The sequence below is a fragment of the Micrasema longulum genome, unplaced genomic scaffold (assembly GCF_059751315.1).
Source record: "Micrasema longulum isolate JH-2025_06_02 unplaced genomic scaffold, ASM5975131v1 h1tg000069l, whole genome shotgun sequence".
NCBI classification, from domain to species: domain Eukaryota; kingdom Metazoa; phylum Arthropoda; class Insecta; order Trichoptera; family Brachycentridae; genus Micrasema; species Micrasema longulum.
Genome location: NW_028277276.1, coordinates 1 through 55,257, shown reverse-complemented (window position 1 = coordinate 55,257; position 55,257 = coordinate 1). Strand labels below are relative to the sequence as shown.

At 30.0% G+C, this 55,257-nt stretch overlaps 1 protein-coding gene across 1 annotated transcript; it reads right to left on the bottom strand.

The window, feature by feature from the left end:
• Positions 1-45,165: 45,165 nt before the first annotated feature.
• On the bottom strand, positions 45,166-55,150 carry LOC148285005 (4-vinylanisole receptor-like). Its single transcript, XM_088231352.1, has 2 exons — positions 55,028-55,150; positions 45,166-45,330 (listed from the first exon to the last, which is right to left on the bottom strand). The coding sequence occupies exons 1-2, from the start codon at positions 55,100-55,102 to the stop codon at positions 45,166-45,168; spliced, it is 240 nt and encodes a 79-aa protein (XP_088087478.1). The 5' UTR covers positions 55,103-55,150.
• Positions 55,151-55,257: the final 107 nt, after the last annotated feature.

The window sequence follows — 55,257 nt, the reverse complement described above, 5'->3', positions numbered from 1 at the left end:
TAATAGGTACTCGAAGGAAATCGGTTGTTTTTTTCTATGAAATGACATTATTTTGCATTTTTAAATATTTCGTTCTAATTTATTGACTTTACACCATTGGTTAAAAGAGTTAATATTTGATTGATGAAGAAAACAGTCTTGTAAAGTTCGAATTATTCTGAGAACTTTCTTGTCGTCCGCGAAGAATCAAAAGCGAGAGTAAGAGAATGATTTAGCAACATCATTAATAACCAAATATCCACTGCTTAACGAAATATTTTACTTCCTCATGTGGCAAGAAAGCAGAAATTTTGTATCGAAAAATTGCTAGTTAGTGGTAATTTCTTATACGAAGAATGTTTGTAAATAAACCTGAGTTAGGTTGTTTAACAAGAAGCTAAAATTGTTCACATTCCAAATTACAAATCTTTCAAAACTTCATCAGATATTCAAAAAACGGTGAATTATTTGCAAAACCGCAAAAGAAATTATTTAATGAAATGCAAATATTCCATTTTGAATTCCAAGGTAAATTTGAAGTAAGCGATGTGTGTTTAATGAGATAATATTAAATTCAGTAAAACAGGGTAACTTAATATATTTTAATTCTATAAAATTTAATAAAATATTTTAATTATTAAAAAAATTACTAATATGCCCAGTTTTTGAAAACAATAGTTAAATTAAATTATATCGTAACTGAAATTATATTTTCCATGTAGATTGACGACTGTCATTTTGGAAATTGGCAACAGCTTGACTCGTTTTCAGCGTTTTTTTTTTTCCTTTTTGATCTTCTTTAGTACTCGTAGTTATAAAATAATGATTTTTATTAAGTCTATTGCGGGTGAAGTAAATTAACTGTAATTTTAAAAGAAGAGTCAACTCATAGCTTAATATGACGTACCTATTAAGTTATATTATGTATACAACTGCACGTTATTTTTAAAATAATCTCAAAATAAACGTTTATTTCCTGACTGGTGGAAGATCACAAATGTAATTCCAATACATAAATCTAAAGGCAAATTATTGGTTAAAACAAAAGGTCCATTTGGATTCTATCCTTTTTTGTTAATGTATTTTAGTCGTTGGTCTATGCAGTAATTTAAGCATTTAATTTATTAATTTGCCCTAAGCAACAGATTTGTTCCAACGAGGTCTACTGCGTCCGATCTACTTCAATTTTATGGTTATATTTGCTCGTCAATGAATGAAAGTTGTCAGGTGAATTTCATGTATACTGACTTCCAAAAAGTGTTTTATACAGTCAACCGTCATATTATAGTTTTTAAAATGGAAGCAATCAGCGTACACTCTTGCGTTGGATGAAATCATAGCGTGTTGTCTAGATGTTGATTGAAAAATAATTTTATGTAGTAATTTTGAATTTTTATTGCTACTATTATTTAATCATGTACATGCTTCCACTTTCCATTATGCTGTATCCCATCTCAACACAGGGTTTTTGGCCTCATTGAGTTTGGGATACGTTATTATTTTTTTTTATAATAAATACTCGTATGTATTTGTATAAATAAATAAAAAAAATATTTTTTAAATATTTAGAAAACAGAAGCCAGACTGTTTGCATTGATGGATTATATTGTTCCAAAAATATTTAATATGTTGCCACTTGACATGAAAACATATCAAATTAAAAATAAAATTATGTTTTTATTACGAAAGTGGTTAGTAGACAGAACGTTCCTATGTTGATTTATCATTTATGTAAAAGATTTTTTATCTCTCATTGAATACATTTCTGTTATTTTCATAGGTTTACCTTTTCTTTTGCATATTTCATATTTTATTTATATTTTTTAGATCTTAATTTTAATCGGTACTTTTAATATTCTTATTATTTTTATTTTTTCTGTAGATATGAATTGAAGTTATCCATTTAAATTGTGTAATTTTTTTATCTTCTTTTGATTACATTTATGAACACACACTATTTAAATAAGTGTTTATATTTTTTTTCCTTTATTTAAAATATATCCAAGTAAATGGCTATTCTTTTATTTTAATTGCATTATTTTACTCTATTCTCTTATTATTCAAAAAAGTATTTCTTAAAATCATTTTTATGTGGTTTTGTTGATTTTTTTTCTTCTTTATAATATTTTTCAAAGCATCAAAAACAAAATAATATATGTTCATTATTTTAAACGTATACAGTATTATGTCTACTCTTTTATTTGATTATAAATTAAAACTAATGTCTGAGCACCCGATGACAAACTCATATTGAATAGTTTTTTTTATTAATAAATTTCATAAAAGGTACATGTTTTAAAAAAATTCTATACATATCTACTTTTACACATGTAAATGTTATCACTGTTACTCTCCAAAAAAGACTAAATTATACTTTTGTAGTTGTTTATTGTTTATTATAAGAGTTTATATAATTTTAAAAACGAGAACATGAGAAAAAAATAAATACATAGGATACATAAAGAAAAAACATAAAACAATAATACATTATACAATTTATCGGAACAAAATATATTTTAATACTTTGTTTTCTTTATAATAATGTGTACATTTATTGAATAAAGACTGAAAAAAAATTCATCACGTGACATCTGATGTGTCTAGTTTTTTTAAACGATCTTGACTCTCTTTTAAAGTCTTTTTAAAATGCTGTTTTTTGTACGCATGCTGACAATTAAAATATATTTTGTAGAATAGAAACATAATCTGATCAATTGACACTTTAAGTACTCGGTATGATCTGAATAATACGCACATGCAATGTCTAAAAATGTTTCAAGAATACGTTTATTAAAAATAAGAATAACAAAATAAAAATCAAACCGTATTAATAATATAAACATTGTTTAGGTAAACTCAATTTGAGATCTAGACTCAAACTTTGTATTTTCCACTTATTTTAATAATGTCAACAAATTAACTTACTTTGTATTTTCCACTTATTTATACAATGTCAAAGAGGACGTTGGAATTTATTTACAGAATCTGTAAACCTTTCAAATTTGTAACATCTTTAATTTGTTTACACAATTCATTAGTTTGTACTAATTTTGAACTTAGATGTACTGATTGGTCGCCACATTACATAACACACATTATTTTTTTTGTATCTGATTCTTTATTTCCAACGTTACCCCTTTTGTTTTAAACTTTCCACGCATTTAGCTTCTTACGACGTATTGGGGTTTTAATTTCTTTAAAGATACAATCATATTCACAAATCCTTATACTTTACCTTGAAATATAAGGTTTCTGGATAATATTAAAGTATACGCTGAATTTTAGGTCACATTTATACGCACGTAAGAATTTTCTTCATTCGCATTTGTGTGTCTGTTTCATTTTTATTGAAGCAGAATATAGAACACAGAAAAAAGTACGATGCTCGTTGGTTTTCTGTTTTTACATGACGTGTTATGGTAAGTATAAATGTAATTGCATATAATTAAGTTTAGTCCAGAAACCGCATACGCGTATCAAGCAGAAGGCGACTTAACTACTCTTCTTACTCTAAATTTTCCAAATTATGTTATACCTTAATTTTAAGATGTATTTTTGTAATTAAAATTCTATGGAAAAATAAACAAAAAACAACAAAAAAAGGAGTAGTTTTACGTCTTGACCCATTGGTTTCTTTGTAGACGTCACTCAATACGCAACTCCAGATTTGAATGCAACTATGCCGTGTTGTGTCGTTTTAAAGTGTAGAAATACTGCTGGGATCTTAAAGAAACAGAATGAGATCACATAACAGGTGTAAGTTGCAAATGAATGTGTAAGTAGCAAATTCATAACTTAAAAAATAATTATTTTTTTTATCTGTCAGATTGTCACAGAAAAAAAAAACATTTTGTTAGTGTTGCCAGGGTAGTAAATTTTTGACCATATTTTGTTCATCTAATGAACTAACGAAAATTGGAACTCTCGGATTAAAAAACGCCGTGGTGGATATTTGACCAACATTGTCTTTAAAATATAATGGCATCAAATATTATTTAACATTACATAAAAATATTCCCTTTATGTAAGATAAAATTTGTTACATTTTTGAAGTTCAAAGTTAATGAATAAAATTAGGGTTTTTCAGACATAGTCTGACGTATTCAAATATGATTCTATGCTCCTTCTGGACTATTCTTAATTCTATGTGCAATTGTATAAGAATTTGATGCACTAGCCATTCAATTAACGAAATATAGATTATAGTTGAGATATAATATATGCATTTTCAAAATATTTAATGCTATAAGTGATGTTCCATCTTTTTGGAAATCAATTTCTTTTCGTTTTTTCAACCATGTCACCAGAAATCAAAATTTGCTATTTATTCAATCTTCTAAGAGCAATTTTTGTTTTTATGCCCCAATGTCTATAATGTGTAGATCAGTCGATTCGTCACACAACTTGGGATTATTTGTGATAGATCTTTTGGCTTTTCGTAGATCTCTTTGCCACTAAAACAGCGTGGGATGATAATAGATTGGCATGATTTAGCTTTAAGTCTTATACGTCTTTTGTTTTAATAAATATATTGTATACCCTTGTTTGTCTTTGCTACATAGTTTAATGTTCTTTTTGTTCAGTTTTTTGTATTTATGTTTTTTCATGTAAATTTTGTAGTTGGCTTAGGCCTTATGTATAATAAATAAATTAATATGAACGACAAACGAAAATTTGATCAAAAATGAGTGATTTCTTCTTTTTGGACGTTATATAATTATTTAATCATCTAATAGCCTACCGCATTAAAAAAAATGATAAACATAAGGTCAACCATAATTATGAATGTCATAATATAAGAATGGAGATGTAGGTAGTACATACAGCCCCAAATATTAGTAGTAAAAACAAAGTTCAAAAAGTTGTAAACGTGTATTTTTTTTATATTTTTTTATATGGAGTGGTGCAGTCAATTCAAATTTTTATTACCTTTGGCGTATTTGTATTGTAAGTATTTGTAACAAAAAGTTTTGATATAAATCATTCTACTATGCCTACTAACACAAACAAAATTTGTGTCTTTACCTTCTTGGTTTACTGACAGGCACTAACACGTTGACGAAGAATTATTTAACATTCAAACGCACCTTAAAAAAATTAAGATATATGGATGTTCAAACATAGACAGAATGGGTAATGTTACACAGTGCGTAAAATGACCACTTAAACCAACCAATGACAGGTTATAAACCCTGTAAATGCCTATATTTCCTTCTCTAAAACAATCTCCATAATTGTTGTAATTTGTAAACCTCAATAATTTTCTAGATGGTGAAATCTTGTTTTTTGCCTACAAACATTTGAATACAGTCAAAATATTTTATTTAACAACGTTTTATTAAAAAATAAGGGTGACCTTTGAAAATTTTTGTACATTTATTTCTGAAAATAAATGACTTTCTATGTTTTCCTTTATTTTATTTTTCAAGGTTGACAAGTGTTTCACTCTGTATGGGAATACACGAGAATCGTAAAAAAACACACGAAAATATCCCTCTAATTTGGAGTTTCTAGACCACGCCACGGTCGTGTTCTCGTAAATACGATTTATTTTCTTGCCAAATTCGCACAATCAATTGCGAAAGAATTTGCTAACAAATAAACTTAGTTGTAAGAAAAAAGATTTTTTAAAAGTTGTTCGAGATTTTCCAAGTGTAAATATAAACTGCCGTGACTATCATAATAGATTTAACTTGGAACAAAATGTTATGTTTCTGCATTGGCATAATATGGCAATAATGTTTCTTCAGTCATAACAGGAACAAAAAATACTAAAATATTTTGAGATTGACCAAATTTTTATAGACCAGAACTGGATTCAACCCCCATTGGGAGTTATTAATATTAATATAATACAATCGAGATGAAGAACATGTCATAGAAGGGAATAAAAGTCTAGGCATTTACAGGGTTTTAAGCCTGTTATTATCACTGTTATATATAAGCTTTTTACCTGTTGCAATATTCATTTATTTAATTACATAAATAAGATTATTGTATATTTTTTGAGAATAGAAGTCTCAACTCCATAACACTAAAAGTCCAGTGTTGAGATGGGACGAGCAATTATACAACACAGACACATGAGTGTATCAACACAAATATAGGGTTAGAAACATAAAAAAATAATTATAAAAAATATTTATAAAAACATATATATTTTATTTTATTTTATTTTATTTGGGAAATCAACAGTTCTACATACATATTTTAAGTAAACAAACAGATATAGTGTATAAACTCAGAACAAATAACAGATTTCCACATAGTATACAAAATTAGTAAAGAAAATATATTACATATCAAATAAATACATACAATTTATACATATAAAAATGTTATTTTCATGTACTCAATAATCAAAGATTTTTTAAATATTTATTTTAAGAACATTGAGTTACTGTAAATTGGGCTGGATAAGGACAAAAATGCTTGAAGAGAGGATAAGGAGGGGAGGGGAGATGTACATATTTATTATTATAATGTCTACTAAGTTACATAATACATTTTTAGTGTAAATTTTAAATCTGACAGAGTGATGTTTGTGTAATCTATATTTTTAAATTTTGTATTGTACATTGAAAAAGTCCTACGAAAAAAAGCATTTTTAACATACGATGTTTTACTTATTGGGACATGAAATGGTAAGCAGTAAACTCAAGCATTTGGAAAATCATCAAAATGTTTCCCACTCAAATCCCTCCTACTAAGGAAAATCCAGCCCTTAACTCTTTCTTGAAAATAATTTTTGTCCTTGTGATAATAAATTGATATTCGGTAAGAACTCCCTAAGAGTTCTTGTCTTAAAAAATTTGAATGAATTCAAAATATTGTTGATCAAACCGACTAAAAATTGAAAAATATTTTTTGGCGTTGCCTAGTATGTAAATAAATAATTCTGGTAATAAAGGTTTCAGCTATTTAACTTCAAAACGATCAACAGATAGAATAATGAAAGAATTAAGCTAAAGCTGTTCAAACATAGGAGATGATGATATAATGGTGAATGTTACACAATATTTAAAGTGGTCACTTAAATCCGCCAATGACAAATCGTAAGCCCTGTAAATGCCTAGACTTTATAAAATTATTTATTTATTCATTTCAAATTACATTTGTATACACATTCACTAACATATTATGGCTTTTTTAGGCTGTGCCCGTGTTAAGCTATAATAATTAATAACAACTAAATGTAAAATATTTTAAAATATAATCTCATTTGATAGAATATAGTTATGAAAAAAACAATAATCAAACCTATAAAGTAACAAACATAAACTAGAATACAAAATATTTTTACCATTGAAATTAATAGAATATAATAGTACAAATAAAATTCTTGTTATAATTTATAAGGGGTAAATAAAGTATAAATTAAAATAATTTAAATTACGTTTTAATAATTTACGTTTAAACGATTTAAAAAAATAGAACGAGACATAAAAAAAAATAAAGACGAAATAAAGTATATGGAAGAAAAGAAAGCAAAAAAGGGATACAATAAATTATTTCATTCAATGAATTCATGAATTAATAAAACTTAATATTTGCATATTGCACATACACTTATAAAATGTTCTTTATCTCTGTTATCTAAATAAAAAAATATTAATATTTTTTACTTATACAGGATGACCGGAGAAGTGACGTCTAAATGTAAAGTGTAGGTGCCTCACATTTTATCCGAATCACTCACATGTATGATCCGCGATTTTACGTAGTTTTCGAGTTATGATTTTTTTAACGAGTTTTTGAAAATATTCAACCACATCGGTTTTTGTTTATTTTATTTTAATTTGTCGAAGATTTTTTTTGTAACCTTAACGGAGGTTACAAAAGTTTTGACCTTAAATGGAAAATTTAAGTTCGAGCGAGTCAGAACTCAATTTTCAACTTAAAATTTAAAATCTAAAAAGGCGATTCCTTAATATCTGAGTAACTTTAAAAACTGCGCTAACTTTTGTAATAATACAAAAAAATGTACCTAGTAGGTTTTTATTCCCTGAACTGAGGTGGAGAACTCCTCAGAATAATTATTGTTATAGAAAGTGTGTAAACTAACAAAAAATAACTGTTAGAGATAAAATGGCGACACGAGTAGCCGTAAACACAAGGTGAGAATGGCTGGGGAATTTTCCGCTTCAGTATCTTTGAAGGCTGATTGAAATGAGATATTGATTTTAAAGGTTGTCCAAACTAAGAAATTTTATTATTTCTTAACTGGCGCCTGAGTCGTAAGACTGATCACCTTACTTTCACGAAACAAATAATTAAAATACGCTGCATTTAGTGAACCCATGCATATGCAGATAGAGAAATTATGATGAAAACGGTAATAAAATCGAAACTCGCAATCATTTCCAACTGTTTTTTAATTTTCCCGTGATAAATTGACAATCTAAATTCCCACCGGAATAATAGCATTTGTAAAGGAAAACTGGAAAACACGATCACAATACAATTAAAATAGTTTTCAGTGAACTGTTTTATTTTAATTTTCAAGAATATGCATAATCTCTGGCGGTAACTTTCTACGTCGAGAATAACGACAACAACAATTGAATGGTACAGGATATAAAGGATAGATGTAATTTCTTAATGTTATTCACACTTGTAATGGCATCTGATGGCAGTTCACGTGATCCACATTTCTGTTTAGTAAAATTTTACATAAAGGTTTCTAAAATGTGATCACTCCTGACTTAAGAGGACGCACTTGCCATATCTGCCTATTCAATTCAATTTATTTATTCAAATACATATGTACATGACAAAAGAAAGTTTAGTAATTCATACATATAGAAATTCTAAAAATAAAAATTGATAAAATAAGGTATATATAACTATAACACGTAGGTTTACATAATGTCATGAGAAAAATATTATGTTAAAAAAGTAAGAGAATCGTGTAACAAAAAACTCCTCGGGAGACGTAAAAAATATCAATATTGTTAAATTTAGAGTTAACCCTTCCAACAAGTATAACCATTACCGGGTTGGTCCTGTATATTGAAATATGATGTTGACTCTATCTTTTGACGCTATCTATGGTAATAAATACGAACTATGCCCAGAACTCTCCACTTATACGTTTTGTTAGTGAATATAATTTGAACTTTCCCCTTATCGATCCATTTGATTGTAAAAAAATAACATTTAAAATGCGCGTCTTAAAACATACTTTTTTGTCTTATCCTTAGTTTCAATAATAAAGTGTTATTTTATCTTATTTTATTTTATTTTATTATATTTTATTTCTAATTCTTAATATTTTAAATATATTTATATTTTTGACACTTGACAATTGTGCAATATTTACACACACAACGTGAATTGACTACGCCCGGATCATACCATGACTATACCTATTGTGCATTTCTATAAAGTCTAAGATTGTTTACCTTAGAAGTCTGCTTAAGATCTTAAACCTTCGAAGACCGCATAAGATCTTTAACCTTCGAAGGCCGCATAAGATTTTAAACCTTCGAAGTCAGCACAAGATTATAGTCATTCATTCTGCAGCAAAAAAATTGTGTTTTTTGTGCCCTGGTGAAAAATATAACTGAGCATTTTGAAATATTGAACAATAATTTATTTCGTCTTTCCCATTCCGATATGTGTTTAAACTTGCCTAGAGAGTACAAAAATCATTCGAAGTTTTAACTGTCGAAAAAAGCTTCAAGTCATCCGCGAATAATTAAAAATGTGAATTGACTACTTCTAGATCATGCCATGCCTATACCTATTCTGCATTCATTTAAATTCTAAGATTGTTAAGGTTGAGTTATTTGATGTTTTGTGTATTATTAATGCCAATCTATCAAAGCTTTCATAAACATGTTGATTGGCTTAAAAAAAAAAACTTTCCAAAATAATTGAACAAGAAAAAAATGCATTCACGATTTATATCCTCGTTATCGAGTGGATGTCAGTTATTAACCATTTAATTTTAGGTTACATAAAATACTATTAACTATTTACATCAAGCAGGTTCCTTTGTTTTTATAAAATTATTTTTGTAAAAATAAATTTTTATACTTAAAAACTTGAAACTTATTTTTTGACATTCTTCCTTTACATTTTGTGTCGTTCATTTATTATTAGTATTTCTTGTCGTTGTCTTTCGGAATAGTTAAAGATAAACGAAAACTTTTGCTTGTTGAAAGTTGCAGTGAACGACGTTAGTTAAATAATGTTATCTTGCTACTACTACTATAACTACTACTACTACTACCATTACGCCATATCCCCGTAGGGGTAAGCAGAGAGAATGAACCCCCACATACGTCTATCCTGGCATACATTTCTAGCTTCTTGCACATACATACATCTTGTCATATTTGTCCTTCGGTTCTATCAGCTTTTGCCATAACCATACTAAAGATTTTTATTTATCTGATCATACCACGTCTTTCTTGATCAGCTTAGTTTCACGTTACCGTTCATTTTCTCCTTATACATATATTTGTTTTACCATCTCAGAAACCCCTTTTTAATCGTTTCAATTATACCTGAGTTACATATACACACTCGTCTGATTTCATCATTCGTAACCCTGTCATACCTTGCTGTTATATTATGTTAACTTTCTTTTAATTTTTATTACAATATTTTTTTAATTTCTTAGCAAAAAATACAAACAGCCGTCTGTTTTTGTGTTCACTCGGAAGATTCACCCACCAGTAACAAGGTGAAACGTTTCGGTATATTGCATGTGTTTTTAGCATAAACTAAAAAAATAGTTCAAAAATTTCGCATACCTACGTCGGATACATCCGCTTGCCACGAGCGCCAGCAGCCAACTGAAGTTGGTACATCATTATATAAAACCTTAGTGCATTGATAAAAGGTACAACCAGTTTTTTTAAAAAATCAATTGATCCATCTGTGAGTATTTTACAAAAAAATGGGTATGTAACATTTCACTTCACCGCTGCCGGGTGTGGTCGAAATCAATCAATAAAAAATACATATTACATACGTATTTTTATTTTTTTAATTATATATTCAATTAATTAATTTATTAAGTAACACACACACTCTCACATAATAAATGTATTTATATATATTACGTTTATACTCACCCCCACTAACATGTACAATAATAACACTGATTCACTAAAACAAGTACTAAGCATAATATATTATTATTTTTTAATGAAAGTTCTCCTCATAATGTAATTGAAACTCAATTTATAAATATATATGTCTACCGACATATTGAAACCATTGTATGAATTCTTGTCGTTTTCATGAGAAATATAAAATAAAATCAAATAAAATAAATACATATATAAATAATAGATTTTAAAAAAATAATACCATTAGTGTTAATAAAACAATAATAAATAAGTATGTGCAGATATTGAGCAGAGAAACAAGCCACTGTCGTGGGCTATTTGGCACTTTTTTGTTATATTGACGCTTTTGTATATAAACAAAATAATTTGTCAAAAGCTGTTTTAGCAAAAAGAATTGTCAAAACCATCTTTCGAATATTTCCAAAATTGGAAAATATATAAACCAAAAGAAACACTAAAAAAGGTTTCGTTTCATTATTTTCACCAACTAGACTATGTTCCCTTCTTTAAAATGTTTACCATTTCTGTTAAAATACTTGCTAATCTTGATAACTCTTCAAAGGTTGAAATCCAGTCATTGTTGACTAACATATTGATTTACTAAAATATGGTTGGTTAAACCAAATGGTCTAAGTAAAAGTGTAAAAACATTATGTAAGATCAAAAAAAAATGTTTTTTGTGCAATTTAAAAAAAAAATTAAACTCTTGCGTTCCTTTAATTCACGCAAGTAATAAGATTTATGGGCCATTTTAAGTTTGCTCTTGAATAACCGTGATAAAATACGTATTTTTCTCTTCAAAGTGCCAGACTGGAATGAGCAACCTCTTCAAATAAAAAAATGTACTTTCTTTAGCTATCTTTAAGAAACACCTGAAACAATATTTAATGTACTTAGAACCCTAACATCCTTTTATTTTGAATTCTCTTTCATTTCAGGATCCTCTTCCAGTCTTATTCCAAACTCCTTACCGGATCATTTTTCTCGTCATATATTGCGTAAAACAAAACGATTCTTATTCATATGTACAAGCTCTATCTGCCCTCTCAAACAACAACTGTAATTTGAAAATATTTGTTTCAGTATTTTTTTAAAATATTTTTTCAAAAAACAAATTTTATTTATTTATTTAAATCTTAAAATAGGGCACACATATCATACATATTGTTATGTGTGTTCTAATAATAACATTACAAATATTTTTAATTTATAAATTGTTTATCACATATGTCTTGACCATTATTTTAAATTTTGACATGTTTTTTTCTTCATAAATATTTTTTTTCATTTCGTAATACTTTTTAATTGCTTTAAATAAAATTGAATTTTGTGACTTTGCCTTTTTCCTAAATGGAAGTCTAATTTTGTTCTTTTCTCTAGTATTGTGATTGTGTTCATGCTGGTTCCGATCAATTTTTTTCCAAAATTCTGTTTTTTTATTAGAGTTTATAATTTTATGAACAAATATCATTGTATTGTAAAATATTCTTTGTTTATATGTTAATAATTTTATTTCATTTACCATCGACTTTACCCTCGTATATCTGTTTTTTTTCAAAATGATTCTAAAGGCTTTATTTTGTAATACAGTTAGTTTATCTATGTTTTCTTTGTTTGATAAAAATAAAATGCTACTACAGTAGTTAACGTGTGGTTCAATAATTGCTTTGTAAATAGTTTTGCAGGAGTCCTTATCAATAAATCTTCTGATCCTTCCCAAAATTGATATTTTTTTTGCAATCTTATTTATTACCATCTTAGCGTTTTGGTGAAATGTAAGTTTTGAATCCAACATTACACCTAAATAAATTTCGACTAATATTTCACCAGTCTGTTTTTGGTTTGCTGGGAGATATTGTATTAGGCAATAAGTCCACCAAAGGGCATACATTTTTGCGTTTGATGTATATTTAAATAAAAAAATAAAAATGGGAACCAAGTTTTGGCGATTTCCTCCCTAGATTATAGTAATAGAGCAGTAATTTTAATACACATTATAGACATCAACCATTGGCGTATCTTTATTGATTTGTTTTTTGTTTTAACATAAATGATTTATTATGGGAACTAGGACTCCCGAAAACCCTTTAAAATGCCTAGGTCGTGTTCAGACTTACCGTATACAAATATGATAACTATTTTTGAAAAACGAAAAACGCACCTACAAAGAAAAAAACTCGGAATCTATTTCTTAAAAAAAACAATCGATTTCAGTTTGGCATAATTAGTCCGACATTGAGTTGTCTTTATCGTACAGTATCGGGGAGGCATTTGGTTGAGAGTGAGAGGAAAACAATATTTAAATACATATCTGTTCATCAAAATTCTCAAACACCGCTTATTCTATAAAGATCAAACACAGTAAAATAACGTATACAGACACAAAAAGATACATTTTCTTAGAAAATGCCGATAGGTCTGAATAATAGTGATTCTAAAAAAAGTTTTTCATAAACAGACGAAGTATTTATTTAGGAACATTTTCTCTGTGGAGAGGAAATAATATTTTCTTTAGAAATGTGAAAATTACGTCTTTATTTTCTCTTCTCCTTTTAGTGTGTACATTATCCAACCATTTGATTAAACACGAAGAGACTTACAAAACATGGGATTGTTTTTAGTTGGACCGAACAGATGTCGCCTTTGTCAAAGCGTCTAATATATTTTATCTTCATTTGGATGAAAGTAAGTTATGTGAATGTTTTGGGCGATTTACACGTTTTTTGTCAATATAATCTTCTTAACATTCTATAATATAACCATCGTTATTATCATATTCCCACTAGTACCCAATGGTGCATAGAGCACTACATTGGTAAACAAAATGCAGCATGTCCTGTAGTGTGTATTTTTAGCTGAGAGTAACTTTCGAGTTAAAAACACTGGGAAAAAAGCTATTTGATCTCCCTCAATATAATTGTAGTCTTCATCCGTCTAGACACGAAATATAACCATAGTTAGGTAAAAAGTGTTTTTGGTTATATTTTAAAAGGAAAAAACGGAGATTATAATATAAATAATGATAATAATTCCAATATTTGAGTTTGCGCAAATGTTTGTAGAAAAAACACTCGATTTCACTCCCTCAGAAGTCATTAAGATTAACAAATTACAACAGGGATGGAGAACACCTTAAGAAGGAAATATAGAAGTCTAGGCATTCACAGGGCTTATGACCTATCATTGGCTGGTTTAAGTGGCCACTTTGCAATTGTAACATTAATTGTTTAAACATCCATATTTCTTCAATTCTTCCATCAGCTGATTTTAGTGAAATTTAAGAGCTGAAACCTTTTTTGCTGTGAAGAGTAATGGTGAATGTTACACAGTGTGTAAAGTGGCCACTTAAACCAGCCAATGCCAGGTCATAAGCCCTGCAAATACCTAAACTTCCGTATTCCCTTCTTTAAGGTATTCTCCATAGTTGTTGTATTTTTTTAATAATAATGATAATACTTTTCTGGACAATCGCTGCTGACTGACTGAAGTTGATAACAGAACGATTTCGAGAGGGTCTGGAAACTTTTTGTGGACACAATATACCATTTAGGAAGCAAAAAAAAGCAAATAGATGGATAAGAATGACACATAAAAACGAAGAATGTGATTTGGTTTTACGATATTATATAATGTTAAATAAAAAACACCAATCTGTTATATGTATGGCATATTCTTTGCCGATGTGTTGAATTATTTTGGTTGGTGTAAGCATATTGTATGTATGAATCCAAAAATGCAGGCAATAAATTAATATGCACCAATAAATAACGAATAGAAGGCCCAAGTGCCCGAATGGAGAGGTCTGTTTGTATAATTATTTCGTTATTTAAACCAATCGACAGGTTATTAAATAAGCCCTTATGGATTGGTAGTTAATTAATTAAAGGTGAACAAAATATGGATGTTCAAATATTTAACTACACAAATATTAAACATACGAATAATCCGCGCGTGGAGAGCGGAACAGACGCCGATGGCGAGCGTTCCGCCCAGGTCCGCTGACGGAACAACCGACTGTCCGCGTAGTGTGCTCGACAACAGAAAATCGATGCAACAAAATGTATTGGTGTTCCGCAGCGGAATTTCCGCTGCGTGTGGCGCTAGCCTACAGTTAATAGTTGTCTGGTCGGCCCGGCGCGGGGCACTATGGAAAATGGTAAAACAACGGCATATCATTAGTGATTTTTACCAATGTTGCTAATGACACATTTAAACATTCATTTTTTTAAATAGTGCAATAGACGAACTAAAAAATAATGTTAAAATTTTAAATTAAGTAAATATAATACATTTTTTTTCAATGCCACACAATATTTTTTTACGGATACCATTTTAAATCTCTCTTATGGTGAAGAAGGCTCAGAAGAAATTTCTTCGGTTTCTCTACATGAAGGAGTGCGGATATTATCCATGGCTTTATTCCACCTCTCACCTTCCTCAGAGTTCCTCCAGGGTATGCTTGGTTACAGCAGTTTAAAGACTAGAAGGAATCTGTATTTTACAACGCACTTCTTCCGATTGTTGCGCGGTATTATTGACACTCATGAAATTATGCGGAGCATTAGCTTTTATGTTTCGGATAGTTTACTTAGACTGCGTCAGCATAGACTGTTTCACATTCCAATATACAGGACCGACCTGCCAATGGTTATGCCTGTTGGAAGGGCTATCTCTATGTTGAACAATATCTCTTTGGACATTGACATTTTTTACGTCTCTTAGGGAGTTTTTCGTTTCAAGATTCTCTTACTTTTTTAACATATTATACTCTGGATATTATGTATACTTATGTGTTTTTTTTGTTATATTTACCCAATTTCGACTAATAATTTTAATTATTTCTATGTGTATAAATTCAGATATTCCATTTTGTAATGTACATATATATGAATAAATAAAATTGAAAGTGAAATTGAATTGAATTGAAAAAATCAGTTAACTTCATCACTTTAAAAGTTGAATTCTTATTAAACTTTGTAGGAACAGATATAAAGTATTACATACATCTGAAAATTTCATCTTTTAAACATCATAAAACAACATAAACACTTTAAAAAAATATTTATGTGTACATTGAAATAATTATACAATAAAATATTATTATTTATTTTTATTTTTTTTTTTAAAGAAAAAGAAATATTTGCGTTCTTATGATTTACCCAAATATTTAATTTTGAGGGCCATTTTCAACGAGTTGTAAATAACTCACTATTAGAAAATGGAATCGAGTTGGGGTAGAGTGGGATTCGAACCACGGACCTTCGGTCCGTGAGTCCGAGACACTAGCCACAGGACCACAACCCGATAAAAATAAAAAAACGTAAAATGGAAAAAAAAGTAATAAAAATGATTCAATGTTGTTTTGTAGTCTAGACATTCATTAAAAAACATTTATAAAAATTTGCCGCCAAAAGATGCCTATCACAAAGTTTTTATGAAAAATATGATAAAAGTCCGATAACCAAAAGCCTCTATCTACTCGTATGGCGGTTTCAAATGTAAACTATTTATGAAAAATATTTTAGAATTAGTTTGTTATTCGTTACTGAATCATTTATTGATATAATTGATAGGTATTTGTCATTTTATAATAACCCATCGATATTATAATAATTAGTTTGTATACATACGAGTATTATAATCAAATGAAAACCATTTTTTTTTGTTTTCAATGTTGTTTTTGATATTTTATTGTATGAATATAAACATATCACAGAAACAATTATTTCACTTAAAGCTTTTAAGAGTATTTTGTGTTAGTTTTTTTCAAATAAACCTCTTAGAAAAAAGAGTTGTTGACGTTTGATCCAAAACGCACCTTTATTTACGGACCATAGTGCGTACTGGGAGGACAAACTAGATACACTATAGGGTTTTTTTTTATTAATACATTTATGGACAAAGTCCATTGTAAACTTATATTTTAACGAAAACAATACAGTTACATAAAACTAGAAATGAAACAGTAAAAAAAAGTAAAAACAAATAATCATATTGGACTAACATTATGGGATGCAGGATAGTTAGAGATATAAGGGATTTATTGAGTGTTATTTATCTTTCTATATATAATTCATCTGCACGTGTGATGTCACTGAACTCCTAAACGGTTTAACCGATTTACGTGCGGTTTTCACAGAAATATAGATCTTTGCACTGTGCATGTTCGCAAATATTAAAATCTTCAATATAATATGTAAAAAAGAAATAAGGAGCATAAATGTTTAAAAGGCTGGATTTCACCCCCTAGGGGGTCATTAAGATTAACAAAATACAACGGAGATGGAGAACATTATACGGAAGAAGATGTAGAAGTCTAGGCATATACAAGGTTTATGACCTGTCGTTAACTAGTTAAAGTGGCCACTACGCACAGTGCAATATTCACCATTTAGCCGATGTTTGAACATTTATATTTCTTTACTAAAATCAACAGATGGAAGAATTGAAGAAATATGAATGTTTAAACATAGGCAAAATGGTGAATGTAACAGTGTGTAAAGTGATCACTTAAACCAGCCGACGACAGGTCATAAGCCCTCTAAATACCTAGACTTCCGTATTTTTTTCCCTTAAACGTTCTCCATCTCCGTTGTAATATGTTTTTAATACATTTTTAGTTTATTAGTAAAGTTATTTCATTTACAATCAAAATAATTCAGAATCTGATTTTTGTTAGCAAATCTGATCGTTCTGGGTAGAGGTGCCTGTAAACCATAGTTAGTCTCCGTGCGAATAGTAAGCTTTGTAAACGTTATTCTCTACCTTCCGTTACAAATACAATAGTAACTAGATACTCGTCCCTGATGCTGCAAAAAAAAAAATAGATACAACCTTCGGTCAAAAAGAATTAGCCTACTACTCGGTTAAAGTCCATTATTCATAAGGACAATTAGTAAGTTCTTACAATATAAAATTGCTATTAAGAAATGGATAGTGGAGGTGGGTTGCGCACGGATTGATGAATGGATCAAGCCAAATAGGTAAAATGTGTGTACTGTTTATGAAATTTGTTCTATTGGTCTATATTAATTGGTAAAGTTTTTTATGATTATTTTAGTTTTTTTATTGTTAATTATGTTAATAATAATTAGGGTAATTGGATTAATTATATATTTTTTTAATGTAATTATTGTGTTAACTTTGTTAAAAAGCTAATCTAAGGGATGTTTCACATTTTGTAAAATGTTTCCTTAGGCACGGGGCACCCCAGTGGCAACCCCCAATTATTCTGTATAAGAAATACAAACAATGTAAAAGTGTAAATAAATAAATAAATAGTGGTATTTGTTGGAAAATAGTTGGCTCGTCATATTTATACACCATTGAGTATTTTAAAGATGGAAATTAAATCAACATTTAATTGTAATTTTGAAAGACTCGATGGATAAAGAAAAAGTTCCATGTCAGAACAGTTATAGTTTCCTATTGTGAATCCTTGTTTGTAAGCAATTAATTTTAGTATGTAACAAACAATGTAAGTACTTTTATTTCAGTGTTTTATAAATAAAAAAACAAGTTTAATCGACGCAACAAAAGGATAATTAAATAAGCACGGTCCAAAAGTTTTCCTTACATTCAAAATCTAATTTTCCGTCGTTATCAGACGTGACGCTAGGCAGAAAAATACCGCCGAATGTGATGAGAAAATGATTTATTTACAATGTAACTATAAAAAACAGAACATATTTATCGTTGTATTTATAAAAACAATCCAATTATTTATTTAAAATTAATGACACAAATAATATAACCGACAGTGTCCTAGCTATTGCAAGGAAATACCAAGAAATATAAATAAAGTCGGTCGCGTGGTGTAATGGTCAGCGCGTTTGCCTACCATGGATGAGGTTTCGAGTTTGACTCCCAACATGGTTGATATCAAATATTTATTTAAAAGGTTGTATTCACAACAAAATATTGCATAATTCCTGGACTGGTACCTGAAGCGTAAGACTGCTCATCTTTTCTTCATGAAACAAAAAAATGATCAAGATGCGCTGCGATTTGTGTACTAATGCAGTGATCTATGCACTATTAGGGGCGAAAGGGAGCGATGATGATAATGACATAAAATATGAACTAAGGGAGTACGTATATCTCCTTCTCACACGAATGTTTGCGTGTGCATTGTGATAGTAAAAGAATAGCTTGTGTACTAATTGTACGTCAGTCAATGTGATCAATATTTAAACAAAATCTTTGAAAACACATTAATTTTTACAAAGGGACGTTTATTTTTTTTATACTGGAAAGAAAACAAGACGAGAAATGCAGAAAATAAAAAAAGGCATTTCTACGCTGTAGTCGAGATGACTTTTTCATATGAGAATCTCTCTTTTCCCACTGGACTGGATTTTACCAGCAAAATGTTTAAGTCTGGACACAAAGTTTTCCAACACAAATGGAATAAAAACAGATCTTTTAACTGAGGCAACTTTTTGCTTTCTTTCTGTCAAACGCTTTGGATATCTGAACATTTTAGTTATAGTGGGACGCTTTTATTAGGAAAAAGAAATGAACACAAATTTAGAATATCAACATGTCAAAATTTTAAAAACAAACGAATAAACTATCACGCCATTTCTCCGTAAGTAGAGAGAATAGATCGCCATTTAATATGGCATTGCATACTCAAAGTCTGAGGGGTTGTTAATAGCTGATAGATAGAACACATGTTATTGTTTTAATTGTAATTTTTTGTTTATTCATTTTTAAAGATCGTCTATTTTTTATTATGCAACCATTTTTTTCGAAAAAACGTTAATGTTTTTAATTGTTTTTTCTTAATTTGTTTTGAGTGTTGCTTAAAAAATACACAATTTAAAAAATATTTTATTGAGAAATCTTGACAAAATAAGAATAAAATTACAAAATGATTGGTACATACATAGCTAATAATGTTTTTATCTTTCCAATAGAGTGAAAACTCGTGTTTAGAAAGGGAGTTCGTTTTACATTGTCATACTCTTTTTTAATATTAAATCTTACCTTGCGGCTAATAGTCTCAGGTAGAACTTGTTCTTTTTGATCTCAAGGTTCCTTGAAGGATAACATGGGTCCTTAGTTACTTTCCATTAGGTATTATTGCAAAATTCTAATAAAATACTGAATTTCTTGCTTGGTTGTGAACAACGGTGGGAAAAGACAGAATAAAGTGGTTCATTTCAAGTTTATTTATTACAAATCAGTAAAATATAGTTTTACAGACAACGGACATATATGTTTCTCAAGATGTTCAACAATTATTTATGAGGAACTTAATTATAGTAAACAGGATTAATAATAATTGGAGCAGAGATCTCTCCTAGTAAGAATTAAAATTGAAAATAGCCCATTATTAAAAGGATTCGAAATTAACCTACAATGTGATTACTTCTAAGTGTCCTAGAACCGAAAATAATTTGGGCAGCGGTTCCCCGTAATGAGGATAAAGATTTGAATAATCCTGCGTGTCCATTAGTTCACTGTAGTATTACATTAGGAGTCACTAATTTTCGAAGTATATTTCCACCAACCTTTATGAAGAGATGCACGCGAGGTACTCACATAATCCTCTGAGAGATTCGAACCATTCTATATTATTTTACTTGAGAAGGAAGTACTAGGAACACCAGTAATTACGAAAGATCCTAGAAATGGCGTCCTGTGTCGATTTGCCATTGAGCAGAAAAACTGCTGAGTCACGCCTCTGCAGGATGAATCAAAGAAAATGTCGACAACTCAGGTTCAAGGGCGAGATTCCGGGGTAACCTGACTCTCCATACTACAAAAAAATGTATTTCTTTACAAACGGCTCGAGAAAGTAAGTTAAAACAAAACAACAGTTCCGTGCTGTATACTGTACTTACTAAATGGAGATTTGTTAGTTGTTACGTGGTGTATAAGGCTAAACAGCCGTCATAATGGATTCTAGCTTAAAATGATCATACGTATCCGATCTGTGGACAATAATGAAAAATTACAAATTTGTATAAGCGAAACAAGTTGATTTATATATTCGAAAGTTGTTGAAGACTTACCGGAAGCTGGTTTAATTAGAATACAAGTTTTTTTGGGCACAGCTCAACATGGTGCATAGGGAATTATACCAAAACTCCCATAGTTATTTGCGAGGGAAAACTGGCCTAGCGCGGCGTGGACACTGCTCGCGAACCAGATTGCAACTGGCTGGCTCGCCAGCGCGAGTGCTACGGCCCTACGTTCAAAAAACTAGTGTGGTGGGAGGTATCACGTGACCGCCGCGGGAATGGCGGTTGACCGCTGTCGGGTAAAGCGTTTATTTACGCGATTGATTTGTTTTCTATATTCAATTTTACTTTTAAACTATAACGGTTCTGATTATCTTATAGGTATAATTATTTTTGTCGCGGGACGCGACAACATTTATTTTTCTTTTTATATATATTTTATTGTATATATGTATTTTATTTTATTAAATTTTATTTTTTTCTTACAGTCCTTAAAATTAGTTATAATATTGTAAAAGATACACAATTTTCACTGTATGGAGTTCAGTATAAGGTGAGTTTCATTTTTTTTTATATTTTGAATTAAATGATTTAATATTTGTATGGCTAAATAACGTAAATATCTAAATATCATGGGTATACAAGGAAAACCGGCTAGCTGCAAAAAACCAGTTTTGCGTAAATTGAATTTTAAAGTTTGGTTGTTCATTAAAAATCAAGGTTTTTTTAAAAATACTTATTGTTTATTATTCATGAAACATATGTTTATACATTACAGAATGTACAGGAAATAAAAAGCAACAGAATTTTAAGAAAAAAAATTATGTTAGATAAGAAAAATAAATTATGTTAGATAAATTAGAAAATTTCTTCACTCCTTGTGAAGAAATTTGTGCTGGTTGAGTTAGCCGGTGACATTGTCTAACTGAATTTGAGTTGTATCAAATTCAACACTGTCTTCATCTTCAGATATGGCATCTATCACATAAGCGGAAGTAGAAAGACTCTTGTACCAATGATGGAATTCTTCGAGAATGACTCCTGTTTTGCATAACTTTAACAAGTCTTTTTTAACATTGTTTTTCGCTATAGTAAGGTTTCATTAAGGTAAATATGTTTATTTCAATGAAAATTAGCTAAACTCACAAAGAAAAATTATTTTTCCTTGTAATAAAAACATTGGATGTGATATTGTTTTAATAACGAAAACCAAAAATGAAACTTAACCGTTTTCCTTGTATATTCTTTGTCAAAAACATAAACTTTGATTGAAAAATAATCACTGAAAATCATTTAAGTGATTTTCTTTGTAAATATTTGAGAAAAAATGCTATATATTCGTTTTTACTCGCTCTACAATTGTCTGAAACTCGGTTAATGGTGGTAATATCATTTAACCGATTATACCAGAATGGTTGACTGAACAGAGCTGCTTGGTTTAATAACAATACATGTGCCAGCCAGGATTTGTAGACGGTACCACCTGTTTCATGTACCAATAAGTAAAACATCGTATGTTAAAAATGCTCTTTTTCGTAGGACTTTTTCAATGTGCAAATACAAAATTTAAAAATATAGATTACACAAACATCACTCTTTCAGATTTAAAATTTACACTAAAAATGTATTATGTAACTTAGTAGACATTTTAATAATAAAATGTACATCTCCCCTCCCCTCTTTATCCTCTCTTCAAGCATTTTTGTTCTTATCCCGCCCAATTTACAGTAACTTAATGTTCTTGAAATAAATATTTAAAAAATCTTTGATTATTGAGTACATGAAAATAACATTTTTATATGTATAAATTGTACGTATTTATTTGATATGTAATATGTTTTCTTTACTAACTTTGTATACTTTGTGGAAATCTGTTATTAGTTCTGAGTTTGTACACTATATCTATTTGTTTACTAAAAATATGTATGTAGAACTGTTGATTTCCCAAATAAAATAAAAAATAAAATAAAATACCTGTAGATAGAAGATAAAATTTATAACTCAATAGTATTCATAACTTAAATATGACATAACGTAGTTAACCGGTTTTCCTTGTATACCCACGATATGTATTACGTACTTTGTTTTTGTTGTAATTTATATATTGTTGACTGTCTCAGAATGGTGGGGGGGTTACTTATTAAAGTTAAACAATTTAAGAAACATTGTACGAATGTTTTAATTTTATTTGTGAATAGTCTACAAAAAACATACTACCACTTCGTCTCTCTATAAGGGTACGCAGAGAGGATAGAACGCCATATCATTCTGTCTTTGCATGCATAAATCGCTTCCTCTACATTCACATTCATAGATCTTCTATGCATTTATGCCGATTATTCCGACTTTTGAAATGTCCATCTTCAAGGATTCGTTTGATTTGGTAGTGCCACGTCTTTCTCGGTCTTTTTCGTTTTCTGCATTCATCAACATATGTATCGTTAATCCCTTAAGCAGCTCTTTCGCCATCCGTTTGCTCTACATGACCACAGCACTCTTTTGTTGATTTTGTGGATAATGCTCGTAGCACACAATGCACGAACAAAAAGAGAATATAATCCTCTCTCTGTATACCACCAACATATATTTTCAATAATAATTTCCCACTTTTTTTCATTGAAATATTACGTATTGTGTATCTTTCAACTTGTTTACAAATTTAGACACACTTAAGATAATGTTTAGTTTTATATCAATTATCTTTACACTATACGAGTAAAACATTTACCAGTCTCATTAGAGGGCAAAAGCGCTAATTAGTCAAATAAACAAGTGGAAGTGTAGCAAGCATTTTTAATTAGTAACTAAAATATAAATATATGTAATTACATCTTTACAATAGAATTACTTAAGAATTGTAAATAAATTTCTTAAATCAAATCAACATTGTGGTCGAACATTTATCAGTTATCGACTTTTCTAAGTCTACCAATCTGGTGCCCGTATCTTCATCGGGACACCAATTAAACTAACATGCGAAACCCACTATATACCTTCACCATAGTTGCTGCACAAAAATATAAAACTGACATGGCGATTTGAAACCACATCCTTTTAGTAGGCAATCCTTACATGCACTGATTAGCTTATGAAAATGTTTGAAGTCAAGTTAGTAATAGTTGAAGAAAGACGGAGTAAATGAAGAGAAAGGCGAAAGTTTTATTACAATGGAACATTGTATTATGGGCTATATAAAAAGGTTGTTTGATTATTGATTAAAGGGACATTATTTTGCAAAGCCTTTCCAATGTGAAATATTTTCATATTATTAATTTTTTATCCTTTGTAATTTGTATGCAAGATTTTAACTTCTGAATATTTATTGAAGTCATGATTAAAAAATATTTTCTTTATTTAATGCAAAAAATACACAATTTTATCATGGAGTACAATTATATTTCTTTATGTCCTGACTTGTTAGAAAATTCTATGTTAAGTCGGAATGAATGAAATGATTTACGAATTCAGATAAATTGTTATTGTAAAGACACCTCGTGTGTTTTGTTATATGGATATCACAATTTCTGTTTTGTTATTTGGATATCACAATTTCTTGATGGTCTTTAAAGAAAACTGAAGTAAAATCTGTTTACGTCTCAAAACCGGTAGACATAAAAAAGTCTGTAAGTGGTTATAAACAAAGGTTTAATAACATTGAGAAAAAGTTATGATTGTGAAATAGAACCAAAATCCTAGACGAGTAGAAAAATCTTAGAACGAAAACTGAAGTTGAAACTGTTTACGTCTCGAAACCGGTAGACATAGAAAAGTCGGTAAGGGGTTACATACAAAGGTTTAATAACATTTAGAATAAAGTTGTATTTGTGAAACAGAACCAAAGTACTAGTCGAGTAGAAAAAAAGGTCAATTACTGAATATTTTATTTTAAATAATCAACCCAAAGTGTAGATGCTCTTTTACCTATTGATGCCCATCATCCATCATCAGATATTACGATTTCAAATTTATGAATTTCTAAAATACATTAATTTTAAACTACATATTCCAGCTGCTTTATTTAATTATAATCAATTGTAATCTTCAGCAAACCTTTTAAAACTTTCCAATAGAAGAATCCTAGCTGACCTAATATTACTTGACTGTCCAGATTTGCTGGAGTTGGTGTGTTTCCGTGTACCTGGTCGACATACTCACCACAGTTCCCCTTTGGTTCTGCAAGTTCTAGGACCAACTATCACATGCACTCGCCTATTCCTAGGTTCTACAGATATGGTAATCAGTATTAGGACAAGGCTGATATATTTGGTTCTGGACTTGAAAGTTATAAAACGAGTCTGATATCTTTTTTTCTCTCGCAATATAATTCTTAAAATTTTCTTTATATATAATAAAGTTTTCATTTTTTGCTCTTTTATATTTATGTATTTATTTCTTTGATATTTTTCATTGCTTACTGCTACTTGTTACTATTGTTATAGTTATGCAATTTTATCATTTTTTGATTTGTATTTTTATACGTAATTTTTTTTCGTACTTATGTTTAATAAACGTTTAAGGCAATTTATGCCGTTTATGTAAAAATAAATAAATAAATAAATAAAAACAAGAAAATAAAAAATAAAAAAATTGTTAATAAATTTACCAAAAAATGTTGACCATAATCTGTATATTTTTTATATCGAGAAGTTTTCAAAGACATTCTTATTCAAATACTTAAAAGCTTAAAAAACAAATTCTTATTCATTTCAAAATTTTATCAACGAAATTTGATTCAATTTTCATTTTACTTTTATTTAGTTCAGAAATAGAAGAATATTTTATCTCTTCGAAATATTCTCGTCAAAGTCGTAAAACATATCAAAGTTTATTCAATTTGTAAAAATAACGTTAAAATCTTAAAATATTTTCGATAAAAGTATGCGACAATTTTCATTCAAAGAAATATACTGAAAAATATAGTCCACTGTGATTTGGACAGAAACTAATTAATGATTTTTATGCAGAATAATTTTGAGTGTAAGCAAAAGTAACTTATGCAATTTATATGTTTATTTTCACACGATAATGACTTATAAATTAACATATTACAACAGAGATGAAAAACATTTAAGAGAAGGTAATATAGAAGTCTAGGCATCTACAGGGCTTATGACCTGTCAATGGCTGGTTTAAGTGGCCACTTTACACACTGTGTAACATTTACAATTCTGCCCATATTTGAACATCTATATTCCTTCAATGCTTTCATCTGTTGATGTTTGTGAAGTTAAAGAGCTGAAACTTTCATTCATGCGGGTGAGATTCATCTAATTGAATTATTTCACCTACATACTAGGCAACGCCCGAAAATGTTACTTTTTCTATATCTATACTTCTATACTTTTTATCTTAAATGTTTTTCATCTCTGTTATAATATTTAAATCTAAACAGCAATTGAAAAAATATTATGTAAAAAGCATAATTCAGATACAGTGCAATCTATTTTTAAGGGTAAAAAATCCATTTTGTTTGGCAGATTGGGGTAAGTACTAAGCGTTATATTTTTTTATAATCTAGAATTTTATAAAAATTCTTTAAACATTTTCAATCCTTTCTACGTTTCTTGTGTATTGTGGGCTCCACACAACGGATGCAAACTCCAAATTACCGCGTACAAAAGTGTTGTATAAAGTTTTAAATGCATTTGGTTTTTTAAAAGGCTTGGAAATTCTTAAAATTATAAAATTTTGTGGTTAAAAATATGTTCGATAAAAAGAAAAACGATTGTTTTTCTATGTTTTCCATACTATACAAATACCAAAATACATACGAAATGTTGTTTTCAGAATAAAACTGTCATACTTTAAAAAAATTATAAAAATCTGCCAAAACTGTCAATAAATTCTCTCACTCGAACTCAAGTGGCTTAATTTTTATCAGCGCATAAACTTTCAATATCTCTCACCTCTTTATAATATTTTAACCAATCCTGCCGCTTCAAAATATCTTGCTGAGAATTTCATTTACCTTTCTGATCATATTATTTTGCTTCGTTCTTCTCAGGAGAGAACACTTTCCATTCCATCCATACATGTCACATTATTTTTTAGATATTCCTTTTCCATTTAAACTGCTAGATTTTTGAATGAGCACCTATTCATATAAAAATGCACCTTTTCTAGCCACCCTCAAAAAACACCTGAAACACTGTTATATATCATCAGAATCCTGAATACATATTTATATAAATATGTATTATATTGTCGCTATATTTTTGTATTATTAAGTGCACATATTATTGGATGGCAGGCCCTACTATTTTTACACTCGTAAATACATTTTTTTTATTGTATCTATTCATAATCATTTTACCAGTACATCTGTATTATTTAATTAGTTGAAAGTTAGAGCTCCTACCCCAGTTAGAAATCGACAGAGAAGACACACGGTTTTAATGCGTATTTATTACATGGCGAATAAGATACAGCACTTGGTTGTGTAGCGTAAGCGTAGCAGCAATAATGGGTTAAATATACTGCACTACATGCTGGTTCCTGCAGCTGAGTGAACTGGACTGAATGACTGAGCATGTTGGGCTGACTGACTGAACTGAACTTGTTAGGCTGGCTGACTTTGACTGAGTCCTGCGGTCTCTTTATAGACCACGTTCATTTGAAGTATATTTCTCATGGTAATGACAATGTTAATGTACTGGAGAACGATGCCCCCGATTTCATGTGCAAAACTGTTTGAGTTGCATCAAGTGTTGAAGTGGATTCTATAGAAAATGAAAACATTGTTTTCCTCGGCCATCGCACTATTTTAAGTGAAAAGTTTTAGCACGTGTGTGTCATCGATAATGGACTATGAACCGTACATATCTGTTTGTATTCGAAATAAAATAAAATAAAATAACTCTATGTACTTTTAAAAAAAGTGAATATGTGCAAATCTTATCTCCAAATTAAAAAAAAGTTGTTATTTTTAAATATTTTTTTTTCTATGTATGTATCTTTTGATATATACGTATGGTTTTTTAGTACGAATTTTCGACCAATTCTTCTTTGACAAGTCTGTTTTTTGGGTGGCTAGAAGATATTTCTTTTGGCTTTAAGTCCGCTAAAGTACTTTTTTTTTGTGTTTTAAGTTTTAAATAAAATAAAAAATAAATTTATTCATCTGTAATGATTTATGCTTGTCGAGTTTTATTGAAAGTCACATCACCGTTTTTACAAATAAATCATTTCGATTTACACAACTAAATGATCTTGGTAACTTTTGCCTCTTGAAAAATATAATTTTACGCTTTGAATGGCATATTCAATTCAAAACAGACTTTTTATGGTAAGTTACTTTTGCCTGAATGGCGTCAATATTATATTAGTTTTTTTCTCCTAACTCAACACAAAACTTAAGCCCCATGTAGTAGGGACTTGTTTCTCAATAAATGTAAAAAAAGTATTTGAATAAATAAATTGCAAACATAATTTTAGAATATTTTAATTTTTATTTCATTCAAATGCATGCTTTTTTTAAAAATGAAGTAACTAAAATCAGTAAATACCTGCCAAAATATTTACATGTGATGTTTTAAAGAGAAACCTTTCAATGTCCACTCACGGCTTTTATTTTTTCCCACCATCTTTCACAGTAGCAGCTGCTCAATTATGTCATTTCATTTTTTCCTTTCTCTTTCTTTCCTTCTTTACCCCTTACTTATTTCATAGAATAGTGTAGATATTTAGTCCATTTTTATTTCTAAAAAAACAAACAAATATTCTTAAATCAACGTTTTGTTTTAAAATGAAAATACTTTAAAATATCAACAATATATGAGCATATATCACTGATTTTCTCTATTTTAACGGTTTTGATAGGTAGAAAGAAATTGCCTTAAGGCAATATGCCCGCCCTTATTCAAACGTATCCAAACTATATAAAGTGTGTAAGAAAATAAGTAAAAAAATTACAACGTTCACCCTTTTTTGTGTATTTTTTTAATAATCTAAGTATCATTTAAAGTTTTCATGGTTATCATATTAGTTGACACTATTGTATTTGTAAAATAAAAGATTTCATTTTTCGCTTAGACAAATCTCTTTGATTGTTTATAAAATAAAATTGAATATCATAAGTAGCTTTATTTTAAATAAGGGAAATAAACGAAAAGTTGTTTGTGTAAATAAATTTATTTCATCGTAAATAAGCGGTATATAAAGGTCTTTATATAGCATTGTAATTATCAAACAACTAGTTTATATGCAATCTTCCTACGTACGAATATTGTGTTGTAAATTTCGACCGTCATACATATTATATAATGGTTGGTATCAAGGCCCCAAAGCTTCAGGAAGTTGTTTAATATGATTTATTGCTTCATATTTCGTATCACAGCAAAAGCGTTGTATGACCACTTCAGTAACTGAAAAAGAAAACTTTTCATGAAAGCCGCGAATAATGAGTCGTATTATTTATAAAGTTTTGGCAACGGTTTTGCAAAACAAGACAGTCAAGGCTAGAAACTTGTATGGTAGCCTTAAAAAAAACTTTTGTTTTCTACAAAAATATTATGTCCCACAAGTAAAAATGAAAAATAATTTACTGTTTTAGGAAAAAACTACGGTTTCATGATGCTTTATCAACACATTTTGGCTTATTTCTCATTTTTATATTGCTTTACATAACATACGTACGCCCCCATCTTGAATATTGCACTGCTATCTGGTCTCCTGTTTATAAATTAAATATTAATAGAATCAAGTGTTCAAAAAAAATTCCTGAAAATACTAGAATACAAATTTCATTTACATTTTTCAAATTATTTAGCTTCATTAAAATTTTACAACCTTGATTCATTAGCACACAGAAGAGATATGTTTTATTAGATCCTGCTTTATAAAATTGTCAATAATAAGTTCGATTCCCCGGAACTCATTAATCTACTGGCTCACCGCGTCCCCTCCAGGCCAACTAGACTCTCAGATATTTCTATATTCGTAAATTTAAAACTAATCATCGGAAACATTCTACGATCCCTCGTATTTATTTTTTTTAATTTTTTTTTTATTTTCTTTTATTCAGGAAACATACAGTACAGTTACAAAGTTTAATATTTTACACAATTGGACTTAATTCTAATGGACCAGTGAAGTTTCCATATTAAAAAGCAATTAAATCTAATGTTAATTATGAAAGTATAAAAAAGAGAAGGAAAAAGAAAACATAAATGAAAGTTGTTTAAAAATTTAAATTTAAGTGAAAAAAAAAAAAATATTTTAAGGTTTGTAGTTTGTAGTGAGTATTTACAAATGGAAATAATATTAAAAATGAAGAAAACTTGTAAGAGTAATTAAGAATTAAGAATGGAAATAAAGAATGAAAAACATACTCAGATGTAAAAATAAAATAAAATAGTAATAACATTTTTTTTTAAAAAAGGAAAAACATAAACACATATTTATTTTAAGGGATTCAAAGAAACGATGAGAAGAATCTTTAAGTGAAATATAAGACAGTAAATTTAAATTTAGGTCAATTTAAAAAACATCTTCAAAATTAATGACACATTATAGTAAGAGCAGCAATATATTGATTTTATTAACATATATAATATAAGTAATTAAAAGTAGTTTAAAAGTATAACAAGTATAAAAACATGCCAATGGCAGCAGAGAAAAAAGAAAAAATAAAGAAGGAATAACAAGTATGGCAAGTAATCATTTAAAATTTGAAAAAGCAATATAAGGAGAAGATTTTAAACCAAGAGAAGTCGATAAAATTTCATTAAACCGATTTTAGAAGTAATACAAAATTTCAAAAGAGAAATTTAATTTATAATAATAATATGAATGTGAAACATTTAACAAAAAATTTAATAGTCTTGATATATTTAACACTCCATACAATATGTACAGAAGAGAATTAATAGGCTTGATTCATGCTCTTCATTCATAATTCATTTAATCATTAAATCAAATGCAATTTTCCACTTTTACTTTTCTTTAATCATCTTTTACCTCTCCTTATCAATTTCTTTCTTTTCCTTTTCGCTATCTCCTTGTTTTTCCTATATTTATCTTATTTTAATATATAGTATATTTATTATTTATATAGTTTAAACTTCAAGCCGTCGTCGCTTTATTACAGTATTATTTAGTGAACACATAAAATTGGATGGCAGGCCCTACTATGTATACATTTTATATAGTTTTAAAAAAAAATCATTTAACCTGTACATCTGTTTGTATTTGAAATAAATAAAATAAAATATGCGTAGCATAAACCCACATCTAAAATGGGTTAATAAAGTTTTTCAATATAAGTGCAAAGCTACCTTCAAACATTCTAATTTTTTTTTAAAGACTTAATTTTACGCCCTAGGGAAACAACAGAAATAGAAAACATTTTAAAGAAAGGAATATAGAAGCTTAGACATTTACAAGGACAGGTTATAAGCCCTGTCATTCTTAATAATTGTAATTCGTAAATTGAAATAAACAAGCTACAACAGGGATGGAGAATACCCTAAATAAGGGAATATGGAAGTCTAGGCATTTCAAGGGCTTATTACTTGTCATTGGCTGGTTTAAGTGGCCACTTTACACACTGTGTAACATTCACGATTTTGCCTGTGTTTGAACATCCATATTTCTTCAATTCTTCCATTTGTTGATTTTAGTGAAGTTTGTTGTAGTTAATTAATCTTAATGACTTCCGAGGGGTGAAATCCAGTCTTTTGTCTACAAATATTTGGACACACTCAAATATTGTCGTAAATTGAAATTGATTAATTTTTTCAATAATTTACTTTTTTTCTATTTGAACTTCTTATCATCATTATCATTCCCTTTCCGCACCTAATGGTGCATAGAGCACTGTACTAGAACACCAATTGCGGCGTATTTTGATTTGTTTTTTATTATAGGAAAGTAAGGTGATCATAAGCCTTAAGTCATAATCCCTGTAGATGTCCAGACTTTTAGATTTCCTTCTCTAAAATGTTCTCCAACTCTGTTGTAATATGTTAATTTATATAAATATTATAATTATTGCAGTATTCATTTTTAAGATTTGAAGAAAATGGAATAACCCGCTGAACCTACATTTTTAAACAAAATTAAACAAAATTTTGACAAAATAAGAACATGAAAGAAACTTACAAAAATACACCACAACATTAAGACCAAAAAAAAACTTAATTTGTTTTTTTTTATTGCAACTGGCGGGACTTGACCATTGCCCACGTGTAAACAGCAATTTGTAAAGAATACAATGGATAATCTTTCGAGTTTAATCGCTCGTAATAAACTCCGTCGTTTATTCAATTTTGCAGCGCTCACGTGTGAACTGCGGCTGAATTTTCGTATTATCCCAGCGTTCTATCCTGCCTTTCAGAGCCTGTTCATGGAGTTGGGACAAGAAAATGTTGTCCTATCCATTGTATTGTCCACGTTGAAACAATACTTTATTCACCGTACTAAAATATTTTTTTATCAAAATTAAAGAAAATATATATCTCTAGATTAGAATTTTATAAATGGCTACTTTTTTGTCATGCAAATAAAAAAAAAACAAAAAATAGATCCACAGTGTTTTGAGTATGTCCAAATGTTTGTAAACAGGCTGGATTTCCTCCCTATAGAATTCTTTAATTGGCTGGTTTAAGTCACCACTTAACAATTTGTCTAACATTTACCATTCTGCCTATGCATAAACATCCACCTTTCTTGAACTCTCCCATCTGTTGACTTTTAAGAGCATATCGGACTGTGGCGTCTGAGACTCTTCCTGTGCTTGCAGGAGTTCTTCCAATAGATTTTGAGACAAGAGAAGCAGTAGTAAAACGCTCTGTGAGGAGAGGAGAGAATATGGAATACTTTGGTGTTGAGCTGCGCCCTTCCGAGACAAGATTTAGCGTACTATGTGATATTATGCGAGGCGTAACTCTCAATCAATGGCAGAATAGATGGGACATGGCATGTACGGGGAGATGGACGTGGTCTTTTTTACCTTCCATCAGACACAGCATGTGTAGTAAGTTCTTGGTGTTTGACCATCATACTGCACAAATGGTTTCGGGACATGGGGAGTTTAGAGACAAGCTTCATAAACTTGGACTTGCCCCTGTCTCGAGCTGTGTTTGCGGAGATAACCATCAATCGGCCGAACACATCCTGTGGCACTGTGTGCTATTAGATGACGCCAGAGATGAGATGCTGAATGGTCTGACAGGGGTCATGCGACCAGCGTGGAATGTGGATCTGATGGCCAACAGTACGAATTTTGCACTCTTCCGTCAGTTTGTTCGGACTTGGGTATCGCGTTGGGAGCTCCTCAGATGCGCGGACGCCTAGGTGGGTAAAGTATGGTGGGACAGGCAACTGTTCCTGTAGGATGCTCATTCAGTTGGGTCTGTGCTTCCTTCCGAGCGGAACGCAAACGTTCTTTTGTTTTGTCCTCCCCTTACGGGGGTGGTATTCGGATCCTCTGCCTCTGACCACCCAGGGAGTCCTTCTTTATCCAACGTCGTTCTCTTAATGTAAATGTCCGTGTTTTTACTTTTGTTTTGTGTAAGTTATGTTTGTTATGTTACTATAGTATTTAAGAAAATGTTTTTGTATATTTGGATACGTTTATTTATTTAAATTATTAGTTAACATATTTTTTTTGAATAAAAAAAAACAGAGGCATTGAGAGAATCCTGAGGGGTGGGAACGACGTGTTGGCCTCTGTCCATACGTCCTCCTCCCCCCTCCTTAATCTGCATAGAGTTTGTATTCCTTAGGAATATTTTTAATAACTTTCCTCTATGCGCAGCTGACAGAGAGTCCCTCAGGACTCTATAACAGCTGCGGGTGGATGGTGGGCTTAAAAGTCTCCCCTCAATGTTGACTTTCATGGAATCAAAAAGCTAGAACCTTCATTTGGTGGGTAAGATTCATCCAGCTGAACCATGTCACCAACTAGAAAACGTCTGAAAAGATTTTTTAGGCTCTTATTAGGAGACTTCCGTGGTGTAGTGGCTTAGATGCTTGACTGACACACGGAAGGCTTCGGGTTTGATTCCCGGTGAGAATGCAAAAATGAAAAATGAGATTTTTCTCAATTCTGGATGATTTGTGCTGTAATTTACCACTGTAATTGAGCCTTCTGGCCTGTTGTGGTTTAAAAAAAAACTAACTTCACAAAAGTCAACAGATATAAAAATTGAGGAAACGTGGATGTTTAAACATAGGCAGAGTAATGAATGTTACACAGTGTATGAAATGTCCATTTAAACCAGACAATGGCTGGTCATAACTCAATAAATGCCTAGATTTTCATATTCTTTTCTCAAAAATGTTTTCCGTCTTATTGCAACAAATTAAGATCAAAATAAGACCTATTTGCATAAAAATAATTTCGTAAAAGAAAATTGAAATTTAAAAAATACTTTGTGCATTTTGACACAATGGGTTGTGTAATTTTGCTTTTACATGCAACTTATTTCGTCCATTTTTTTTTTTAAATTTCTTAAGTTAGTTTTCTCTGCCTAAAGGTAGAAAAAAATGCAAATGTACGTAAACTGTATAACTTCATATGTATATATAGTGTTTAAAAAAAATAAACAAATATATTATTTAAAATACTACAGATAACATAAGACTTCTCTTTAAACTCATTTATTTTTTTTATTCTTTACACTTTCAAGCATCTAACAATGTATTTTCATTCCCTTCACTTAGCAATTTTGAGATTCTTTTTTTTAAGGGAGTCTTGTAATATCCTTGTTTTATTGATCAGTTGGAAAAGTATGATGTGCAATTTTTCATAAATTTTGAAAGAGAGCAATTTTATAGTGTGAATGGCTCTGAAAAATCAAAATTTTTGTTAACAAGCCTAATCTAAATATTAGTAGATGAACTGAACATAATTTTCTCAAAAAAAAGCATCATAGCGTGTTAACTTAAAATGTTGAAAAATTTCAATTTTTTCCAAGACTTCCCTGAATTATCATATGATATTTAGCCACCGAGAAGTGAGACGGCAAAAAAAAGTTCAAAAATAGAGTAGAGTTGACAAAAAATAAATATTTGACGTGTCATATTTTGCAATCTAAAATAATAACGGCAAAATAAAATTCGTTTGAAATATGTTAAATTGCCAGCCGTTACTCCATTTCTAAAGATGGTGTGTCCCGACTGTTTTCATGTCATGTTAGTTGTCAAATGACATATCTCAATTTGCCATTTGTGGAAATAGAAAAATAGACGTATTATAAAGTGACACGACTCATGTTCTCTAACGCTAACAAACAAAAACATACGAAATATTGTAGATTTCACCGAGACTATTACGTGATATGTATAACTTAATATTGTGTATCATGCAAAGCCATCTTTTCGCTGATTTAGAAAAACCATTTCAGTTATAATGTGAGTATTTTGGGCACTTGATTGTTAAAAATGTTTAGTAATAATAATAATTTTTCTTATTATGGATAACTTATATAGCGCCATTTTCGTAATATAATACCTCGAAGGCGCTTTACAAAGGGATTATATAAAAAGTTAAATGTAATTTTAACTTTTTCATTTCAGAAAAATAATGTACTTTGTCACCACATGCTAAGAGTTTATATAAATGATTTAGAGAAGAAGTGGGTTTTAAGTTTCTTCTGAAACATCACTTCACTATCACAGTTTCAGACTTCTGCTGGGAGAGCATTCCATGTCGTAGGGCCTGCGACCGCAAATGCACGTTTGCTGAATTTAGTGCTCTGTTTGCATATAGGTATAATAACTTTTCCTTTCGACGTAGATGTATCTGATCTAAGCGTAAGACGTCTGTCAGCTAGTTCATCTGGAATGCAGAGTTCCCTTAGATATTTTGGAGCAGAGTTGTGCAATGACTTATACATAAGCCAACCGAGTTTGTATTCCCCCCTCTGTGCAAAACGTAGCCAGTGCAATTCCCGAAGTAGTGGAGTGATATGACTGAACTTAGAGATTCCAAAAATAAGTCTCGGTGCGACATTCAATACAGACTGGAGGCGAGTCATTTTATTCATCGGTAGACCTGCGTAGATACCATTACAATAATCGACTCTAAACACTTCAAACGCATTTATAAATTGACGGGCAGCATCAACTTGCAATTTTTTGCGGATGCATTTAATCTGTCTCAGCTGGTAAAAGCATGAACTTATCGTTCTACCAATTTGTGCATCAAGAGAAAGGTCAGAATTGAGGATGACTCCCAGTATTTTCGGTTATCGGTTTCGTATTTTATTTTGACGAAAACGGAATACTTTTGTTACTTCACATACACTCACACACCTCACATTTATATGGCACTGGCGTTTATTTATTTACGTTGTGAAATGTGGAAATTTTCTTAATATATTCTTATAGGTGTAATTTTTTTTTCAATGTCTTACAACACACCTTTTCTCTGTTTTTAAGCATCATAGTGTAAATTTTATCATAGTATACTTATGTGTTATCATATATTACTTTTAATAAGCAGTGTACACGCTCCAGAGTGTAATTTAAGGCTAAAATATAGTATTTTCGTGATACTCCTGCGGCTTGAGGTTATACATAACCCAAGCAATTGTAATTATATTTGTTAGTACAAGAGTTAAAATGTATTGTTGTTACACGTGATTAACAACCTTTTGGTTCAACATATCAAATCGCAATTTGTCAAAACAAATATGGTAGAGCAAAATGGAAACCTATTATTAATTGTGAAATTATGTCCTTTAAGTAATTGTGTCCTTTATTTAGGCCTATACACGGTTTAATCACCAACCTTATTTTAAACCTGGAATTAATTTATTTGTGTATTAATTTTATGCCATCGAAAAAATTTCCTCGTCTGTGCTATTTATGTTGGTGTATTATTATATTTAATTTTTGATATGTATAATCCATCGACCAATCGCCCTAAAACACAATGACGCTTAATTGATGCCAAAATGCTTAGTGATGCCCTACGCGTATTTAGTCGTTTTTCGATTTTTTTTCATGTGGTAATTAAAATTTGAAGAAGAAGATTTGTAATTAAAATGCCTGCTTGTGTTGTGAAAACGTGTAAAAACCTCTCGGACATAAAATCAAGAATAGTCCAGGAGGAGCGTAGAATCATATTTAAATACATCGAACTGTGACCAAAAAACCCCCACTTTCATCGCGAAAAATATAATACTCGTAGTAAGAAAATTGTATTAAAAAAAAGCAATTTGTAAATTTCTCTAAAATTTTGTACACGCGGAAACATTGATTGACACAACAGAGTATATAAATAAAGGGTCATTAAATAAGAGTTATTAATTTAATTAACTTTGAACTTAAAAAATGAAACGAATTTTATTTTACATAAAGCGGATATTTTTATATTATGTTAAATAATATTTGATGCTATTATATTTCAACGATAATGTCGATCAAATGTCCACCACGGCGTTGTTAAATCCATGAGGTCCAATTTTCGTTAGTTCTCTTATTAGATGAGTAAAGTAGCGTAAAAAAATTACAACCCTGGCAACATTAACAAAACGTCCATTTTGTTTTCTTAGACAATCTGACAGATGGACAAATAATTAAATTTTCATTTCATGCATTTGCTTCTTACACATGCATTTGCTACTTATCCATCCCATCCTGTTTTTTTTATCCCAGCAGTATTTTTGCACTTTTAAATGAAACAACGTCGCATAGTTGAATTGATGATGCATGAGTTGCGTATTGAGCGACTTCTACAAAGAAACTGATGGTCAAAACGTAAAACTACTATTTTAAAAGTGATTGGTCGCCTTCTGTTTGATGAGCGTATGCGGTTTCTGGACTATTCTTAATTCTTTGCTCTCGGATAACAATGCAAAACAATAGTGATGAGTGATTAATAAAGCTTAAAATTATTGACATTCAATTAAAACTACAGTTTTGAGTAAACGTCAAACTACGTCTGGCGCCGCAATTGCGAAGCTCTTCTTACTTAAAGGGTTAGATTTTTACATTAAAATAAAGTTTTTGCGTTCCCCAAAATCTAGTTAAAAAAATATAAATGGGCCAAAATTATAGGGAATCTAAGCCAATAATTTGATTGGGATCTACCTAAAACAAATGTTGATTGTAAATATTAAAATTTTATTTACCATAAATGGGTTTCCTCCAATTTATAGAAGTGTGCATGCTTGTTGAATGTACCCCTGGTTTAAACAAATGAACAAATTCAGTTACTATAAGTACGTTTTTGTGTTACATCTTTTAAAAATCTTTGCTCTATAGGGCGCGTCAATATATTAATTAATCGATGGTACCAACAGCTTTTGTTTGACTTGAAGACTATTGAATTTGTACAAAATATTACAACAAATGCATATGCCAATATACGAAACCCTTTTTAAATAGTACGAAGATGAATTATCAAAGTAATTTTAAAGAAACCCTCAACATTCGAATCTCGTTTATTTTGTTAACTTTATTTATCGTATTAAGTATTACATAAATTAAACTATCTATCTTATTTACTGTAGATAATTTAATAATTGTTTTATTGAAAACTTTTTTGCATTTTTTTCTAATGTTACATCAATAATCGTATGTATTATTGTACTTCTATTGATTAACAAATAAATAAATAATAAACAAGTATGTCGTAAAAAGGTCTAGACAAGCCACAAAAATTATATAGCCCTGCATCCGCATCCGCAGTATATGACCCAGCCAATTGTCACGAGTACACTGCGTTCATTCTGTTATTACTTTATTCCTCTCAAAGTCAAACCACCGCACAGTTAAGATTTTTCTGAGGCATCTATTCTCAAAACTCAATATTTTGCCGTTTTGGGCCCTAGTAGGTGCTACGATTCACATTCGTAGAGTTAATTAATATGAATATTAACAGCTTAAAAATAAAAAATATATGAACATCAAGCCAAAAAAATATTTAAAAATATTATATATTTAAAATAAACTCTCTCGTGATCGAACAAAATCGACAATATTTATTCAAAGTATGTCGAAAAAAAAACGATTCTTTAATTCCACTTACATTTGTTTAAGTTGTTATAAATTAAATAAAAATACTCAAGTTACATTACTTCGATTTTTGTTTACTAGGCATTATTTCTGTTTTTTTTTTATGGGACCATTTTAAGATTAATTTCAAATAATTGTTTATGCTGTCACAAAAACATTATTCGATTGTTTTTCTTCGCCAAATTGAAATGCAATATAAACGTTATATGAAACTGGCATTTTCATTAATACTGTTACAGAAAACTACCATTATTCAACGTCCAGTCTCTGGAAGTGTCCATTTTCTCTGCCTTTCGTTCCATTTCGGTTTGCTGCTGTTGGATTTTTATCGGGATTGAACTGTCACTTAATTCGAAAACGTTTCTACAGAGGATTTCTAATATTGTGGTAAGTGCAGTGAGGTTTACATTTAGCGACACCACAATTTACTCTTTTTATTCGAGGCTGTCTCCATTTATACGGAGGGATTTGTGTCTGGAAAGAAAATAAATAATCCCGAAAAGCATTAACCGCGCACCCTCTTTGGAAATGAAAAATGTCGGGAATACCAAGCGCGGAAGGAAGCGACGTCTGTTTCTGTGTAAGAAACTAGCTTTTTATTTAATAGAATCTTAAAAAAGCTAAGTTTGTATGTATGTAAATTGAAACAAAAATATTAAGTTATTTTAATGTATAATAAACATAGCCGTGTTCTATTACACCAGCATTTTTCAACCTTTTTGAATACACGACCTCTTCACGAGTAACAAAATCTGGCGTATTAAACTGAAAACCTTAAGTTTATCTACAAAGTAAAATGAAGTTTTCAGTGTAAAAATGTAATTTTAATACTTTTTTTTCTAAGCATGTTCATTGGGGTGTGTCACGCTCCATACAAAAAAAAGACTTTTTGTTTTTGGACTAATAGGTCTCAAAAGTTGCATAAAGCTTATGGCAATAAGAAAAATAAAATAAAACTTAAAAAAAAACAACATCTTTGGCTCGCTAAAATGGATTGACAATTTGAAAAATAATAAAAACCTCGCTATGTTTTTTTTTTTTTTTATATATAAAATTATTAATAAGTTGAGTAATTCATTAGTAAAAAAAGAAGGTAAAAATAAATTTATTAGAGATTAGACGAATAAAAAAAATACCAAAAATATATTTGACGCAAAAATACAAAATTTTGCATGCGTTTTAAGGCAGTTTTTAGACTTTATAAAGCTAATTCATAGATAATAAAATAAAGATTTTATTAACACAACAAGCAAAAAACTTCACTTAAAATTAAACGTCGGCAGTACTTTTTTCGAATTTTGTGTGGCGCATTTTTCGCATTTTTCCCCAAGACATCCTATTTTTACATTGATGGTGAGTGGCATGAAATCTTCAAAAAGTCCAACACCTTTACATTGTCATGGTTTACTTGTTGCACTAACGCTTCGGACGTTATTGCTCACAAAAACGGTGGTTTCGTCAAAACTATGTGTTTTATGCCGGTCAATCAAACCTTGATAATTTTAGCTTTTAAGGTTTATTTTGGAGTGCAATGCTCTTAATAAGAAATTAAAAGAATGAGATTGAATGAGAACGTTCTCTTATTTTGCAGTTGTTATTGGTTAACGTTGATAATAAAAGATTTTCAGATTGGGCATAATTGCAACATCAACTAATTTATCAACGTTATGATTTTTACCTTTTAAAAATGAAAATGTGACTTTCTCGAATATCCTAGTACATACTGCTTTCTTAAGGAAAAAAATGGTCAAGTTAAACTGATCCAGGTTTCCGTACGAGAGTTATGTGCTCTTGAACTTTTATTTGTTATTTATGATATTTTTACTTTTTTTTAACAAAACAATGATACCATTGCGTACGTCGAAAAACAATACTTCGATGTTTGGAATTTTTTATTTTTTCATGAAAATCTCTCTGGCTTTTATTATTTCTCTTCTCAGCTTGTTGTGGTCTAATATAGAATAAATATTATTTCATGAAACACAGTTTACAGGTTGTAAGGTAGCGGATGCAATTGCAGCTGCTACCCTAAATGTAATAATATAACTATCATTAATCTTAGAAAGTTTATCGAAATCGATTGGGTTTTGATTTTGCGTTTGATTTTTACCATATATATGATTGCAAGTTGACGAAACGTAATCTTCAAAAAAAAAGGTTTATCATGACCTCTAATTGTCATTTTTCGGAAAGTTTGTTAGACTTCAAGAAAAGACGGTTCTACTAGTGAGACAAATTTATTGTTACTTAGAAATTTGTGAATAAAGTTTTCGATATTTTGAAGGAAAACGCTGTATTTAGTTATATATGTACCTAACACTTTTATCCATTATTTTCTGATTTTTCAATATATTTGGGTACTATTTTAATAAAAATAACATAACTTATTAAATTTAATTCTATTTTTATACTGAAAACCACGGAAACTTAGACTTTTTGCCATATTTAAATATTTTTATAGAAACTCCTAAACTTAAACATATTTCAGACGCCGCCGACGCGCGCCAGTGGCTCTTGCAAGTAAGAATTTATCATTTGATATCTCACCCATCAGTAATGTCTGAAATATATCTTCATTAGCTGGTAAAGATGAACTCTTTATTTTTTCTGGAGTATTTTTTTTTAAGAAGACATATTGGTGGATTTTATCTAAGTAAGCAATCAAAGTTATCGCACGAAAAATCAGAGTGAAACTTATTACGATACGAAATTTTTTATAACTCTAGTTAATTGAAATAAAGGTACAGGTGTAAAATAACCGCCACTGATGGATTAGAGATTGGATTGATCTCGTGGACCTACCGCTCTGTGACCTTTGACCCGGCGAGCTGCGCGTACGTTATTTCGCAAATGAGAATGGAAAGAGGGCCGTGAAGGAGTGTGGGGGGGTAGGAAAGTGAGATTTTAAAAGTTAAAAAATTAAAATTAAAAATTCTTAAATAAATCATCATTGAGATATTCACTAGTAAACTATTGAAAAATCCCCCATTATGCATTTCTAAAAAAATATTTCATACATTAACTTTTTTTCTTATGCTTTTGAAAAAAATAATATGTAAAATATTTTTTTACGTCGTTTGCATTATTATAAACAGGGTGTTTGCAAAAAAAAAACAAACAGTATTTGTTATCCACAAAAAATTATTAAAAAGGGCTTATTTTTGTCATTTTTCAAAATTTTGTGGCATTTTAGCGAGCAATTGGCTTTTTTTTCATTTCTAAATTTTGTTCTTATTTTTTTTCTAAAATGCAACTTTTGAGACTTATAACGTTTCTGAATTTAAAAGTTAAATAAAAAATACTCACCTAAGTGTTTATTTATAGGTTACCGACCTCAGGGTTACCGATATTAATCGGTACATACCAACCCGGTAAACTTAACTCCTGTACTATCTCTATCTACCCCGGCATGCTCTACGGACTTGTCATCTCGACGTCATATGATTCTCTAATTTACTTTTTTATTTAATTTACTCCACGTTCCTTGCTTAATCAAAATATTTAATACTTCTCATTCATATTTTAAATTGTGATAAAAAATAGTCACTTCAAAGCGATTATAAACTCAAATAAATCTCAAGTAAAGAAAAAAATGCATACTTGAACATGATTTTGATATGAATTTTGACAATTACCAAGACGGCATGCTAAACTTTCGTCAGAATTTATCAACCAAGGTATTACAAAGCCGGCTCTTTCAACATCTCGACACACTCACTCTAGATTGTAGTAAATAAGTTTAAAAAAATAAATTAACAATTTTTTTATTTTTATGGTGGCAATGTTTTTAGGATGAGATGCTCTTATATGTTAATAGGGCAGAATCTAGCAACTGCATCTAGCCGTTTGGGTTCGAAACCATCAGTTATGTCAATATTTAATTCGACTTCAAAATCGACTTATTTTTATTGCGTGATTTAAAAAAAACATTCGTTTTAAAATGGCAAAATCGTATCATTTCCTAATTTTGCGTTCATTTTACCAGACTACAGCTTTAAACTAGCAAACTATAGTAAAAAAACTCTGTAAACTATTTTTTGTATTAATTTTTCCTATACACCGCAACTCACCAAAAGTCCCAATTACAGTGATGAATTATAAAACAGAACACGTAGGCTTGAGAAAAATCACATTTCATTTTTATGTTTTGACCGGGATACGAACTTGATGAGTGAGTCAAGTGTCTTAGCAATTACACGAGACAGGCCAGAAAGATTTGTATTCCCTTTTATAAATGGACTTTTACTTCTTTTGGAGGTTTTTTTGAACCTTATGAACATCCATAGAATATCATCAATGCAGTGTCTTAAAGGTAGTGGAAAACTAGAAAAGGTACTGAAATGTGTTTTTTTTTAAATCTCAAACTTTTATAAACTGTTTTGAAAATAAACTTTTTATGGTGTTCTAAATTTACTTATATTAATAAAAAATCTAAATGCACCTGTAGAACTCAATAAAATGATGTTTTATGGGTGCCTCATTAGATATGGTTGTATATAGGTAGAGTTAAAAATATAACTTTTATATAAATAAAATTATTTAATTATTTACATTTGATTAGTTACCATCTCACTTTTGATCGTATCCATCTCACTTCACACTTCCCATCATTAAAAGAACAATATGACAAAGAAAAAATATATTTGATCCATAATATGTATCAATCACCGTAAAAATAAAATAGGATGGAATCCATTAGTTAAATAAACCTTGATAAAGAAGCCTGTGTAACTTTGAAACCGGTCGGTAGAAAAAATAAGAGTTTAAAAAAAAATTGTTTTATTCCTATTTATTATATTTTAAGATACAGTTTTGTTTGGTACTGACTAGGTTCAAATTTTTTATTTAAGTCAAGGTCCATCCATCATCATTTTCCTATCCACGCTTAGCTGTACATACAGCATGTCATTGGAACTCTAGCGTTCACGAATAATTTTATACATGAACGCAAGATGATCAGTCACTTCAGACTCAGATCCAGGTCAGGGAATATTAATAAAATGTTTCAGTTAAAATCGCACTTACTTGAGAGCAGTCATAGAGTGAAAATACACCCAATGAAAATGCACCAATTAACAATGAAGAGCTGAAACTCTATGGGAAATTGGATACAAAAAATATTTTCTTGCTTGCGGTAAAAATTAGAGCATTAAATTGTACGGTGAAATTTCTTGAAAATGTACGAAAAAAAAAAATCAATAAAAACGCACTACTTTGAATAACGTCACTGGTTCATATAAACCATCCAATGATATGAAAGCTTTAAAGGATATCCGGTTTGGTCACCGTAAACGAACTAATCAGAAGAACCGTTATAGACCAACCTCTGACGTCACACGCGGAGTTATTTCAGAAATACAAAACTTTGAAAAATCATAGCGCTGATAATACGATATTTAAAAATAAAAAGTAAAAATTTTTGGCTTAGTTTAATATTCTATTAACAAATAAAAAAAATTAAAAAAGACCCTGAACTTCCTCGTTATTAAATAAATACAAATTGATGATCAAACCAAAACTATAACCCAAGGTGAGTGCCATGAGAAAAATAATTTGTATAAGACTGTTTACACTCAAAACCTATGTAAATGAATATTGTACACAACTATTGTAAAGTTTATACAACCTACTCATTTTATTCAAATGTTTGAAAATATACACGTTTAGAAGGTATTGAATTCACAGCCAATATTAATGTTTATTGAACAAATTCATGAAAACAAATTATCAAAAGCCTTTAAACATAAGCTTATTAGATGAAGATATTATTTGTCAACTCGTGTCTTATTAAAACGAGATGTTTGTGAAGATCCGATGAAAATAATACCCACACAGAATATATGTTTCTGGAACTCAATTTAATGTAATAAGGTTTATTGAAGATTCGTCGTTATTTGAATTTCGGAAAGATGTGTTCAACGAGCCGTAATTTTTGTGTAGCGAATTTCACGAAACCTAAATATTTGGATTATCGAATACTTTTTTCAGTTTAATGGTAATAAATGTACAATTGAAACACGTTGTGATGTTGTAATTAAAAAAAATGTAATGATAAAAATTTGTCGTTATGCTACAAATAAAAATGAGTTGTGATACAAAAATTAAAAATGTGTGCTAAAAATTAAAATGTGTTGTGATGCTACAATTAAATTATTTTGTGACGTTCATCTTACATTTGTAAAGGTATCAAGAGACAATATAAATATCTTCCCTGCAGTTAGTCTCAGGGGTTTTTTTGACCTTTCCATGAATATTTTTATACTTCTTTTGACATCTTCACTAAAACTCGTCCAATTTCCATTAAAAGCAGCTCTTTGCAAATGGAAACTCTGGAAAATAATAAAATATATTTTAACTCTAATAGTTGTACAACCAGCGAATTCAAAACAAACGCCATTATTTTTATGTTACAAAGGTAAGCGAAAGACAAATAATAAGCTATGTAAATGCCAAGGCTTCCTGAATTGCTTTATTTTATCACATATTTTTAATTGGGCTCTAAAGCAATTATTTAAAACATCATTTCTTGAGTTTTTTCTCAGTGAAAAACTCGATTATTAAATATTCTTCATATTGTATTTCCGAGAAAGAAATAATTTTAATTTATTCCATTATATATTTTTGCACTGACGTCAATTTTCAAAACTATTTTTAGTATCAAAAGTCATGAATATAATTTCAAAATTGTACAAAAACATACGCAAAGATATTTTGAAACCATTAAAAGTGAGGAGAACTTACTGACATTTTAAAGATAAAGTAAACTCATTGCATAATGCATATATTGTTTTTCTGTAATCGGTATAATTCATTCGATCACCTTTTATAGACAAGAGGTGGGTATTAGTAGATGCAAAAACAATGTCCAAAGATGGGGATACCTATTAAGTGATGGTTTTCTGTGTGACTGCGGTAAAACACAGGATGACAGCCACCTACTGACATGTCCCGCTGATGGGAGTAGGCTGTTCTCCTGGAAACCTTATTTTAGCAAATGACATGGCGATATCTCTCACCGTATTTTAAATTTGCAGGATCGGATCCAGCTGAACACGTATTTTCATAGTTTTCTTAGGTACAAAATATCCACGACAATTAAATATAGGAAAACAGTTTTGTAAAAAGTTACAACTTTCAATTCATAAGTTTGAACATTTTCTCAATTGGTTTATTTTACCTGCAATGGGCTCATATTTTCAAATAATTTCAAAACAAACATTATATTTAAAAAGTAATGAGAAGCATTTATATATATTCTGTTATTTTACGGATGTAAATCGTGGCATGTCGCAACTTGTACTAAGAAAAAAACTCGAAAGCTTTAAAAATAGATGCTTGTGACAAATACTTGGTATCAAGTGGTTTGACTTTGTTGGGTAAGAGGAAACTTGGTAGAAAAATTAAATAAGGCTAATTTTAAATGGAAAAATGCGGCACCGGAAAGGTCCGAGTTTAACAGATTACAAATGAGTTTAACCCTGCTAGTCTCTTTAACCAGCCCCTGGTCCGCAGGTGCAGCGAAAGCCATTTGAAGACTGTCTACCGACTATATTCAGCCAAACTAAGGAGGCTGAATTGTCCTGGGACAAAGCAAAGAAGGTGGTGCAAAACAAGACTGAATAGGGACTATAAAAGCTTCGCAAAGGGAGTAAAACAGTCGAAGAAAGAGATGAAAGTTTATTAAGAATTCAGATAATTTTATTATTTTTCATAGTCGAAAAATAGGACTACAGTAAAAAAACTCAAAATATTTCATTCATGCTTTTCTTATCTTAAAAAGTGTGATCCTATTAAAGAATGTCTACAATATAGCGTTTTTGTGTCAAATTTCCGGTTTTGTAATTTCTTATACATTTTAACCTCTCTACTTCTATTGCTGAACAAAAGTTTTTAAGTGGCTATATTGTGACTTTTTCAGTTTTATCTGAGAGCCTATTAAATTTCCAAATTTTTCAATTACGACACGCTTCTTAAGGAACACTATCTCGTTACACAAAAAAATACATATTAAATGTTTATGCACGAAATGAATTATTTCAGGTAACTAATGCGGAATCAAAGAAAAAACATTAAAAAAATAATATGTTGAAAACGGTGAATATATTACGAAACATATGAGAGTTTTATTTAAAAGGCCTAAGGGTGTTGTATCACGAATTTCTTTTTTTACTTTGAGTGTCTGGCCATCCTATATATTGATATTAGACGGGACGATAAAATGGCAAATATGTTAGAAATATATTACCAAATATAAAGAATATTTCCGGTAAATCCTGAGGTCTGCGAGACAATAAAGACGGCAAGCCTTAACGGGAAATATAGCTCATAAATATTAATTTTACTGAAATATTATTATTTATTTCCTGTAAATAAATTTTCACGGTTCAGTTAGACCAACAATAAAAAAATATGTATTCGACGTTTGACCGATCAGCGTATTTTTAAAAATTTTTTTTAACTTCCCTTTTATTACTGGTAAAATTGGAATATTTTTTTCTTTATTTATTTAACAACAATGTTTCTGAAATTTTTATGTACATTTATGTAAACTATTTATTTATTTACATACATTATTTGAGACATAAGTCCTTACTCCATAGGACTAAAAGTCCTGTGTTGACACGAAACGTAAATAATAATAAATAAATAAATTAAGGTTTTATGGCGATTACGGTCAAGAATCACGAGTTGATTGTTATAATTATAGATTTTTTTTTCATTCCCAATTAGTTTCCCTCATCCTAGTAACTTGCAAGAGAATAAATAATAACAGTTCTATTCAGGGTAATTCCTTCCCTGCAAATGGACAAAGTTACAATATGAAGGGATCCTGCGAGAACCGAGTGTTAAGACATCCAATTAAAACTTTAGTCCTGATACTTCCGTGTCTGATTTCCTCTGCAGGAACTTTACCGTTTAGTATTTAAATTCTGCACACGGTTAGCATTTAAGAACTACTTAACATAAAAATGTAGTAGTTTTAGCCCATGCTGGGACGGTTAATCAGCTTTTTGACAGGCGAAGAAATTATCACACAAAGGTAATGAAGCTTTTAAAGCGCTGGAAATTTTGATTAGTAAATTATAAAACTTTGTTGGTCTTATAGTGTAATGCGCAACGCGTTTGCCTACCATCCAAGAAGTTTTGGGTTCTATTCCCGACACGATTGATATGAAATATTGATTTAAAAGGGTGTTTTTACACTAAAAACATCTCATAATCCCAAGACTGGTACCTGAAAAGTGAGACTGATCATCTTACCTTTATGTTACAAAAATGATCAAGATAAGTTGCAATTAATGTGCCAATCCAGTGCCCTCTGCACCATTAGGTTCGAAAAGGGAATGATAGTGATGAAACTTTAAAAAGGTGCATTCTTTCTTTCTTAAAGTTTTTTTTAATGGGTTGAAATTTTAAAGCGAACACAAACATTTAGGAACAAGGCATGTTTTTGCTTGCAAACCACAAAGCTTAGTAAATTCGGTTTTAAATTAATTAAAATTTAGTTGTGCCTCGTAAGTTTTTTGAACATTGAAAATTTGCACGTTGATGGTATTAAATACTACGTTATATTTTGAAAATATTGGTTTGATTTTTATTTTTCAGTTTACATTATTTTTTGAAAGTTGGTTTATATTGTTGTATTAAGATGCGTAAACCTTCGAAAATAAGAATACAATAAAATAACTAAAGATCTTTTTAAATTTCAAAAATTTGCGTTAAGGTTTTGAAAAATATTTTAAACAAATTATTATTCAAGATAAAAATATAAATTCAATGCACATTTAATTATCTGGTGCCGGTTTAAAAAAATACGGGAAACGGATAAAATAAATTGAATGTTCAAAAACACGTTTTCGGTATGATCAATTTTATACTGATGGCAACGATAAAAAAATGAACTAGATTGTGTTCCAACATTTAATATCTAAATAGACATAATGTAAGTATAACTGTATTTGGTGATTATTGTATCCAAGATAATGTAATAGGACAATAAACTCCAAAGAAAACATCTGAAGGAAGAGATTGTTCGTGCGTGCCAGCACTTAAGTTTTTATTCATAGCATGGTCGAAAATTACTCACATTTTATATATTTATCCTCAAAAGTACCTACCCAAAAAGGCTGTTTCACATGAAATATGAACGTAATAGCTATATTTAATTTTCAATCAAGCACTTAGAGACGTGAATCAATTTTATAAGGGCAAATGGATATTGCTGAGTCGAATTCTAAATGAAAATTTCAGCGGAACATATTTTTTCTCTCTAGTTGCTACACAAATAATTCGGCGGAAAATTGTAATGCCGCGAAGAATATTGACTTTTATTCGGCTGTAAATAAAATCACATCGTGCAAAACGGGTCCTAAGCAAATATGTATTGAATTGGGCAAAGGAAAAATTTAATCTTATAAAAACCCGGATCAAGGCCATTATTGGTATTTTTATGTTATTTAATCTTTCTACCGTATGAATTATTTGTAATTTGATACAGTCATATTGATTAAATACGTAATTTATTAGTAAATAGAAGATTTTGTTTTAATGATTTTATTTATTTATTTACATTCATTAGTTCATTGTACATTATTTTAGACATAATTCCGTAAACCGTGTAGAGTGCAAGTACTAATATTTTTGCTCTCGCTTTAAATTCAGCTAGTAAAGCTTAAAGGTGCATATTTATGATTGTTTTTGAACATACGTATTTATAAGGAATCGATCTTTGCCTGGTGAGATATTTTACAATTAGTTTACTTGTAATCTCGAAGGATTTGAAATTTTATGCGAAAAAAATCTGTGTTGAGTCTACCTACATTAGAATAAATCATATTGTCCCGGCTGAGGTCTATTTGACAGCGCCGCATTGAGTAGGTACTTGCTAGCTAAGTCCGCTACAAACTCAGGCGAACACAGCAGTGCCATTTTTCAATTAAAAAAAAACGAAAAAGTATTTTATACTTTAAAAAAAAAAAAAAAAAACTAAAAGTAAATATGGAAGCTCAATCCTTCGTTGAATATGCTAAGCGTGCTATAAATGCATTGACTACACTGCTAATGGATCCTAATAATAAATTTACAAAAGAACAACTCGGGAAAGTAGTCCCAAAAACCAACGAAATTTTGTGCACAATAGGACAAATGGCAGTAAAGATGAGCGCATTAGAGACTGAGGTTGCTACGATTAAGAAGTATTCCTCTTCAACTAATATCGACGTCTTTAATATCTGTGATCTAGTATCCGAAGTCCAAGATAGAAGTTACAGGGAGAAAAATATTGTTTTATGTAACTTACCTGAGAGTCAATCTACGACCCGAGCCACAGCTATTAAGGAAGATGATTCTGCTGTCAAGAAAATACTGTCTGAGCTTGATTCCTCTGTTCAAAGTCAAGAAATAAAAATATACCGACTTGGAAGAAATACTGGAGAGAGGCCTCGAGCAATTAAAGTTGAATTTTTGGAGGTCAAATGGTCACGACTACTACTGAGTAGGAAGCACCTTTTAAAAAATAATATTCGCATGTACCAGGATCAGTCTTCATTACAAAGGAAACAGCTTATCGAACTTCGTAATGAACTTGATAGTAGAAAAGCAAGCGGCGAGACTGATATCACAATAAAATACATAAATAACAATCCTAAAATAGTAAAGATGTTTACAAAAAACGACAATCCATCAAACTCTACTATCAAAATGTAAGGGGGGTGAGAACAAAACTACAGACACTTAAAACTGCATTACCAACTACGAATTTCGACATCTACTCATTTACAGAAACATGGTTGAACAACAACATCGACAATACCGAACTTGGTTTTAGCAACCACCTGATATATAGAAATGATCGGGATAAACTTGCTTCTAACAGATCTCGTGGAGGAGGAGTTTTGATTGCAGTATCGACTAAGTTCTCATCACGAATGCTCAAATGTAAAAAACAAAATTTTGAACAAATTTTTGTAATGATTTCATCAAAACGAGAAAAAATAATAATAGGCTGTGTGTATATTCCCCCTTCGTCTGATACGCAAACCTACAAAGATCATTATTTGGAAGTGGAATGTCTACGAAGGCGGTATCCCGAGGCCACTATAGTTTTGACGGGTGACTACAACTTACCCAATATACTGTGGGATCCAGATGGTATCAACCCTAAATCTAGTGATGGCATAGACCATGGGTCAAGTGAGATAATTGAAATGTCAATGTTTTTAAATCTCCGTCAAGCAAATTATGTTTATAATTGTCTTACTCGTCTCTTGGATCTTGTTTTTTCTAATTCAGATAACATTTCAGTGCAACTTGCAAATGAAAATATTTTACCAATTGATAGATACCATCCACCTTTATGCATTAATTTTGGAACCCTTATCTTAGCAAAGTACAAAACCTCTGATGTTAGATTAAATTTTTTTAAAGCAGATTTTCCTGCCATTAACTCATTTATCCTTAGCAGTGATTGGAACTTTTTAAATCAAAATTTAAATGTAGACGATATAATTGCACAATTTTATCATATCCTTGATACTGCCATTGAGTCATCTGTGCCTAAAACTAAATTCATAGCAAGTCATTTTCCTAAATGGTTTAGTAAAAAACTTATTGAAGTTATACTACATAAAAAGATTGCTCATAGTAATTTTAAAAGGTCTCGAGACATTAAAGATTATGAAGAATTTTCGAAATTGAGAATTTTGTCTAAGCAGCTTTCTAAAACCTGTTATCAAGACTGTGTAAGTAAATTTGAAGTCGATGCTGCATCTAAGCCGCAACATATTTTTAAATTTTCCAAGATTCTTAACAGTAGGGAATCTGGAATTCCGTCCACAGTGTATTACAAACGCAAAATGGCAGACACACCACAGGAAGTTGCCAATTTATTTGCTGATTACTTTAGCAGTGTTTATAGTTCTACTTCTAATTCTAGGTTACACAGTATTGATAATACAGATTTAATTGATTTTAACGACTGTGTATTTACTGATTCTGATGTAAAAAAGGGGATTTGTGCCTTAGATCCAAAAAAAAGCGCTGGGCCAGACAATATCCCTACACTTCTTCTTATACAATGTTGTCCCTCTTTAACTGGTCCACTTACAAAAATTTTTAACTTGTCCTTGAAAACTGGAAACTTTCCCAAGAAATGGAAGATCTCATACTTAACCCCCATTTATAAAAAAGGAGATAAAACTGACGTCTCCAATTACCGACCCATTTGTATTCAGTCAGCCATTCCAAAGTTACTGGAATCTGTTTTGCTAACTAAGTTCACCAATGAAATTAGTAAAGTTATCACTCCGTTACAACATGGTTTCATAACTGGTAGATCAACTCTTACAAACCTTATGTTGCATCAGAATCGGTTGATCACATCAATGGAGAGACGTCATCAGACTGATACAATTTATACTGACTTTAGTAAAGCGTTCGACAAGGTTTCTCATACAATTTTAATACACAAACTTAGTTCATTGGGAATTACTGGTAATATCTTGGAATGGTTTAAAAGCTACCTGTCATCAAGGAAAATCTTAGTAAAAGTATTCGGTTATAACTCGTATCAGTTTGAGGCATCTAGTGGGGTACCCCAAGGCTCCCACCTGGGACCAGTACTGTTTTCTTTGTTTGTTAATGACATTGTGTCGATATTTGAGAAAGTAGACATTCTTCTCTTTGCCGACGATCTTAAAATTTCAAAAACTGTTACCTCTGATACCGATTGTGGAGTTCTTCAGTCTAATTTGGTAAGGCTGTACAACTGGTGCCAGAAAAATGAACTTTATTTAAATGTCGACAAGTGTTGTGTAATATCATTTACAAGAAGTAAAAAACCCATAATATTCGATTACAACATTAATAATATCAATCTGGGAAGAGTTACACAAATAAAGGATTTGGGGATAGTTTTTGACGAAAAATTGACATTTATTCCTCACATTGATACCATCACTAATAAGGCAATGAAATGTCTTGGATATTTGCAGCGAACCGTAAAGGATTTTAATTCCATCACTACCCTCAAAGTGCTATTTACTGCCTTGGTTAGAAGTAATTTAGAATTCAATTCAACAATTTGGTCACCTTATTACAATGTTCATATTTTAAAGTTAGAAAGAGTACAACGTAAATTCCTTAGATTCATCAATTACAAACTTAATATACCCGCTGAAAATATTGATTATGATAATTTATTATGTACACTAAATATGTCAACTCTATGTAAAAGAAGAATTATAAATGACTTATTAAATTTATATAAAATAGCGAATGGCGTATTGGACGTCCCGGAATTAACTAGTGTTATCAGCTTGAAAGTACCTCTTCGAAATACTCGGCAGCTAACGTTATTCTTTGAATCTCCTGGCAGTCACAATTATTATTACAATTCACCAATACCTAGACTACACCGGCTAGGTAACGAGTATGGTGAAGTTGATATATTTTGTCTGTCTTTATATAAATATAGGTTAAGTATTCAAAAGGTTATAAATTAATTTATGTAAAATTTCTTAATATTTTTCTTTTTTACTATTTCTTTTTCTCATGTATCTCTTTAATAATGTATAAACTTATATGTATGTATATGTATGCGTGTATGTTTTCATATGTAAATTTTTTAAATATTTTTCTATGTACCATATACCTATGTTGGTACATTTCCTGATTTTTACTTATTATTGTATCTTTTAGCTTTTCTTATGTTATCTTTTATTTTTACCAAATTTACATACTTATGTTTCACTGCTGCACTTAAATGTAATTTCTAAAATATGTAAAAGCCCATTGGGCGTGTAAATCAATAAATAAATAAATAAATAAATAAATAAGTCCCAACTCCATGTGACTAAAAGTCCTGTGTTGAGATGGGTTGCTCATATTATATATAATTGCTTTTATATCGGAATCCGACATGAAAATACGTCAAAAATTATTTTAAAATTCAGGAATTTTAACGGATTCATTAAAAAAATTATTGAGTGAGTCTTTAACTCTTGAAAGTCTGTCCTTAAAAAAATATTTGCGAACGGTACTGTACAGTTATACTATATTATAGTTTACATAGGATACAATACTTGACAAGACAAGACCACAAACGTGTCTACATTCGATGCAATACTTGACATATCTCTCTTTTTTATTTAAATTATGGAGTTTTATTTTTGGAATCTTAAAATTGATATTTTCACACCGGATTGGGAAAATATTTTTTTTATAAATATGCTGGATGTTACTACGAAAAATATTTATCCTCGCTATGCGAAGAATAATTATATAAACGAAAGTAATACCAATAGCACAAAAAGCAGGAGAATAGAACTTATAACACAAAACACAGAGACGCTGTTCTGTAGCCGATGTTTGTGTGAAAGACACAAAAAAAAATCTTTCAATCAGTTGGTTATTGACAGTAAACAGGAGTATTTATGATTTTTCATTAATTTTGCCAAAACAGGCCTAAATTATAAAGATATTTTTTTTAACTATAGAAAATCAATTAAACAACAGAACTTCTTAATGATTTTTTTACAATGGCTAAACTTCTGAGGATTCTGTCTTTTGCATGACGTAACACATGTTACATCACAGCGTGCAAAGGATTTTTTTTAGCACAGCCTAATAAGAGTTAAGAAAAAGATGATTTATTTTTAAAGTCATTTATATAAAAACAAACAAACAACTCACATGTAAAAACTGTTCAATAATCAATATCCTGTTATGTTTTATATTAATAATCATATGATTTAGGCCTGTTATAGCAAAATACGACTTCTTTTGATTATTGTAAAAAAAAATTACACATTTCAAATCAATATTCTATGACTTACCACAAAATGTCACCAGTTTATCAGATTGCAATGTTTTCCAAGTTGCAAAAGTTATTTTGTAGATTATTAAATCGGTATTTGCTAAATACTTGCTAAAAGGATTTTTTAAAAATGAATAGGCCTCAAAGTCTCTATTTTAGAGGCTCGTCAGCAGATAAGAAAGAGATATTATCTAGCCATTAACCACACTTACTTTATTAATTACTTCGTCTCCAAACCAGCAAAGCATAAATACTTCAGACATCATACAAGTGAAATAAAACAGCATCCACAATAACTGAAGAGCATGGGCAAAAGGGTCTTCAATCTAAAACGATAAAAAATAGAATAACTCAATATTTGAAAATAATAAAATTGATCAAATAATCATTATTATGTGCTGCACAGAGCAGAACAAAGGTCAACCAAATCGTCAGTTCCATA

Bases quoted from the DNA above. Each gene is read 5' to 3' on its own strand.
- LOC148285005 (XM_088231352.1), bottom strand. From the start codon at position 55,102: ATGCTGTTTTATTTCACTTGTATGATGTCTGAAGTATTTATGCTTTGC. The intron at 45,331-55,027 runs GTAAGTGTGGTT...ATTATTTTCCAG, and splicing joins GAGACGAAGTAATTAATAAA to AGTTTCCATTTGCAAAGAGC.